Source organism: Solanum dulcamara, chromosome 10 (genome assembly GCF_947179165.1).
Source record: "Solanum dulcamara chromosome 10, daSolDulc1.2, whole genome shotgun sequence".
Lineage (NCBI taxonomy): Eukaryota > Viridiplantae > Streptophyta > Magnoliopsida > Solanales > Solanaceae > Solanum > Solanum dulcamara.
Window position 1 is genome coordinate 60,681,582 of NC_077246.1, and position 72,089 is coordinate 60,753,670.

The 72,089-nt window shown below is 34.0% G+C and overlaps 1 protein-coding gene, 1 long non-coding RNA gene and 1 pseudogene across 2 annotated transcripts; 2 read left to right on the forward strand and 1 right to left on the reverse strand.

The window, feature by feature from the left end:
• Nucleotides 1-4,455: 4,455 nt before the first annotated feature.
• LOC129871526 (uncharacterized) lies at nt 4,456-6,933 on the forward strand. Its single transcript, XR_008762267.1, has 2 exons — nt 4,456-4,624; nt 6,719-6,933. It is a non-coding gene; the product is annotated as an uncharacterized LOC129871526 (long non-coding RNA).
• A 5,626-nt stretch (nt 6,934-12,559) lies between these two features.
• On the reverse strand, nt 12,560-17,335 carry LOC129869846 (uncharacterized; annotated as a pseudogene).
• Nucleotides 17,336-36,083: 18,748 nt separating this feature from the next.
• LOC129870399 (NAC domain-containing protein 2-like) lies at nt 36,084-37,470 on the forward strand. The gene is made up of 3 exons (XM_055945173.1): nt 36,084-36,458; nt 36,534-36,814; nt 36,897-37,470. Exons 1-3 carry the CDS (start codon nt 36,290-36,292, stop codon nt 37,293-37,295), a joined length of 849 nt encoding a protein of 282 aa, XP_055801148.1. The 5' UTR covers nt 36,084-36,289; the 3' UTR covers nt 37,296-37,470.
• The last annotated feature ends 34,619 nt before the right edge of the window (nt 37,471-72,089 follow it).

Consider the following 72,089-nt stretch of genomic DNA (forward strand, 5'->3'; position numbering starts at 1 on the left):
CGCAATTGTTGAAAATGCTACAAACACGGCCCCACGCAAACTTTCTTCTTCTTTAAAAATTTACCAAAGTAATAGTACTAATATTTATCGCATATTCATTTTATGAGATAATTTGTTACAACACAAATATATACAATAACTTATTAAAAATTAAAAATTATTTAATTAACAAAACTTAAAATAAATTATTTATGAGCTAATATTGACCCCGTGCACAGCACAAAATTTTCCGCAGTATCATAGTATATAACTAGTGCTATATTAAAGGAATAATGAAAAATAAATAGTGTAAAGACGGTTAACCTTTTTTTTTATTTTTCACTCGATGTTCGGAATATGTGGAATTCCGATTAAATTTAAATCATGTATTGTAGGATGACGTTTTCGAAAAGATTTTTTCCATACTTAAAACTCAAATTTAAAATTTTTAATTAAAAATAAAATAATTTTATCTCTCCACTGTGTTGGTAAGACAATCCACCTTCAACGCATGCTAACTTAAAAAGGGGGATTAATATGACCCAAACAAACTGCTGATAAATCCATGGAATATTCTTCATTATCTTCATTCTTCTCGATTTAATGTCATATTTCAGGATAGCTTTTTTTGATCATATCTCATCAATTAATAAAATAGCCAAGTGAGATTTGGTCTGATGGTAAAGCAATTTTTCTATCAAATGGTAGACCGCTTCGTTAATTTTTATTAAGATTAAGTTGTTTGAATTTTAAGATATATTTGAATAGTTAAAATATTATTTCTAAATTTAAATATTAAATAGTTAAAATAATATTTAAATATGCATAATTTATTGATTTATAGATATGATCAATACAAGATTTAAATAAAATTATTAGAAAAAAATATAAATTTTAATAAAATTAAATTATTATTTTATTAAATAATACTCTTTTCGTTTCAAAAGAATGAACTCCTTTTTTTTTAATTTGTTTCAAAAAGAATGACCGCTTTTTTTGGGCAAAACTTTAATTTTCAACTTTTCACGTGGCATGTTTAAGACCACAAGATCTTTAATTTAGGACCTCAATATAGAAAAGTTTTTTTTATTTTTTTGAACTCCGTGTCAAGTCAAACTAGATCATTCTTTTTAAAATGGAGGGAGTAAGATATTTATGTTCACCAGTAATATTAGAGAATACATGATTTATAGTGGTGTGCCAATGATTAGTGTTAGTAACTAGTAATGATGATAATGATTGTTATGATGGTGGAGGTGGTTAATATTGTAGTGACTGACATGATAGTAGTATTTGATAGTGATGGTGGTCATTGTGACGATCATGAAGTTAGTTGATACTAGTAGTTGATGGTGAAAACTAAGGAATATGTGGTGGTTGATAATGTGTTGGTGATAGTTGGTAGTAGGGGTGTACATGGACCGGGTTGGTTCGGATTTCTTACAAACCAAACCAAATCATTTGTGTCGGGTTATTAAATCTATAAACCAAACCAAACCAATAAAAGTCGGATTTTTCGATATCAATTTTTCTCGGGTTTTTTGGGTTTTTTCGAGTTTTTCGGGTTTCTCGGGTTTTTTGGTTTTTTTTTGGATTTTTTCGGGTTTCTCATAGTATCAAATAAAAAGCACAGAGCAGTGCTTCTTAAAAAGAGTTCTAGTACAAAATATCAACATATAAGATGGAGGCACAACACTGTTTGAAGTTTTAACTTTATAATATAACTTTATAAGATAAGTTTTTTTAGTATATTATTTAAATGGGCTACTCAAGTCAAAATCTAAATGTAAGAAAGAAAATAAAAATTATGAAAAAATTTTAAAAAATTTTTTATAAATTATATTTTAATAAATATTTTTATGTATAACATAATTTAAAAGTAGTATATCTATAATCGGGTCGGTTTGAGTTCGGTTTGACTTTTTTTAGTTAAAACCAAACCAACCCTATAATGGTCGGGTTTTTTTTTCAAACACCAAACCAAGTCAAACCAAACCACTAGTCGGGTTTTTTTTCCGGTTTGATTCGGTTTGTCGGTTTGGTGCGGTTTATCGATTTGTCTTGTACAGCCCTAGTTGGTAGTGATACTAGTTGTGATGTTGGAGGTGGTTTGTAGTAGAGATTGATTGTAGTGGTGGTAGTACCTGATAGCGGTGACAAAGGTGACTATTATGATAGTGATGGATGAAAAATATGTGGCGGATGATGATATATTTGATGGTAGCTGATTGTAGTTCTAGTTGAGATGATGGAGGTGGTTTGTAGTGAGAATTAATCGTAGTGGATGATGTAGTGACTAATAGTGATGGTGGAGATGGATGCCACGACGATGGTGATGAAAGGGGATATAATTATAATGATAGAGTTGGTAGGTGTGATAGCAACTAACAGTAATGGTTGACTATGGCGGAGGTGGTTTGTGGTAATGGTTGGTGGCTAGCAATGGTAATGGTGGTTGACAATAGTGATGGTGATGGTGAATGTAGAGGTAATTAATGGTGATAGCTGGTTATTATATGGTAGTGAAATTTTTTCACACAAAATATCTCGTAATGATATTAAGTCTTTTTCATGATCTTAATAATTAAGACATATTCAAAATAATTAATTGCTTTTTTTTATCTTCTCACTCGGTGTCTAGTACCCGTATTGAAGTCCAACTATATTCAAATTTGCACCGTGTAGAGGCCCATTTGGAGAAAAGGGCTCCCTACTAATAATTTTTTCATACTCAGGACTCCAAGTCGAGGCCTATGATTAAGCAACCTCATCTTCCGCACCATATCCTTTGGTGGTTAGGTGCTTAAATCTTACAAAAAACTGCACTTATTATCCTAAGATTCGAAATCAGATTTCCAATAAATACAAACAAATAAGGCCTTAAATTTGCTTCACATCAATAATAAGTAAAAATACAGCTTACTCTTCTAATTTTATATAGCATGATAAGTGTGTTTAATTTTATTATATTATACTTTAAGGCCTTAAAATGCCCTTATTATGCTATAACTTAACGCTAAACTGGAGGTTTGGAGACAGACTTTAGAGTATAAAGGTTTCAAGTTGAGCAGAATCAAAATAGAATACTTGGACTATAAGTTCAGTGCTGTGGTGCAGAAGGCTGGTGTGGAAGTGATGCTTGATACACAGGTCATCTAAAAAAAGATGTAGTTTCAAGTATATTGGGTTTATTATCTAGAGAAATGCAGAGATTAACGAGGATGTTACTTAACGTATTAGTGCATGGTGGATGAAAATAGAGGCTTGTATTTAGAGTTTTGTGTGATAAGAAGATGTTATCAAAACTTAAAGGCAAGTTATACAAAGTGATGATTAGATCAGCTTTTGTTGTATAGAGTGGAGTATTGACCAATCAAGAACTCTCACATTCCAAAAATGAAAATGACGGAGATGGGATGCTACGAGGGATGTGTGGGTATACTAGAATAGATAGGATTAAAAATGAGGATATTCGAAAAAGATAGAATTAAAAATGAGGATATTCGAAAAAAGATAGGAGTGACTTTGATGAAAAACAAGACGGGGTAAGCGAGGTTGAGATGGTTTAACATGTACTGAGGAGATGCACATATTTCCTAGTGTGGAAGTGTGAGAGGTTGGCTATTATTGATGAATTATGGAGAAGTAGATGTTGGCCGAAGAAGTATTGGGAGAGGTGTTGACACTCAATTTTGGCTATCCATTTTTTATTAATTAAGCTTCCGTAAAAATAATAATAAAATTGTAATGGTATGAAAATATTATTTTTATTATTATTATTATTTTATTTTTATTTTTTTTGATGAAAAAAACTTTTTTTTATTTCATTTGGCAAATTCACTATATAAATATTGTCCCTTATAAAAAATTAAATTTATAAATATATGTAAATATTTATTAGTTTTATCCTTTGACAAATTTATACCTAGTAATTATCATTGTTATGGATTGAATTGTTTTTTCGATCAAATACATTTTCTATTGTTAAAGTAAATATTTTGTATATTATTCAAAATTAAGAAGTTTAATTAAATAATTAGTTACTAATTCATACCATTTTTTATTTTTTTAAAAAATGACTAATTTTGTCATATAATTTAGTTTGGCAAAGTAATTGTTTTTAATTTAAATAATTATGACTATTTAATAAAGAAGTAATTTATAATTTAAATAGATTAATTTGAGCAAAAACTTGACAATCCAAGTCCCCTAAAATTAGCCAATCCGTGTATGCCACATAGGATGCATATGAATTGTGTGTTTCTTCAGTTTAATCTCATTCCTTCAATTTGATCTAATGGCTCTCATAATTTAGTTTTTCTAAAACTTTTATATTTGCCTTTATACATATACATAGAATTTTATTTTATTTTTTACAACCGTCCGATCAAACGATCGGACGGCTCAAAACAAATCAGAAACTTTTGCAAAAACCAAAACACCACGCACGCTCCTCTTTCTTTCAGTTTTTCCACACCTACACGCCAAATTCTTCTTCTCTCTCATTGCACTTTCCCCTTTCTCCTATCATCAGATCTTCCTCTTCTCCACCTCCTTCTTTTCCTTTCAATTTTCAGAAAATTCACCTGCCATCATCGGCGAGATTTCCTCCAAGCCGCAATTTTCAGTCAAAGACAAAAAAAAGGTAAGATCTGTTAAATCTTTTCTCACCTTCTCCTTGTTGGCCTCATAAATGCCTTTGATTTCAGTTCAAATTAAATTTTTTAAATTCGAATTTTGTCTATAAATAACAAGGTTTTTTGCTCTCCAAAGAGGGACACAGACATAGACTGAGAAGACAATTCACATCCAAATACACACACACAGATTCACAAATCTTTAGTTTTACTACTTTCCTTTTGTCTTCTCTAATTTTTGAGTTTTGAGTTGGAATCTTTGACAACAATATCAACAACCTTAGTTTGCTGCACCACAAAAGTAAACCCCTTGCCTTTATAATATTTGTTCATCTTTCCTGTTTTGAGATGATATTTTCAGACTTGTAAAGTCTTTATTCTGTGGTTTGGGCTGCTGTTACTTGTTGTTGAGTTCCTTGTAGTTTAATATGTCTTAGTTTTCTTGGAGGTTCATAGCTACCTACTGTCCCGTACCATGATCTTCTTTTCCTGTTAAGATTTTGGGTTTTATAATGTGCCTTAAGTTTATAACCGTTTTGAGTCTTATGTTTGTTTAAACTTTGGTTCATTTTTTGCTTACCTTGATTTACGTCTTCCCATTTTAAGTTCAATTAATATTCATTTGGTCGAGTCCATTCAATTTTTGCCATCTGATAGCCATATTCTTATCGTCATGTTTCTTCATGGATGAAATCTGTTCAAGTAATAATATACTGACTACTTATTTCGAGTAAGTTCTTGTATTATGTCATAGTTTTTTTTCGAAGTCATATTTTATTTTATATTTGAGAGACCTTGATTTCAAACTCTGCATATTCCTTCAAGTGTAGTCGAGTTTTATTCGAAAAATAAAATCATTTCAAAGTATGGGATGGGTCGATGAACTGAATGATTTTAATGTATGAGTGTCATATTTGCACATCATTCCTGCTAATTCTTTCTTTATTTTATCAATATTGTGTCGTTGTGAAAGTATGATCAGCCCCTCCATATATGTCTAAAGAGATAGTTGTATGATTTTATTTTTATTTGAAATCAAGTTTGGTTTGATCAAAAAATCTAATTTATTAAAAGTGTAACATTTCTGTTTGCAGTCAGTTATTATTTAGAATAGTGTCTATATTTTTGTTTGCTTCTTGCCTCTGTTTTCTTCCTTTGTACTTTCAGAATGTTACTCTTTGTCAATCATGATTGATTTTAAGTTAGATTCCCTATTTAGCCCTCTTTATTTGATCACATCATCATTTGTAATTGAATAGATCCTACTTACACGATTAATATTCTCTGTTAAAGTTTCTTTTTTCTTTCTATATTTTTAATTTCTTCTCTTCAAGCATGAATGGCAATAGCATGTTCTCCCCTGTTACATGTCCTCTAATGAATAATTTTGATTAATTTTTCAAAGTGTGCTTATCCATTTTCGAAAGCTTGCCATTTATGGGTCCTTTAGAAAGTCAGGTGATTTGATGTGATTCGTCCGTAAGCTTGTCAAGAGGTTGATCGAATTTACAAATTTCTATTTTTTTTAGTTGGTTAATTAAGAATTCATTTGGTTTAGCTTAATGTTCTATTATGAATAATTCCCAGATCATTTCTTCTTTAAATTTAAATTATCCTGTTAACTCTTCTTCTTTTTTTTTTTCTTCTTTTTGCCTGATTCATGTGAGATATTGAATATGTAGTATTCATTGACTTCAACGGCTTCCTCCTTTTAAGTATCATATTTGTTCCTTTGAAGCCCAAATTGATTTTGTGTTGGTAATCTCAAATTTCTTCCTCCCTGTTTGTATCTCTATCTATATTCAAACTTATGTTATTAAATATGGGGCATTGATTGGTGCTCTAAAACAAGTTTTGGCATATGATTATTTGTCCAGTCACTTACTCCATGAAATTATTTTGAAAAGATGTTCACTGCTCCATTTTCTTTATTTATATAATATTAGTTATGATACATGTGATGCCAGAATGTTATTATTTTATCGCTAATGAATGTTTGTTAATAATCTGCAGTGCTATTCTGTTTGATCACATTACTTATGATGTAGATAGAGTATTAATCCTTATCTTTTTCTCTTCTTATGTTTCATGTGTATCCGAAGGACTGGAATTTCAATTCGAAATTCGTTTTGGCCTTAAATATTGGGCCAACAACTATTAGGATCATCAGAGCTCGGAGTTTTGTAAATTAACAGTCAATATTTCTTGGCCTTTCTCGTTACTATTTTGATTATACTTCTTTTGATATATTAATTTATTTTTACATACATGTTTACATATATGTGAATGTTAATACTAATTTCTCCCCTTTATTTGAGACCCTTTTGCATATGGGCTAATATCATTTGTTAATTATTTTTAGATGTGTTAGAAACTAGTTTCACGGCTAAGAAAAATAGATATGGCCTTGCACCATATTTTTGTAAAAACAGCATAATTATAGAATGAATCCCAATAGTTAGGCCATCTTAAAATCTTTTAATAAATTCTCTTATAAAATATTTTTATTAATATTTTGGCCATTTAGATTAATATATATATAATTTGTCATCATTTCTATTTTATGGCCTAGATATCTTACTAGTTTTCGTAATATATTATTTCAAGATTTCAAATTTATTATAGGTTTAAAATGCAAGGTATATACATATATATGTCATACATACAAGGTATTGTTTTATTTTTTACACTAATTTTTTTACTATACTTGATGTATTACTTTGTTACACATAACATATTTTTATATATCTACTATCCCTTTTATCAATGCTATTTTCATGTTTTTTTTTGTAAACTCTTACACTTTAACACACACATTATTTCACTACATATATATCTATCATCATTTGTCCCTACACGTAAATAAAATAATAAGATCTTATGAGCTTCAAATAACATATATATGCATATTTTAGTTTATAGTAAATATATGTGAGACCACGATCTTTACATAATGTTTTAACACTTTTATACTGTTTTTAGTTATGAAAACTCCATTTTATCTATTATTTGCTCGAATTATATTTACTATACAATGCACATGTGACTATATTTGACACCCATCTATTGTCTTTTATTTATTTATTTTACATCTTAATTCTAAATAATAAAGTAACAAATCCATATGTCCTTCTAACTCAGTATTTATAGAGAGATTATAATTTTTTTTACATATGGCAAACATATATTTATTACAAATATATTATTATTAATTTTATTTATTTATTTGTTTCATTATTTTTCTATTTATTATATACGTATATATGACATACCTTGTATTTTCAACATTTTCTCAAAATTAATGAAAACTTTTCTTGTTAATATTTTCTAAAGCGAACAAAAATGAATAAATATCCCTAAATCATTTTTCTAAAACTAAGTTTAAGGACTATCTTCGGATAGACTCTGAGGGATGCTTAACACCTTCCACTCGAATAACCAAAATCCTTACCTAGAATTTCACCGGTTTTGCAAATCAAAACAGAGTTTACATTTACATTTTTTAAAAATAGTTTTTCTAATATTTTTCTTTAAAATTAGGTGGCGACTCTAAACATTTTCAAAATCAGAGACATAGCCAGTTTTATGTTGTGAACTATTTTGATTCGTTCGAAAATAGGGTGCGATAAAAGGTGATTAGACAAGATATGACGTATTAGCAGCCTACTAAGAACATGGCCTTAAATATGAAGGTGTGAAGGACACAAATTAAAATAAAAGAATAGTATAAATGAGTGTGTCCATAATAGTAGGTAGGAGTGTATTGACTTTCTATCCATTCTAGTAGTCATAGTATTACTCTTATTTCTTGTTCTTCGATTTTTGTTATTATATGTTATTTCGTGTAGTTTGATTATAGTATTATTTTGTTGTAATATTGTTCTGCTACTATCAATTTTTTATTTAACATTGTTTGTTATTTCCTTTATTTCTATTACTTTTCAAATATTTTGAGCCGAAGGTCTATTGAAAACAACCGCTCTACTTTTGAGCTAAATGTGAGGTTTACATATATTCTACACTCTTAAAGAGAATTTTTTTATAAATGACGTATTTAAGAGTGAATATAGTCTTAACAGGACTTTCTAGGTTTCAATACATCACATTAGATTTCTAACAATACCTATAAATAATAAATTAATTAAAAAATAAAAAAATAAATTGAAATAATTATTAATTAATTAACAATATTTTTCTTAAATAGTGTTTTATAATTGAAATGATATATCACTCCCTTGATTTTCTCTCAAATAATTGGTGTTGTTATCAATCTCCTAATTAAAGTATCAATCTCCTATTTTAGTTCTTCATCCATCCTTCTTTCCATAATTTTTTTTACTACTTTGAAACTAATATCATTTTCTATTATTTTTTATTTGAAAATCATTTTTTAATTTAATTAAAAAATAAAAAACGAAAAATGAATTAAAATATTCTTTATTAATCAATTAATAATATTCGTTCCTTAAATATAATGTTTTATTATTGGCATGATATATCACTCCCTTGATTTACTCCCAAATAGTTGTTCACTATTTTGGTTGTTATCGATCTCCTAATTAACAATATCACTCTCCTATTTTGGTTCTTACTTCATCGTTCCTTGTTTTCTACAATTTGTTTTACTGCTTTTAAAACTGATATCATTTTTTGTTATTTTTTATTTGAAAATTGATTTTTTCTTAAAAAAATAAGTTTTATTATTTTTTAAATCTATTTTATTTTTGAAATATGTATTTTTTTGTAATATATATTTTTTAGACGAATAATTGTTTTTCCATGAATCTCCATAAAGTCGACAATGAATTTCTGTTTGAAAAGACTATAAATTCAAAATTCGGAGTTTTTTTATTTGAAAATTATTTATTTTTTAAAAAATAAGTATTCTTATTTCTTAATTTTTTTTGTTTTTGGAATATGTATTTTTTTGTTATATGTTTTCTTAGACTAATAAGTATCAATTATTTAATAGTAATACCTGTTTCATACATATTTTATATAATGTTTAAAAAAACAGACATCAAAAAGTTTGAAAACCTGTTTAATACTAGATTTAATACTAATATTATACATAAAAATTCAAACTGAATAAATCACTTCACTGTCAAAATCAGAATTTAAAAGTTTTCATGAAACAGTTGCAAAAAATTAAGTAAAAATATTCAAAAATAAATAAATAATTTGCAACCTAATTGCGACATCTTCTATGTCTATTTATTCACTCTTGGGGTCTTGGTTTGGGTCCTTTGAAACTTCTCCATACCCGGAACAACTTCTCTTTTAATACGTGGTCCACCAAGTTTGCTTGCAACAATGCTGATCACCTCAATTTCGCTAATTGTTTCGTCACTTTATTTTGATGTTGCATACTCCCAAAGTATGGATACAAAAATTACAATCTTCATATCAAAATCATACCAACTTATAACCAACAGTTAGAATATATAATTGGTATATAATGGACTTCAATGGTTCAATAAACAATATAAACAAACTCATCTTATGTATACAATGAATATATAACTAGAATTCTATGGTACAACAAATATTGATGCAAAACTACAATACTCATACCAAAATTGTACCAACTTATAACCAATAATTTGTGTATATGATCTATATGTAAATAGACTTCAATGGTTCACAAACTCAATTTTGATATATAATCATTGTATAACTTTGTTTCTATGGTACAATAAATAAGAAAAAAATCATATATAATTACATATCAAGTTCATACCAAATTATTTAATTCATATCAAATTACATATCAAATTCATACCAAATATCACAAACAGGTTGTGCATTATATAGGTTATGTATATAATGAGTATGTAACTAGACTATGGATATAAAATTAAAAACTTCACACCAAATTCATAAAAAAAAAAAAACAATAGGATGTGTATATAATGGGTATGTAAACTGGACTTTCATGGTACACAACCTCTCACTCCACATATTAAATTCATACCAAATTACAATCTAATATCACCAATAGATTGTGCATTATGTAGGTTGTATAAATAACGAGTATGTAATTGAACTATGAATACAAAATTTAAAACTTTATACCAAATTCATATCAAACATTCTTTGCTCTTTTACGTGAAATTTGTTGTACAAATGTCACGATCCCGACCCGCCGTAACTGGCATCCACACTAACCCTCCGGTGGGAGAATCATCCTTACAATCCAAGCTATCACATTCGTGAGATATAACAGTTAAAGATTTACGGAAGCAAGAATAAATCAAGAAATAATACTGAGTCCTCTTAAACTCGAAAACAATCTAAACAACAACTAAAAATGCGGAAAACATCCTAGGAACTGAAAATCATCCGTACCAAAACTCTAACTCAACATCAACATAAGAAAGGGGAACACCCTCCAAAATGAATATATAAAACAAAAATAGTGTTTGAAATCTTAGTCCTGGAAAAAGGACTAGAACAAAGAAGAGTCCACGACAGCTTGAAATAAACAGTTCACCCTTAAACTCGAACAAGTCTCACTCTTCTAAATGAGGTCTCTCCGCAACCGGTTGAATATGCCCTGTACTCAACAAAGGCAGGGCAAATGTAGTATCGGTACACAAAACAACAGTGTACTGGTACGATCACGCGATTAGCCAGTAAGCAGATCATAGACAAGTAAATTCAACATAACAAACATACACATATACAAAATAGGTCAACCAATCTCATCTTCAATCATATTCAGCAAGATCACAGTTAAATATCTTCAACATGCTATAACTTCATACAAGGGTCCTCTTAGGGGACCTACAAATAATCAACTTTGTATCGGAACGTGACACTCGATCCAAATATGTGTCGGAATGTGATATCCAATCCAGTTTATATATTGGAACTTAACACCCAATCCAGATTATATGTTGGAATGTGACACTCGATCCAAACATAGCACAATCACAAATACATTCAGTATTTACAACATTCTATTTACCAAGAACACGTTCATCACAAAAGAGGCCAGCAAGTGATCATTTCACATATAATCTAGCATGTTTCCCTATTCATATTCATATAGGCATGTCACAAAGCAATTTAACAAGTATATGAAATACGTACGGAAAACAAGACCATCACCTACCTCAAATTCAAGCTTCAACAACCTTACAGTCCAAGAGCTTTCCCTTTTCAGGTTCGTTCCTCTGGTCTAGAAATAGTAAATACATATAAAGTATCAACACAATGGACTAACTATAATGAAAAATAACACAATTCTCATCCTAGGATAAACCCATGATCCTAACCCCACCCTAGGGCTATTTTCCACATTAGTTTTTAGTTCAAACCCTCCCCCAATGATTACCAACCATAGTTTCTAGGATCTAGGAATCAAAGGATGAATTTAGGGAGTAAAATCCTTACCTTAAGGTAGAAATCCATGGGAAATTGACGGAATTCGCCCTAGGCCGCCTCTGAAGTCTTAGGAACTGGTTTTGCAGAAATAGACCATTTTGGGTTTTGCTGACTTAAGTCTCGCAACTATCCCACTCTGGCGGGACCATCTCGCTTTGGCGGGCTGCTCGAAGTCTGAGATCCAAGCCTCCATTTCACAAGACACTCTCTTTGTATTAAATTATATCCCTCACACCAAATTTGATTCCGGGAGTTTTACTCACTCAAATACGATTTTGCAAAGTTGTAAATATTCCATATCGCCTTGGCTATCAGCTTATCCAAATAAATCTGATATTCGATCTCCCACCATTCACACAATAACCCTAGACCTCACCTAACTCAGAATTCGTCCAAGTCTGGTTTAGGCTAAATTTTTCCGAAGTTACAACCCGAAGTTTTCTGGCCTGAAATCCTTTTCCATTGGCCTATTCCTAACGATGGGGATAGGTCATTATAATAAATACTAATTTATCCATCACTCATCCCCGAGTGACTAACTAAGGAAAATAGGGCTAAAGTAGAGATAGAGTAGTACCCGTTTCATCGAACAGTTGAGGATACTTGTCCCGCATGTCCTTTTAAGTCTCCCAAGTAGCTTCCTCCATCAAGCGATGTTTCCATTGCACCTTGACCATATTGATATCTTTATTCCTCAGCTACTAGACGTCATGATCAAGAATTACAATTGGCTCTTCCTCATATTGAAGTTTCTTGTCTAATAACACCGAGTCCCATTTAATGATGTAGTCTCCATCCCCATAGTACTTCTTCAGCATTGATAGATGGAACAATGGGTGTACCCTAGACAAGTTGGGTGGTAAGGACAATCTATACGTCATTGGCCCTACACAGTCAAGAATCTCAAAAGGGCCAATATAGTGAGGACTGAGTTTACCCTTCTTGTCGAATCTCATCACCCCTTTAATGGATGACACTTTTAGAAGTACTTGCTCACCAGCCTCGAATGTCATATCCCTTACCTTACGGTCAACGTACTCTTTTTGATGATGTTACGATCCCAACCTGCCGTGACTAGCATTTACACTAACCCTCTAGTGGGAAAACCATTTTTACAGCCCAAATTATCAAACTTATGAAATAAAATAGTTAAAGACTTGCGGAAGCAGGAATAAAATCATAATAAGACTGAGTTCCCATAAACTCAGCAAAATAATTTAAATATCAAACAAAATATGGAAACATCCTAGGAACTGAAAGTCATCCATATAAAAACTCTAGCCAAATGTCAATATAAGAAAAGGAAAACACTCCCCAAAGAGGTCATACTATTAAACGATTGTCTGAACATCTGAGTCTTGAATGAAGGACTTAGACAATGAGAAAATCTACAGCACTATGACCGAGTAGTGCACCCTTGGACTTTGAACAAGCTTCTACTCTTCTAAACAAGGTCTTTCCGCAACCAACTGAATATGTCATGTACTCAACAAAAGGCAGAGCAATAGTAGTATCAATACACAAAAATAATGGTGTACTGGTAGGATTATGCGGTTAGCCAGTAAGCAGATCATAGATAAATAAATTCAACACAATAAGCATATACATATACAGTATAAGTCTACTAATCTCAAGATCAACCATATTCAGCAATATCACAACACAATATCTTTCACATGCTATAATTTCACACAAGGGTCCTCTCAAGGGACCTACAAACAATCAACTTTGTGTCAGAACGTGACACTCGATCTAAATATGTGTCGAAATGTGACACTAATCTAATTATATATTAGAACGTGATACCCGATCAAATTATATGCCAGAACGTAACACCTGATCCAAACATACCATAATGACATATACATTCAGTATTTACAACATTATACCACCAAGAATAGGTTAATCACAAACACAGGCCAGCAAGTGATTATTTCACACATAATCTTAGCATGTTTCCCTATTTATATATACATATGCATATCATGAAGCAATTTAATAATTATATGAAACACATACGGGAAACAAAACCATTACATACCTCAAATTCAAGCTTCAACAACCTTATAGTGTAAGAGCTTTCCCTTTCCGGGTTTGTTCTTTTCGTTCTTGGTCTAGAAATGGTAAATACATATAAAGGATTAACATAATGGCATAACTATCATGAAAATAACACAATTCTCATCCTAGGACAAACCCATGATCTTAACCCCACCCTAGGTCTATTTCCCACCATTAGTTTTCAGTTCAAATATTTCCTCAATGATTACCAAATATTTCCCTTACTAAGTTTATCCCCAATGACTCTACTTTTCCAGCTTCAAACCATCCTATGGGAGACCTGCATCCCCTCCCATAAAGGGCTTTAAATAGTACCATCTCGATAATAGAGTGGTAACTATTGTTATAGAAGAACTCACACTTGGGCAAAAACTTATCCCAATGCCCCTCGAAAGTCGATCACACATGCCTTCAACATGTCTTCCAGCACTTGTATAGTCCTTTCTAATTGCCTGTTTGTCTGTGGATGAAAAGAAGTGCTGAAAGTAAGTTGAGTGCCCAACTCTTCATGCAACTTTCCCTAAAATTTGGAAGTGAACTATGTACCACGGTTTGAAATGATAGAAAGGGTCACTCTGTGCAGCCTTACTATCTTTTTCACATAAATCCTGGCCAGCTGTTGTGCATTGTAATCTACTCTAACCAGAATAAAGTGTGCTGACTTTGTTAACCTGCAACCATCACCCAAATGGAGTTATACTTCCCCAAAGTCACGGGAAGTCCCACCACGATGTCCATGGCTATTCTCTCCTATTTTTATTCTGGAATGGGGATTCTTTGAAGCAAGCCCGCAGGTCTTTGGTACTTACATTTCACCTATTGGCAATTCTGACACTTGACTACATATTCAGCTGTGTCTTTCTTCATACTAGGCCACCAATATAACCATTTCAAGTCTTGATATATCTTAGTCACTCCTGGGTGAATAGAGTATCATGAACCATGAGATTCAGACAAGATTTTCTGAATTAGTCCATCTACTCGAGGAATACATATCCGTACCCTAAAGTGAAGCACCCCACCTACATCAAGTGTTGAGTCTTGAGCCTTGCCAATCCACATTTTTCCTCCAATTTCATTTAAGTTAACATCTTCAAACTGCTTGGTCTTTATCTCTTCTATAAAAGTGGGCCTTAGATTAACTCCGTCCATTATCCCACCTTTCTGAGATGCCTAGTCTCATGAACCTAGCCTCCAAGGCCTGAAGTTCTCTATCCAGGGGCCACATAAGGGCTCCCAAATAATCTAGACTACCCATGCTAACCAGTTTTTGGCTTAATGCGTCTTACACCATATTAGCTTTACCTGGATAACACTGGATAGTAACATCATAATATTTCAGCAACTCTATCCACCTTCATTAAATTCATGTCTTTCTAGGTGAACATGTGCTATAAGCTGTGGTGATTAGTAAATATCTCACACTTGATGCCATACAAATAATGTCTCTAGATTTTCAATGCAAACACTACCCCTGCCAACTCTAAGTCATGAGTCGGGAAGTTTCTCTCATGAACCTTCAATTGTCCCAAAGCAAATGCTACAACATTCTTATCATGTATCAACACAGCACCCAAATCAGAATGTGAAGTATCATAATAAATAATAAAGTCTTTACTTTCGACCGGCAGGATCAAAATTAGTGTTAGGGTCAGAAAAGTCTTCAAGTTTTGGAAGATCTCTTCACACTTGTCAGTCCACTCGAATGACACCTCCTTTTTAGTTAGCTTGGTCAAGAGAGTAGCAATAGAAGTAAAGTTTTTCACAAACTGGCGATAATAACTGGCAGTCCAATAAAATTTCTAACCTCGGTTATGGAACTAGGCCTAGACCAGTTCTTAACTGCCTCAATTTTTGGTGGGTCCACCATTACCCCTTCTTTTGAAATAACATGACCTAAAAAGGCAATTAAAGGTAGCCAAAATTCATACTTAGACAATTTTGCATACAACTTTTGTCTTTCCAAAATACCTAAAATAATTCAAAGATAATCTGCATGTTCTTGTTCACTTTTTGAATATACCAATATATCATCTATAAACACTATTAAGAACGAATCCAAGAATGGCTTGAACACCACATTCATCAAATTTATAAAGGCTGCAGGTGCATTGGTCAACCCAAAGGACATCACCAAAAATTCATAGTGCTCATACCTAGTTTTAAAAGCTGTTTTGGGCACATCCTCAGGCCTAATTTTCAACTGATGATACCCAGACTTGAAATCAATCTTGGAGAAGACTGAAGTACCTTGTAACTGGTTAAAAAGGTCATTAATATGAGGCAAATGATATTTATTTATGATGGTGACTTTATTAAGTTGTCCGTAGTCAATGCACATTCTCATACTACCATTTTTTTCTTGACAAACAACATTGGAGAACCCTAAGGGAAAGCACTAGGACGAATGAACCCCTTATCAAGAAGCTCTTGAATTTGAGTCTTAAGCTCTCTCAACTCTGTCGGAGCCATAAGGTAGTGAGAAATGGAAATTGGAAGAGTACCTAGCTCTAAGTCAATGCAGAAATTTATATCTCGATCAGGAGGCATACCAAGCAAGTTTGAAGGGAATACTTCCGAAAATTCACACACTACTGGAGTAGACTCAATAGTAGAAGATTCTACATCCACATTCTGGATATGGGCCAAATAGGCCAAACAACTCTGTCCTACCATTTTTCTAGCTTGGAGAAAAGATATGACCTTAGTTGGATTAGGCTTGTACACCCCTTCCCACTCTAGCCTTGCCTTCCCCGGGATCTCTAGAGCCACAATTTTTGCATTGAAATTAAGTACAACAAAGTAGGGGGACAATCAAGTCATGCCTAAGATCACATCAAAATTTGTCATGTCTAAGATCACTAAGTCAACCCAAGTTTAGTATTCCATAAACACAACAAAACAACCACGATACACATGGGTGACTATGACTGACTCTCCAATAAGGGTAGAAACATGAACATGGGCATCTAGTATATCACACAGTGTATCAAAATCCAAGGCATATTTCACAGACACATAATAATAAGTGGAACCCGGATCAAACAAAACAGTAGCCATTGGGTCACAGACAAGAATAATATATGTGATCACTATGTCAGACGCCTTTGCCTCGATCTTGCTGGAAAAAGCATAAAACTGAGCCCGATCATCCTAACGGGATACCTCCCTGCCTAGTTGGGCTTCTCTTTGACCTGCACTATCATTACCTCGGCTTCCACGTCCTCTCGAGTTTCCTCCTCGCCCACCGTGTAGACGTCCTCTGCCATTGCTCCTCCCAGCTACTGGTACTAATGTTCGAGCCTACTTGGGTACTGAAACTGTCCCGCAAGGGTGAAGACAATCCCTCTATATATGTCTCGACTCTCCATAATTAAAATAGCCACGATCAAAAGACGGGTGGCTACCCAAGAATGATGCTTCCTGACCCTCATGGGCCGAATGCTGTTGCTGAATATCTAAAAAGCTGTTAGTAAAAGCGGGCAGCACTAACTAAATTGGCCGAGCTATAATCACCAGCCTGCCTGACCCTTTGAAATAGGATCCCCAAAAATTACCTGTGCTATTGAGCCTTTTAGCCAAAGCTTTGGCTTGCCCATCTCTTCTCACACGTTCAACCTTCTTCACAAATTCCATAACTTTGTTGAAATTCCTGCCTGACGAAGTCATATGGACGGACAGTACCTACAACTCGGGGTTCAAACCCTTCACGAACAACTTGATCCTCTCCTCCTCTGTGGTGACCAGCTGAGTGGCATATCTAGACAACACATGAAACTTGGCCTCATAAGTAGCCACTGATAACCTCCCTGCTCTAGGGTCATAAACTTATCTTTCTTTCTGTCCCTCAAAGTATGGGGAATATACTTTTATAGGAATATGGCATGAAATTGAACCCGGGTGAGTGGGGGAAATCCTGACGAGCGACATTCTACATAGGTCCTCCACTACTACTTGGATTCGCCCTACAGCTGAAATGTTACAAACTCCACTCTATGTTGGTGCACTATACCCAGCTTGTGCAACCTCTCACAACAATTAAGAATAAACTCATAAGCATTTTCACTTTCAGTCCCATGGAAAATCGGAGGTTTGAGTTTAGGAACTTGATGAGTATGTCATGCTCTGTATCGGTCATTACTGGACCCATGAGTAGTTTGGAGAAGGCATCAGTGCCTACCATCTCATCTGCTATTCGAGCTGCAGTAGCAATAGGACAAGCAACTTGAGTTGGTGTTGTAGGCATGGTGGGAATGGCTCCAGTGTCGGCCAACCCACTCAAGAAGGCCATGATCTGGTGAGCTAGTATGGGGTCTAAAGGAGAAATACCAGCAGCTACAGTCTGGGTTTCCTCCTTCTGTTCAGCATGCTCTTCTTCCTCTCTACCTTCTACCTCTCCCTCTAACTTATTCTGGGGAGCAGGAGGGGCCTTACCTATTAGCACCTCTTCAATAGGAACTTCTACCCTGGCGGGTGATTCTCTCCCTCTGCCCCTGCCTCGTCTTCCTCGCCTACCTCTTTCTCTACTACACCCTCGAACGACTGACTCTTCCTCTGGTTCCACTAGAGCTACGGGCCTTACACCGTTATAGAAAGTATTGACCATCTGCAGAAAAGATAGTGAAAGAGGTTAGATACCAATTTGGATCACCAGATACTAGTTGGAATCAAGTTATAGCATAAAGGAATAAAGACAATGAAACCTTTCCTAAAATCTTGTAGCCTCTCGAAGAAAAGTAAATATGTCTCCATACCATTCCAAAAGACTCTACTAAACTCGTTTTGGTACGACAAGATCAACGAACCTAGTCTCTGATACCAACTTTATCACAACTCCGATCCTCCTTGACTGACACCCACGTTAACTCTCCGATGGTAAAACCATCTTTACAGCCCAAGCTATCACATTTGTGAGATATAATAGTTAAATATTTGTGGAAGAAGGAATAAATTAAGAAATAATATTGATTCCCCCAAAACTTAGAATATAATCCAAACAATAACTAAAAATGAGGAAAATATCCTAGGAACTAAAAATCGACCGTACCAAAACTCTAACCCAACATCAGCATAAGAAAGGGGAAAACCCCCAAAAATGAAGACATAATACAAAAATAGTGTAATCTTAGTCTTGGAAAAAAGACTAGAACAAAGAAGAGTCCACGGCAGTTTGAAATAAACAACTCACCCTTAAACTCGAACAAGTCTCACTCTTCTAAACGAGGTCTCTCCATAGCCGGCTGAATATGCCTTGTACTCAATAAAGGCAGAGCAAGTGTAGTATCAGTACACAAAACAACAGTGTACTGGTACGATCACCCGATTAGCCAGTAAGCGGATCATAGACAAGTAAATTCAACATAACAAGCATACACATATATAGAATAGGTCAACCAATCTCATCTTTAATCATATTCGGCAAGATCACAGTTAAATATCTTAACACGCTATAACTTCACACAAGGATCCTCTCAAGAGACCTATAAACAATCAACTTTGTGTCAGAACGTGACACCCGATCCAAATATGTTTCAGAATGTGACACCCAATCCAGTTTATTTATTGGAACTTAACACCCAATCCAGATTATATGTTGGAATGTGACACTCGATCCAAATATACCACAATCACAAATACATTCAGTATTTATAACATTCTATTTACCAAGAACACGGTTATCATAAAATAGGCCAGCAAGTGATCATTTCACGCATAATCTAACATGTTTTCCTATTCATATTCACATAGGCATGTCATGAAGCAATTTAACAAGTATATGAAACACATACAAGAAACAAGACCGTCACCTACCTCAAATTCAAGCTTCAACAACCTTACAGTCCAAGAGCTTTCCCTTTTCAGGTTCGTTCCTCTGGTCTAGAAATAGTAAATACATATAAAGTATCAACACAATGGACTAACTATAATGAAAAATAACACAATTCTCATCCTAGGATAAACCCATGATCCTAACCCCACCCTAGGGCTATTTTCCACATTAGTTTTTAGTTCAAACCCTCCCCCAATGATTACCAACCATAGTTTCTAGGATCTAGGAATCAAAGGATGAATTTAGGGAGTAAAATCCTTATCATAAGGTAGAAATCCATGGGAAATTGATGGAATTCGCCCTAGGTCGCCTCCTGAAGTCTTAGGAGCTGTTTTTGCAGAAATAGACCATTCTGGTTTATTCTGACTTAATCTTGCGACTGTCCCGCTCTGGCGGATTGCATGGAAATAGAGAGCTTAGATTCTGAGCTCCAAGCCTTCATTTCACAACACATTCCCTTTTCAAAACGTATTAAAATATACCCTTTAAGCCAAATTTGATTTTGGAAGTTTTACTCGTCCGAATGCGATTCTGTGAAAGCGTAAATACTCTGTATTGCCTTGGCTATTAGCTTATCCAAATAAATCTGAGATTCGATCTCCCACCGTGTGAGTATCGCCTTGGCTATCAGCTTATCCAAATAAATCTGATATTCGATCTCCCACCATTTACACGATCACCCTAGACCTCACCTGACTCAGAATTCGTCCAAGTCTGGCATAGGCTATTTTTTTTTGAAGTTACTATCCAAAATTTTTTAGCCCGAAATACTTTCGCATTGTCCTATTCCTAACGGCGGAGACATGTCGTTACAACAAAATTCCACTCGAAGTTTGAATCTTCTCTTGTAGTAGAGACTACCATCTTACTCTTTTTTTTACCCTTTTGATTTGTTAAATTTATTTCAATTGCAACATTATCACATTCACCAACTCTTTTTGTCAATTTGGATATTCTAATATTAGTATCGTTGATTATAGTGTTGACACCCAATTTTGATCCTCTACAACACAAATTAGTTATCGAGTTTCTTTGAATTTCGAACATTTTAAAATAATTAGCTTTTATAAAAAATAAAGATATTTTCATGTTATTCTTAACTTTTTTTATTTTTTTTTAAATTTTAGTATAATATACATATTTTTATATAACTATATCTTTAATTACTATTTATGTAGTTATTCGAAAATCAACTCAAAAAGATTTCATTTTTAACTAAATACAATGTTAGTTAGGTTAGTTTAATTATAGTTTGCATTTTTGAAAATTTTAGTTTTTTCAAAAAAAAAAAACAATCTCCCACATCGAAAATTGCATGAAAATTTGAACTTTTTGGAGCCTATATAAAGACTCATATTCTTATTAAGAAGAGAGAAGAAATGAGAGATTTTTTAGCCACCCCAAAGTTAGAAATTTTCTTAACTTGGCTAGGATTTTTGACTTTTGTTTTCAGCTAAAAAGTTGTAAAAATTTCTAGCTTTCAATCTATATTTTTCTTCAAGGAAAATAGGAAATTGAAATCGAAATTTAGGCTAAGAACAGTGTTCTTATAACACCGAACCCATAAAGGTTCGAGTCTAAATTTTTAATCTTTTCTTTTTTGTAGATTGGAGTTCCATCAAGCTCTTGAGTGGTGGTGAAGTTGTATTCCGCTCATCGTCTTCAGTCTCGCTGCCCGAAAAGAGGTAAAAAAAAAATTCTCAACTTTATTTTATTTAATTATTTCATGTTTTGTATTTAGTTGATTCGTAGTTTTATTTTTTTTAGTTAACATGTAATAAGAATAATTAGATTAATGATATAAATTTCTTATAGTTAGCATGTGTTGGGATTTATTAGCTATCATGTGTTAGGATTATTTCATGAAAGATCTTAGTTTTGTTCATTATTTTTCCAAATAGTTTTCTTTGATAATATAGATTTTCATGTTTTTAATTTTTTCTTTTAACATGATTTAGATAACAAAAATATGCTTAAAGTTATTATTTAATTAGAACTTTCATGGCCTAATTGATTTAATTCTTTCTTTAAAATTTGAGCTAGTATAGCGTATATATTAAATCTGTGTTCTTCAGTTACTTGAATATATTTTTTCTTTTCTTTTCTTTGTCTACATATATACATGTAATTAGTCATTTCTAGGATGTCCATCAATTTAATAACTTAAAATATCAGGATATATTCCTTGGTTTAGCTTAAAATAAGTAAATATTTATGTAATTATATTTTGGTGCATGTGATATCAATTCGAGTCCATCTTTGGACTCCATCCTTGCATATAATTGAGTTTTGAGTCTCCCATCATCTTACTCGAATTACTGGACAGTTGATAAATAGAAAGGAAAGTAATATTCATGATTTGAATATTGATATTAGGCTGTATTGTAACACCCCGGATTTTTTTCCGCCAAAATTCAAGCCATTCTTCATGTACGTGTAGGATCGAACTCGGTGACTCCTAGTGGTATATATGAGTTAGGATCAATTCCTAAGTATTTGAAGTGTATTAGATGTGATTTAGGGTCATAAGGTAACCCTAGAACAAAGCCGAGTCCAAAGAATTAGGTTCGCCTAAGTTTACGAATGAGTTTGTATAAGGTTCAACTTCAAACGACCATAACTCCTAGAATACAATGCATTGGGTGGCCCATCACCTATCAAATTAAAGATCTTTGAGTCTTCTTTCCAACATCACCAAGATTGCATTTTTCTGAGTTCGGAATCAAAAGTTATGATTGGTCGAACAGAGAGGTCCGCGACAGGTCCGCGTCGCGGACCTGAAGCGAACTTTGACGAATTTTTCAGATTTCACTTTTTTGACGAACAGAAAGGTGCGCGACACGTCCGCGTCGCGGACCTGTCGCGGACTTGTCCAATTTTCCAGATTTTAGAGGGGTATTTAGGGAAAATTATCTAATACCTATATATACAACTTGGATGCGTTTTGGACCATATTTTTCAGTCTTTTGCCTCTCCAAAGAACCCTAATCTTCATCCCCTTCTCTCTCAAATTATCTCCAACAAGGTTTGCCCTTAAAACTCAAGGATTCAAGCTTTCCATTGAAGACCTAACATCAAGGTTTCTTCAACATCTACTTTAAGGTATGTAAGGCTAACCTAAAATATGGATTGAGTTCTTCCATATGCCCATTGATGTGTTGGATAGGAGTTGTGAAGAATTTGAACCTTCTAGGAAGATTTTCCTTGAAATTTACCTAAACCCTAGAATATTTTCATATGCTAGAAATTGATGGATGATTTTAATGACTTGAGTTACTAAATAGTTATCTTTCATATTATTGACTACAAATGGATCTTTGGATATAAATTAATATGTATTGATGGTATTCTTGAGTTGCATTTTGTTGAGAGTATGGATTCATGTTTCCTTCACATGAACCCAAGATGAGATTTCTTTTTGGTCATAATTTGTCTTGAGTTTGAGATGGATGGTTTGGGTATATGTGTTGATTGGAATGAAAAGAATGAATTGGAATAGTTATGAATGTGAATGGCATAAAAAGAATTAAAACGTTGGTAGAGCTAGAATGTCACTTTTGTTTCTATAAATGGATGTAGAATTAAATAAGGATTTTAGAGTTGATGTTTGATGATGATGTGATGATGATATTTGATGATGATGTGAATGATGATATTTGATGATGATGTGAATGATGATACTTGACGATAATGTGAATGAAGATGCTATGTTGATAAGGATGTTGTGTGATGAAGTAGATTGGAGTCTAATGTAATTATGTGAAATGTGATTTGGATAATTTGATTGATTGGAGTCTTATGAGCATTTTGAAAATAAATGATCTCTTGAGAAGGAGTTTTAAATAAATGATTGTGAGCATTGTTGCATAAACTATTTATATGCTATTTTGAGTTTTAAAGAATGATTATTTCCATCTATGATTTTAAAAAAAGAGTTTAAGCATGAGTTGAGTTTGAGAAGTCTTTTAATTAGTTTTGAACATGAGTATTTTGAGTATAAATGAGTTGAGCATTTTTACTTTAAAAATGTCGATTTTTGATATTGAGTTGAGATTGTATAAATTTTAAAGAGAAGAGTTTGATGATTTGAGATGAGTCGATTTGAAAAGAGTCCAATGAGACTAAATGAGTTGATTTGAAAAGAGTCCAATGAGACTAAATGAGTATTTTGAGTATTTTACTCACTTGATAGATATGAGCATATTGAGTCTTGGGAGGAGTATCGAGAACCGAATTGGATAAGAGTATAGTCCCTACTCGAACCAATAAACTACGTCGCCAAACGTAGGAGGGGATTAAACCATTAAAGTCGGATGCTTCCCATGGGATCGAACCGTTAAAGTCGGATGTTTCCTATTTTATTGTCCTGACATGATAGGACTTGATTGGTTATGGATCCACAATTGATTGATCGTTCATACCCTGGCAAAGTATGGACGGACGTGGCAACAACGTCGGATTGTTGTACTATCACTCGCTCATATGGTGATAGTTATCGGTTAGAGAAACTCCTAATTGAATGGATTGTGCTTGATATGATTGGTTTGATGGTGATTGTAGATGATTGAGTTGAATTGTAAAACATTGCATAATTTAATTTGCATATTTATGGAGTTGAGTCCTTTGAGTTGATTATTGAGTTGATGGTATATGACTGGATTGGATTAGACGATATGTGATTGGATTGGGTTAGATGAATTGTGATTAGATTGGATTGGATCGGATTGTACATGATTGAAAGGGATCGAATTGTAAATGATTTGATTGAACTGTATTATACATAATTGGATTGGATTGTATGGTATATGATTGGTCTCTGTCTAAACTGTATTCTTACTTTAGACTTATAACGCCTTATTTGAGTCTCTCTTATCTTTCTGATTTGAGATATGTGGACCGATGTTATTCTTCCTTGAGGTATGTTCCATTCTGCCATATTACATACTCGTACATTTCATGTACTGACGTCCATTTAGACCTGCATTGTTTCATGATGCAGAGACAGGGAGATTGTCAATAGGAGCATCATTGGGGATCTATTCGCACTCAGCGTATTGGTGAGTCCTCCCCTACATTCGGAGGACACCGCTTATGTATTCTTGCGTCGAGTTAGCCCTTTTCATTTTGATTTGAGGTAGTCATGAACATGTCATTGGCACCAATTAGATAGTAGTGATAGAGGCTTCATAGACTAGATAGTGATGGGTCGATTGAGTATTTCTTTCCTTGAATTATTCATGTCAAACTATTTTTAATGATAAATATTGGAGTTGATTTGTTGGCCCATGGCCTTTATTCCTTGAGTTAGATAGATGATTTGAGTTGCCCGTCGAATATTCTCTTTATTTTAAGTCTTCCGCTAATTGAATGGATGAACGGATGTCTGATCAGGCTATGTGGTTCGCTTGGGAGCCAGAAATGGTTTCTGAGTGCCGATTACGTCTAGGGTACCCTCCCAGGGCGTGACATGTATACACGGAATACAGGTGGGAAACAGTGTCATATACACTGATATACAGTATCTATACAGTCTGATATGCAAGAAAACAATGTTGTATACACTGATATACAGTGATATACAACATATACAAAAAACAAACAGGTGGTATACATTGTTTATACAGTTTGATACATAAATAATATTGTATACACTGTATACAATGAATTTACAGTATACACAATTGCAATATACATTGAAATTGTGCTTAAGGCCCAAAACGCAAATGACCCAACAGCTTAGTCCAAGCGTACAAAAACTAAGTGTCGGGCTATATTTTCATGTGTTATTTATTATTTATTTATATTGATTCGGATTGTAATAATTTATTTACTTATGTTATTTATGCTTGCTTAGATATTAATTTTAATTTGTTTTAACTTAATTAGATTTTCCTAAAGATAAACCAATTCATGTTAATTTATTCTTTAAATAATTTTCTACCTTTACTTAGTCATTTGATAAACTTTTTACTTTTTTTATAGACATGTATATTCTTTTCTAATGTTTAAATTTGATCATTTATCTAAAAAACATAATAAAAATAATAATTTTAAAATCTTTTTTTCCTTTTAAATTAATATTTTTCAAAAGTTAGTCAAATAATTTTTTAAATCGTCGGATAACCGCGCGTTAGCGGTCAATTTGAATGCTTAACACCTTCTCAAAATGAATATAAGAACCTCGTACCTTTTTCTCTAAATTTTTAAGACTTAAATTTGTTAGGTTCTTTTAATTAAGTTTTTTTTAATTTCTTTAAAAAATTAAGTGACGACTCTTCTTTTCTAAAATTGATTTTTTCTCTATAAAATTGAAATTAATTTTAAACTATATTTTTTCAACATAACACATAACACAAAAAATACACACCAAAAGAAAAATACAAGCAATTAATATATGAAAAAGTCCAGAACAATACATTAAATCACTACACATTAGAGTCACAAGTTAAAATACCTGGAAAAGATATAAATTTCCCCCATGAAGTTGGACCGAAAAGTCAGTTACATATATAAATTATCATGGCAACCTATTACACACCTAAACTATCTAAAAGTGAAATTATTATCCCCTGACGTGGCAAAAAGAAAGCACGCCAGATTCTGTAAAGTAAAAAAAATATTAAAAAAAAATAATCACCCACCGCACATTCTTTCTTCTTTACATCCACCTCAATTTACTGTCATTTTAAATCTTGATTTTTTTTCTTCAAAACCAAGTAAAAAAATTTAAAAAACAAAATCACCCCACTCCCACATCCTTTCTTCTTCACACCACCTACCCTCTTCTTCTTTACACCCACCTCTATTTATTCCCCATTTTGAATCTTGTTTTTTTTTTTTCAAAATTCATTAAGAAGAAGAAGAATTATTCTCCCCATTTTGGTGGAGAAGACGATTGGAGTTTGGGGAGGGGGGGGGGGTCGGATGGGTGGTTAATAATTAATTAGGAGTTAATTAGTATAAGATATAATTAATAAAAGAAAAGTTAATTAGTAAAGAAAACAAATATATAAAAAATCGGATGGATAGTTAATAATTAATTAGGAGTTAATTAGTATAAAATAAAATATAGTTAATAAAAGAAAAGTTAATTAATAAAGAAAAGAAAAGAAAAGAAATATAAAAAATTGAATGGGTGGTTAATAATTGATGGGTAGTTAATAATTAATTAGGAGTTAATTAGTATAAAATATAGTTAATAAAAAAAAAGTTAATTAATAAAGAAAAGAAAAGAAATATAAAAAATTGGATGGGTGGTTAATAATTAATTAGGAGTTAACTAATATAAAATATAGTTAATAAAAAAAAAGTTAATTAATAAAAAAAAATTAAAAAAATTATAATTTCTGATGTAGCGATGATGTGACGCCACATGACAGCGAGTGTAATACGCCACATACTATCAGAATGATGTTATAATTTAAGTGTATAACTGATTTTTCGATACAGAAGAAAATATGTCTTTCTCCTTAGAATAATACCTGTGTTCCATACATATAAAAATGTATGCCGAAAATGGCATGTTGCATAGCAGAAAGATATACTCTTTCACTACATCACTTAAGGAATTCCCTGCAAAAAGGAGTGTAGTAATGGACCCAAAAGAAAGGATCCATTAGCTTAAATAAGGAGATTTTGACCAGATTATCAACTGATTCAACTAAGGAAAAATTATTTAATTGAGTGTTTTTTAAAAATTAATTACTGATTTTAGTGATATTTTTTATTTAATACAATTTATAGCAATACATAGCATAAATCTACACTTGTATTAAAAGTGAATTATCCATACAATATAAATGTATTATAAGTGTTTTAAAATATATATTATGTTTGTGTTGTAAGAAATTGACATAATGTATTATAAATCTATTAAAGTAAGTGATAAATGTATTATTTATCTATAAAACTTGTATTATATATGTTTTATAAATAGTTCTTTGCAATATGTATTAAAACTATATTATAAATGTTCAGTAAATTTTTTTTTATTGCTATAAATGATAAATATTTTCTTAATATTGTATATTTATGTAACTTTCCCTTCAACGAATACTGATATTTGAGTGAGTAACTCAAATTTTGGTGGATCGATCAACCCATTGCTTTGTTCTTCGATTAATCTAGGGCTCTTTTTAGGAGTAAGAAAATTTTTAATTTTTTTAGGCATAATATCAAAAGCAAAACGAAATAATAAAAAAAAAAAAAATGAGTTGAAGAAGAAGATAACTATGGAGAAGATGATGTGGAGAGAGGTTTACTGGTTCTTAGCTTTTTAAATGATGTGTGGCAGTATAATTAAATTCCTAGATTGTAGTAAAGGATTTACTCACATTGAATGTCCCCCTATTTTTTCTCTTACATTTAATGAATGTTAATAATTAATAATTTAATTTAATTCAAATCTGTTAGGACCCTGTAATTAAACCTTTATTCTTAGTCATTATAAAATAATACATTTATAAGATGTAATATATACTTTTAAATAAATATATGGTATGATTTTTTATTAAAGATATTATTATTGTTATGTTATTAATTGATAAATCTTAACTTCCGTCTTATCTCGATGCGTATATTTTACATAATAATATATATCTATCTATACTATATTAAAAGAATGAAGTTTTTTAAAATATTGATTGAACTTTTTGTCTTTCATTAAAAAAAACTTTATTTTAGATAAAATCGTCTTTTTACCATTCTCCTTCAATTGTTATATCATTATTTTAGTAATATTAAATATTAATTATAATGAATATAATAAAAATTAAATAGAAAAAATTTTCTTATTATGATTAAAGTTCTATATGAAGAATATTTTTCTAACTAAAATTCTTTTAGTCTTAGAAGTCCTTTAACATAAAATTTAAGCATTAATTTTATAAGGAAATAAATTTGTTTAAGACCGCTGACGTACTAATATTGATTAGAATGCAAAGCGGACTCAAATTGCTTTTTATATCAATTTTCGTAAAACCTCCTATAGATATGAAAAGGTTAATTTTTCATCGATAAAACATTATGAAAATTAATAAGTTTTTTAAGTTACTTTTTCGGCTGTTTGGTACGGATTGTTTTGGTGCACTTTCTATTCCATTAGATTTTAGGACACTTTTTCTTATAATACGACAAATTATCAGGAGTCCTCTAATTTGGATTTTTTTAAAAATCTTTGGTGCGACAACTTATGAGGAGTTCTTTAGATTAAGAAATTAGTATGTGTTTATTCTATGAAATTGTATCATATGCTTTGTATTATTCTTTGTGTTGGCTGATATTAGGGTTTGATGTGTTTTTGTTGCTCTGTTTTACTTAATATAGATGGTAGATGAATATTTAGTCGAGCTTTGAGGAACATAAGGTTAGATTTGATCATATTGTTTTGATATTTTAATTATTCCATTATTTTATTATAGTTTCTATTATGTTACTATCTAATGTTTTTGTTATTATATGTTGTTTCTTGTACTTTTGTAACTATATTTTTTTTTGAACAACTTTGGATTTGTCCTTGAATCGAGGGTTTTACAAAAATAACCTGAGACAAGCTAAGGTTTGCATATAATTTATTTTTTCTATGTTTAAATAAAAATTTACCCAAACGAGATTTATGCATATCATGGTAAATTTTCAAGGTACAAATTTTATCCCTTTTATTTCTCTTTTTATTGTTTGTTTATTAAATATAGTCAAATATTGGTGAATTCCCTTTGTTTTAATTTTGTTTCTGTAAATTTAATCCGTTAATTTTCATCATGTGTGTTGTTGTTGTGTTTCTTATTGAATTTTGTTTAACGTTTTCTTTATTGTGTGAAAAGATGAGTTGGGTGGTTAAATTTTAGTGTCTTCATCAAGATTAAAATTAATATAATTAATTGAGGCTCTAATGAAGTATTTTTTTTTTCTTTCAGCAAGTATAAACAAGAGGTCAACACTAGGTATTACTTCGAACTTTATTTATTGGTTCGTATACTTTCGCTTATCTCTTTTTGAATATTTTTGGACTATTTTTCTTTGATTTGATGGCTTATTGAAAATAATTTAAGATAGAATAAAATATATATATATATATATATATATATATATATATATATATATATATATATATAGTCCAACCCCCCCCCCCCCCCCCCCAATCTCATTTTGTAGAACTATAAAGATTGTTGTTGTTATTGGTAAAAGGAGAATATATGATAAAAATGTATTAAAAGAATTAATGTAGATTTCAAAAATATATGTTTAAATATATAATCAATAATTTTACCTTATATAATCTTATGTAAATTATGGTAACAACAACAACAACATCCCAGTGAAATCTTCTCTTAAATTATGACAAAACAAAATTTTTTAAAAAATAAAGCAAAGACTTGAGGGTTTCTTAAACAACTTTTTAATTTTTCTATATGAAATTATTATTATTTAGATAGATATAATATTTATTTTAATATTAATTATTAATTAATTTATAATTTTGTTTGTCTTACATATAACTTTTAAGTATTAATACGAAGCTCTAAATTAGTATTAAATAAAACGTCTCATGTTCACGTCTTTCAAAACACTGGGTGGGTCGAAAATCAAATCGGAATAATAAGTTAAAACATGCGCGAATGTCTTTTGAAGATATAAAATGAGCCTTGAAAATAAAGTTATTTTTTTCTTTTTTCTTATCTTAATCCTTTTTCATTATGGACCTATCACGTGTCTCTATGGATATTATTTTAAAATGGATCGACGGGCTGATCTGCTCCAATAAACAGCCCATAAGTGAGGTGGCTAAGATAATAACCACAAGCTAACTCATCTTTTATAACCACTTTTCAATTTTCTAAAGCAGGGGAGATTTCTAGCAACTTTTGGTGGTTAGCCAAAGATGCACTCAGGTTTTAACGGAGTTATGTAAAGCCGAGGAAAAGATTATATTATTTATATATAATTAATTTTTTTTTAAAAAAGAAAATGTTTATAGAGTATAGAGGATGTTTGGATTATCTTATTTTAAATAGATTTTGGTTTTTAAAATTTTTAGAGATGTTTGGAAAAAAAAAATTCCTTTTAAGCACCTATATTTAGGCTAAAAAAAGTATAAAAATAAGCTAACTCAACTTATGTTTTTTAGCTTTTAACTTATAAGTTATTTAAAAAAAATCAATTCAAACATTCTTTCAGAATTCCTTCGATTTTATCTTATGTTTACTTTTTCATATTTTGACCTTCCTAAGTAAAAATTCATCACTGGATATCTAGAATTTGTGGCTGGATGAATAAAATCCTTTCATTTTTAATTAGAAATTTTGGGTTGAAGTCTAATTTAGTGTAAAAAAAAATCCTATTAGGAAAATGCTTTCTCCTTAAATGAACAATAAGTAATGTAAATCTAAATCAGTTGAAGTTTCAATATAAATATCAAATAGGTTAAGGTAAAAAAAATATATTTTAAACTGCAACTGCTTGATAAAAATAATAAAAATCAAAAATTTGATTCAAAAACGTCGAAAAAAGCAAGTAATAAAAGATAATGTACTTGCTCAATAAGGAATAAAAAAGGTGTCCCCTTCAATTTATGGAGACTTTTTGATTGTTAAAATTGTAGTAATTGGTTTGCTTTAAAATAAAGCTTCTTACTACATTCATGTACTTGCGATAAAAAGAAGCTAAACATTGCTATTACCATTTGACCTAAAAACCTTTATACCCAAAATAACAAATAGAAAGATATTAATACTACGAGATGTCACGCCAATAACTTGGATTTATATGTCTTTCTTTCTTTTTCCATCTTGGTAAAGTTTTTTCCTGAAATTATATCCTAGTTTTATATTTTTTATAAGAAATTTTTATTTTTACACATAAAATATATACAAAAAAATCACTTTTATTTATTAATTTGTAAGTGATCATAAAAAAATATTTTCATGTATAATTAAGTGCAAGGTGGAGTTGTAATTATTAAACTACAACTTCAATCCACAATAGTTGATCGATATAGACTTTGAACTTGAAAATGTTATTCGAAATGCATTAACTTTTTTCATATTATAGAGCAAAGGCAGTTTCAGATATTTTTTAATTTATTGGATTTTGAATATATTTTATGAAAAATATACTATTAGAATCAAAGTTATTGAATTTTATAGAATTTGAAATTTGTAGCATGGTTCCACCGTTGTTATAGGGAATATGATTATAGTATCATAGTCCTTACGTATCTGACGTAGTTATGAATTGGGAATGGTTGGAATAAGGATTGAATTGATGACAAGTTCACCAAAGAAGCATGTGTTAATTTAATAATAATAATAATAATAATAATAATAATAATAATAATAATAATAATAATAATAATAATAATAATAATAATAATAATAATAATATAACGTTCGATGACATGATTTCGTCCAATTCAAAACGTGTGTATTATTCATTCACCCACAAAATTTGGAAAAAAATTTACAGTATCTTTTTGGATTTGTTTTATTTAAGAAAATATGGTAAATTTTATAAATTATCACATAATTATAATGTTTTCCCCATCAAAGTCACATAAGTATGCTTCATAATAGAAAAATCACAAATCTTTCACCTACTAATATGTAGGAAAATCCAACATTCTGATGAGTGATAACATATATTGAAAAACATTGAGCACATGTTGCTAGATGGTAAGAAATTGAATTTTATGGAATAATAGATATTACCAGTAGTTATCAATGCATCAGATTTACTTTTATTTGGGTTGGAAATAATATAACTGTCCATAAAATAAATTATTGTTGTATTTTCGGTCTCGTTGAATGTCTGACGCGGCCATCAGATTTATCTTTATTTGGGCTGGAAATAATATAACTGTCCATAAAATAAATTATTGTTGTGTTTTCGGTCTCGTTGAATGTCTGACGCGGCCATAAGGTCACTAAAGCAATTGCTTAGGACTCCAATTTATTTGGGGATATATATATATAAAATCTCATGTATTGATAAATTTTAAAAAAATTGGGTAGAAAATATAATAATTTTTTTAATTTCATTTAATATAGGGATCGTTATGATAATTGAGAAATTGAATAGTAATTAGTTAATTATATCATCTTTTCTTATGTGACTATTTATTTTGTTGCATCATTTATATTCTGATGATTATCATGAACTAACATTATTATGCTTATATTTGCTTTTGTTATTCCCCTTTTCACTATTATCATTATTGAATATTATAAAGTATCTTAAACGGTCAAACCTTCTACGTTATGAAAGATCTATTCTTTTGTGTTTATAAAAAGATCAAATTTGTTTTTTGGTGTGTTCTTCAAATTTCAAGCACTATTTTAATATCATTATATCAACTTATCAAATTTGGCGCAACATTATTTCAATATATATAAACTTTTAAAACTTTTCAGTTATGTTTTATTATTCTAACTTTATATTATATATTTTTCATTGAAAATTTACATTGTTTACATTCTTATTTCATATTGTCCGTGTATATCCTACCACTTCAGACCTTATTTGTAGAATTACACTGAATATGTTATACTTATTCAATTTATATACGTCAACTAAAAAAGTAAGGCTTCTTTATTAAGTTTGGCTTTAGGCCCCAAACTTGTTGAGACGGCCCTGAGAATTAGGGGTGGGTGTTTGGTTCATCGGTTCGATTTTTGTTAAAGTTTGCTTCAGTACTTCGGTGTTTGATTTTGAAAAAGTGTGCACCGTAATTCAAATCAAATAAGATCATTTCGGTTCTATTTTTTCCACTTCGGTTCGATTTATTTTAGTGTTTTTAAAATGATTTTTCGGTGAAAATAAAAAATAAAATGAAAACATCCTGCGACTGCCTACTGTCCTGTACTTTAAACATCCAGCCAAGTGCCAATATTCAAAATACAAACATTACATTTAATTTTTAAATGCTACTGCCCAAACTAACACAAATGCACAAACATTACATTTAAATGTCCAGCCATGATACTGCCTAATAATTGAACTGAACAAGTTTATGGTCTGCGTGAGCCTAAGAATTGAACTGAACAAGTTTATGGTCTGCGTGACTGCGCCTCTGCGAGTTTTGTCTTGTTTAGACTTTAGGGCTTTAAAATTTGGGCCAAATTCAAAATGGGTTGGGTAAAAATTTAAATATTTTGAGTCAAAATATATAAGTAATATAATTTAAAATATTTTTTAAATTTATTTAATAAAACTCCGGTTCTTCTGTGCACCGTGGTTTCGTGATCCTTACACCGAACATCGAATTGAAGAACCGAAGTTTCTGAAAAGAAGAACGGCACCAAATCGAAACATTAACGAATCGACACTAAAAACCAAATTAATTTTGTTCTGTTCCGTTCGATTTTTTGATTTTTCGGTATTTATGCCTATCCCTAATCAGAATGTTATCAGTGTATCAAAAGTAATAATTTTGTGCTAAATTCTTTCTAAAGACCCTTTTAGTTGTTTGATTCATGACTAGAATTATTTTCATTGAAGCACAATAATCTCTGTAACTATATTCAAAGATAATGTAAAGTTTTAATGATTGAGAAATTGCCTACAATCACAACTCATATATCACGTATGGATGCTATTTTCAACAAGTCACTTTCTTTAATATAAACAATGAATCTATACGATCGCCAAGTGCATATAAGTTTCATCACATCATTGTGGAATGGGAAAAAGTGCTTGCATTTGTTCTAAAGACCTTTTCCCCCTCTTTTTGGAAAGGAACAAAACAAAAAAGATGTAGTGGAGCTCTAATTTAGCCATGCAATAACACAAATGATTCTCTCTAGCTAGCTATTTTTTTTTGTTTGTTTTCTATTCAGTACTATCCGGTATTCATATTGGAGTCTAATTAAATTCAGATTCACGTCAGAAAGTCTCACATTGGGAAGTAAAGTGATCCCTAACAAAGATGACTCCATACCCAAGAGAACTTCAACTCGAAACCTCTAGTTAAGGATGAAAGCGTACTTATCACTTCACCACAACTCCGGGGATGATTCTCTCTGGCTATTACTTGACGCGGTACATTCATATCTATCAAAGATATTAATTTGGATAAAATATCAAAACTCTATAATATCAAAAAGTCCAAAAGTTCTCTAATAATATTGTCCTCATCATACACCTAAATCTTCAACCTTTTAAATTGATGAATATGGAATATATATGACCCGAAGTCAGAATTTTCATTAGGGGATTCAAAATCTATAGAAGTAAACACACGAACTAGCCGAAGAGAGTTCGACATCTACTATATATACATAAAAATAATTTTAATCATATATAAATAGTATAATTTTTCGTCAAAGAATGTTCAAATGAACCGCTTGACCCAAGCTGGCACTACCCCTTATACAATTCATTTTATTAACAATGGAACACGAACCATTTTGTACAAACTCGATTATTTCACTAGGTACCTGTCATCTTCCACTAGCATGACTATCGAATAATATTATACACCAAACTAAGGTTAGATACATGGCACAAAATTATATAACTTTTTTCGTCTTAATACATTGGGAATTGAACCTTAATCTCCAATAATTTTCACTCTTATTAGCGTTGTCACACACTTCAATATGAGATCATAACACTATTAGAAATAAAAGTTTTTTCACTGTGAATTAATAAGAAATTTGTGTTATAGAACATGATTTTTCCACTCATTTCTAACTATACAAGCTCTTCAACAATAATGAGAAACTTCTTAATTTTTTGGTATGAAAACATTATTAATTTTTTTTCTCACCTAGTCAATCAAAATATTCAGTGGAAATAGCCACCGAAAGTTTTTCAGTAAAAAAAATAATGATTTTTTATTAGTGTATCAATCACTTCTCGCAGAACTTTACTTATTTATTTTAATTTTGGTACTCAAAATCGAAAAAAGCTAGCCATGGAATGAAAAAGTTTGTTAAAGTAGCACAAACAAGAAAAGAAAAAGATAAGAACTAAGTATTTCCTCCCACCCTCACCCCATACTCATAGATATGTTATCCATTGGATGAAGAAATTAATTAAAGTAATACACCTAATCTTCAAGTATAGTTTGCTATACTCATAATACGAGGAATGCTAAGTCAAAAATAGCCAATTATCGAACCCCATATGATGTAAACAAATTAGCAACAAGACAAAAATCCTCAAGAATAAATTGGCCAACTTTCTCCTTTCAAACATTCAATTACTCTCCCACTTCTCAATAGTTTCCTCTTACATAGAATCAAATTCCCTTACATGAACCCCACTTTATCATACTTTTCTTAGCTTACCAAAAAGGATTTGTAAAAGATTTGTTCTATTCCACAAATCATACAACATATATATTTGTCCCTTCTATTTTAATATCTTCCTTAGCTTGACCATTATTTTTTAAAAAATGGTTGGCAAAAATAGCCCGGAGCAACTTCCTCCAGGATTTAGGTTCCATCCAACTGATGAAGAATTAATCATGTATTATCTTCGAAATCAAGCCACCTCTAGACCCTGTCCTGTTTCAATCATCCCCGAAGTTGATGTCTATAAGTTCGATCCCTGGGAATTGCCTGGTTAGTATAATATAAATAATCATGTTTAATTAAAATAATTTTATGAATTTAATATTGACTTGATTTTTCACGTAGAGAAAGCTGAATTTGGAGAAAAGGAATGGTACTTTTTTACCCCTCGTGATAGGAAATATCCAAATGGTGTTAGGCCAAATAGAGCAGCTGTGTCAGGTTATTGGAAGGCTACAGGAACAGATAAAGCTATCTATAGTGGATCAAAATATGTTGGTATTAAAAAGGCTCTTGTGTTTTATAAAGGAAAACCCCCTAAGGGTATCAAGACTGATTGGATCATGCATGAATATAGATTGAGTGAATCAAGGTCTCAACCAACTAGGCCAAATGGATCCATGAGGGTAAGAATCAACTTCCATTAAAATCTTTTATGCTATTTTTTTTTGTCATGACTACTACTTACTTTTTGTTGAGCTTTTTCAGTTGGATGATTGGGTACTTTGTAGAATTTATAAGAAGAAGAATTTGGGAAGAGCTATAGAGATGATGAAAATGGAAGAAGACACACAACAGGCTGAAATAATGAGTTCTATTAATCCTATTGAAGTTGTGGCTACTAATGGACAACAAACATTGAAACTTCCAAGGACTTGTTCATTATCTCATTTATTAGAAATGGATTATTTTGGGTCAATACCACAACTATTTGATGACAATTTATACAATTCTATAAGCCAAAACAATACATTGATGACCAATGTTAATGGGTACGTGCCTCAAGCCATGGAGAAATTTCATCAACTAGGGGAAGTGTCACAAAATAACTCTAATAGCTTCTTGAAACAGCCAATTTTTGTGAATCCAGCCTTTCAATTTCAGTGACAAATATATGGATTCTAAGGGGAAATATTTCTACAACAGTAATTACTATGCCTCAATCCAAAGCAAGTTGAGCCGTGGCTGGCTATTAGTATCTCATCAACAATTGTAATATATAGATGTAATTCAAAGGTCAAAAATATATGACATTGTGTGATTGGTACCATTTACAAGCAAATGTCCATACCCAAAAAGAAAGGAAAAAAAGAGATTGTTGTATTACTATAGAATTTTATTTTCCAGAACTTGTTTGACAAATTAGTAATTTGCTTCTGAAATTATAATACTAATATTTTACAACGATCTACCTTTCATTTCTATATTTAGCAAAGAAAATGTCAATTTAGTGGGTGCATAAGCTTGACTTATAACCTCATTCTTCACTTTTTTCTTTCCTTGATTTTTTTTTAAAAAATTATAATTTATAATTGGTAAAATTGGAAATTATTGACTACCTAATCCGTGTTGAAATAATATTATCAAACTAATAGAGATAAGCGACAAGTGATATTTTTTCAAGTGGTTAAGCATTTTCATAATTAATTGATAATTTAAGGATTCAAATTACACCAAGAACATTATTGATCCTCCTAATTAATAAGATGGGGTGGAAAAAAACAAAACTAACAGAGATAAGCCTTAATTTGTTAGGATGAACTCCACATAGAAGAGGAATGATGATGTCTTCAAACATAATAATGATTACAATAATAATTTATAAATGACAGTAAATCCTCAATCTCATGTGATATACTTTTTCCATCTTAATTTATGTAGTATTATTTAAATTTTTGTGAGTCATATAATCAATAATTTAAAATATATATTTAAAAAATCATGATAAAAAATTCTTCTTACATTCAAAATTTAAATAGTATCACATAAATAGTTTCAGTATTTTTTTTCTAGATGATGGGAGTAAGCAAAACACTTATCTTTTCTTTCAACTTCAACAAAGAAACAAAAGGAAAAGACTATGTCTAGCCTAACCATCAATGAATTGGGACACAAATTAGAACAGACAAGGATTTAAACTTCAACCAGAGAAATTATTTATGATATATAATTGCCACTTGTGTTGATGAAAATTGGCAAGTAAAATAATCAAAATGCACCATCCTTATCACAAATACAAAAATTATGGATGACAAGAGCATAAATGTGAAAGGTGATTGGGAAAAGGTGGACGTTTATAATTGACAAAAGAATGAAGGTGATATCCATGATTTTTTTTTTCTATTTGGTGTCCGAAGCCTTTGGAGCTCCGATTAAATTTAGATCATGCACTGCAAAATTTATTTAAAAATGACCTCCCAATTAATTTTTTTTTATATCCAAAATTCGAACTTAAAACCTCTGATTAAAAATAAAATAGTCTGATAACCATGCTGAGTGGCTAAAGGAGTGTGGCATATGCATGGCCTATCAAAAAGATTAAAATAGAGTATCCTCATCTGTCTGACGTTGATATTTTTGGACTATTCTTCACTATTATATTTTTTATTTACCTCAATTTATGTAACAGTTATTTTATATTTAATATTAAATTAATTTTTAAAAAATTTTATTTTATTTTTATGAAGATAATTTGTAACTATATAAATATTATTACTTTTTTTATTTATTAAATTTCATTTGGTATCAAACTAGTATTATCACAAAAATTGAATCGGACAAAGATACTTTAAAATGGTCTCTATTTTATTTTATTTTTTATTTTCTGGCTAATTCACATCCTAGCTAATAACAAACTCCTATATTAAATTTCTGGATAAGATTGAACTGGTAAGTTTAGTCACAAAAGTTACACATTCGGATTGGACGTGATCTTCTTTATCAAATTATCCATTTATTTTTCTATTTCAAATTTCATTATCTTCTTGGTCTTAAATTTATCTGTTTGTATTTAATGGAAGTTTGAATCGAATTATTAAGTGTATTTTTTTAAATATAAGTTTGTATTTAAGTTGAATAAGTCTTAATTATTAAGATTTTTGAATAAAGTATTAATATTATTAAGATGTATTTTTGTGTGGATAATTTTTTATCACTATTCTATTAACAATCACCATTCACCACCACTAACCACTTCTTTCATTACCACCCTTGTTGACCATCATTATCGTCTCTGGCCGCTAATCATAACTACCAACCACGTTTATGGTCACAACCACCACTAACAATCACCACCGTTGTCAACCACTACTAATAATCGTTACCACATCTATCACATCCATCATTATAATTATATATGTGTATGTCCACTGTCTCCATTACCGCCCCTCCACCTCCACCACCACTATTAGTCATATCATAATTGCGGTCAATCAATTACCAACCACCTCGACCATCACAACTAGCAGCGCTTCCAACTATCACTAATACACCGTCAACCACCACATATATTTCAGTCACAACTATATATCAAAAGTGTCAATTACTAACATCAACTAATTTCACCATCACAATCACCACCATTGCTATCAATCACTAACATCATGTCATTCACTACAACACCAACCACCTCTATCATCACAAGCGAACATAAATTATATTTTTTTTATCAAATAATAGTTTTATTTTATTAATTTTTAAAAATATTTAATTACTTTTTAATTTTAATCGTATGTGTATTATGTTTATCAATAAATTTTGCACATTCAGATGTTAAAAAACAAACAGTCTTAATTATTCAATGTCCAAATTTAGAGACAATATTTTTATCTATGTATTCAAATTAAGATGATTTAACCTTAATGAAAATAAATGAGGCTTTACTCTAGTGACCGATATTAAGTTAATTTCTTTAAGGTTTTTAATAATTGTTATACAGTGGGTATAATTAACATCCTTATATAACATCCTTGAAAAGGCCTATGAAAAAGTTTCGAGGGATATCCTCTGGAAATGTTTAGAGGCAAAATGTGTCCCGATGAATTATATTAGAACAATAAGGATATGTATGATTGAGCCAAAACTGTCATGACCCAAATTCGGGTATGATGACACCTGTCCTTTCCTACCGGACAAGTCAGCCTAAAATTTAATATTTACGAAAAATTAAAGCGGAAACATTTTAAATAGGTATATAAATAAACCAAAAGTGGAAGTCTTCAACTTAAAATAACCCCCATAGACTGGTTGTCACATGTAAAAGCTTCTAAATATTCAGAAAACAGAAATAATACGAGTCTCAAGTATGTCTCTGACTCTCAAATAGAGAAAAGCATAAAATACAGGTATAAGAGAGTCCACTGAATGTCAATAACTACCTTTCTCAATCTCCTTGGAGTCTCTGATGATCAGAAAAGTGAATACTCACTGTCCGGGCTCCGAACCTACACAAGTGTAGAAATAAGAAGTGAGTACCAAACAACACGGTACTCAGCAAGTAAACTAAGAAAACCAGATAAATCTAGCAGATACTAAAACTCTTTTCATCCCAACCGAACCTCCTCAACTACAACCTACATAGAAAATCAATCCACTCTATTCTGCATAATTCAAATCGCAAATATATTATCAATACTCATCATCATCATCGAATAAGTAATATCAGCCTTAAATAAATCAATCTCAGAACATAGAGGTATATGCACAATTTCACGATGATAGATAAGATGCAATGTGATGTCACAAAAGATGATGCATGTATGTCCTAATGATACACATTCACTGTATAACAGAACAGAACCCATGGGGGCCTCACAAGGATTGTATCCGCCATAAATGTGTGGCCCGATCCTATCTCTCTCATAAAGTACTCTCGCCACGGACGTGTGGCCCGTTCCCTATTATCCTTTCAATATGAAACTGCTGAAACTATTTTCCATTGGCATAAGTATCAGTTTGCCGGAACCATTTCCATCGGCATAGTATCAATCGAGCCTCATCACAGTGTTTCAGAATCAATGCAGATAAGCATGTTCACATAGATAATGAGAAAATGATAGTGCTCACAGTCACATCACAGTTCATATTAATGCAATTTACGTCACACTATCAACAATATATCCACATCTACAATTACATTATTTATATTATATAAGTCATCAAGTCTCTATATCAATCCCTTCTATCACGTTTAGGACCAATCGGTGATCAAGTATAAATAAGTCAATTTCCAAGATCAATAATGAGTTTGTGATGATTCCTTTAATTCATAATCACATTTAGGCTATCATAGCAATTTAGCAAGTTTCATTTCAATTTCAAGTCAATGAATTCACATTTTTGATCAAATCATAGCACACAAATCTTTTTGATTCCCCGATCTTTTATTAGGCATAAATCATATGAATATTATCTCAAACCTTATTTTCATTTCACCCCAACACATAATCGAAAGTAAGTTCAAGTAATCTACAAGATTTATGAAATTTTAAAAGTTCACTTACCTTAAGCAAAATCATGATCAGTCAATCAACGTGAGCCTTCTCTTTCCGATTATACTCTAAAATACCAAAATCTAGTCAAATAATGTTTCACAATAAAAAAAATTGAGTCCAACGATACTAAAAACATGAAATTTGGGGAAAAGGGTCAAAAAGGCTAAAAAATTCGATTTCGAAAATGGGATCTTAATTTGAAAATTTTTAGATAAAATCGTTCCTCATAGTATTAGGAATGCAATGGTGAAAAACGTTTTGAAATTAGAGCTCAAATCAAATCACAATCATCATTTAAATAAATCTTCAAGTTCTTGAAGAAATCCTCAAAATTTGGGGTCCAAAATCCTTAATTCGAAGCTAAAAACATGATATAATGGATGGGTAATATAGTTTACTGGTTAAGAACACTTACCCAATCACTAAGAAAAGAAATTCTGCTTCAAAATTCTCTTATTTGAGCTCTCAAGATCTGAAAATGAGGGAAAAGACTAAACCCCGACCTTAAACCCCTTCGGGCCTTGCTTTCGTGAACCACTAATTGCTTTTGCGAGATTTGCGATCGCAACCCAATGTTTGCTTAAGAGAGCCCCATTAAAATCTCTCCCTTCGCGAAAGTGAGGGGACTTCACTAAAGCGGATGTCGAGAAAGAAAAAGGCCCTTCGCGATCGCGATCGCACCAGAACTTAGAACTCAGAAATCCACAAAATCACAAAGTCTCCGAATCGACCGTTGAGATTCATTCAAAATTATGTATACATAAACCATCAATGCTACCATACTAATTTTGATCTTTTGGACTCAATGGAATCATCAGAATTTATATTTGAGGTGTCCTTGACCCAAAATCTAAAAAGTCGCAACTAAACTAACTTTATGCCTCAAAAGACCAAAACGCCCTCAAAGCTTTTGAAAAATACACACAAACTCTCCCTAGGCCTAAAGTCATTCCCTAAATCCAACGGAGTTTTAGAAATTCAATTTCGAGCATTCGATTACCGAATATTGACCAAAGTCAATTCTATGGCCAAAAACTCAAAGATTTCTAACTTAACGCCTAAAATCGACGATATAACCCCGAATTTGATTCTGTCAACTCTCCTCGGCCAAATTCAACATTGCGGAGCTGATGGAATCAACATAATTTCATTCTGAGGATCAAAACTCTAAATGACCTCAAAAACCATTCTTAAGCAACTTAAGCCTCTAAAACTCAAAGTTTACCAAATATCTCAACTTTTCATGGAATTTCATGAAACCAAACACCGGGTACTGATTGAATATAACTCGGGAAAACTATAGGGAGGGGTAAAATAATTATTTTATAAAAATTACCAAAAATGACCTTTAGGGTAATTACATCATATACCACTAAAAATTACGTTTGTCCTCAAATATAAAGTAAAAAAAGGTACCTGAAGTCTCGATAAGCTGAGGATACCGAGCACGCATATCATCCTCCGATTCCCAAGTCGCTTCTCCAACTGAACACTACCTCCACTGCACCTTCACTGAAGCTATCTCCTTGGACCTAAGCTTACAGACCAGTCTATCAAGAATGTCTATAGGCTCTTCCTCAAATGTCAAATCTAAACCCAGTCTATCGAATTAAGGGAGATAACATGAGACTCATCCAGAACATACTTCCATAGCATAGAAAGATGAAACACAGGATGCACAACTGACAAACTAGGTGGCAACGCCAATCTGTAAGCCACCTCTTCCACTCGCCCCAAAATCTCAAATAGGCCAATATACCGAGGGCTAAGCTTACCCTTTATGAGCGACACTCAGAGCCAAACGTGATTACCCTCTATGAACTCCAATGGTTGAACTCTCCTGTCTGCATAGATCTTTTGCCTACTCTAGACTGTTAAGAGCCTACCCTGAATCATGCCAACTTGCTTCATGGCATCTCTAAGCAAGTTCGTGTCTAAAGAGACTATCTCAGTTGAATTAAACTACCGAATAGGAGATCGACATTGCCTATCATACAACGCCTCGAATGGGTCCATCTAAATACTGGAGTGATAACTGTTTTTGTAGGCAAACTTAGCTAAGGGAAAATGTTGATCCACATAGTACCAAATTCAATAACACAGGCTCAAAGTTGTACTCATATCAAGCCTAGTACCCAAACCATGCTGTAATGCCTGCCAAAAGTGCAAAGTAAACAATAAACCCTTATCTGAAATAATGGATACCGGTACATCATTAAGCCAAACGATCTGACCAATAAACAATTGGGCTAGCTTCTCCACAGTATACTTCACCCGAACCGAGATAAAATAGGCGGACTTGGTCATTCTTTCAACAATTACCCATATAGAATCATAGCCACCCATGGTGGGAGGAAAATCCACAACAAAATCCATGGTGATCCACTCCAACTTCTATGTAGGAATGGACATCCTATGAGTCACACCTCCGGGCCACTGGTGCTCAAACTTGACATGTTGGCAGGTCAAACACTTGGACATAAACTCTGCGATGTCCCTCTTCATCCCATGCCAATAATAATGCTCACTAAGGTCATGATGCATCTTTGCCGCGCCTAAATAAATATAATATCGAGAAAAATGAGCCTTCTCTAGAATTAATCTGATCAGATCACCCACCTTGGGCACACAAATCCTGCCCTCAATCCTCAAAATGCCCTCTGAATCAAGTCTAGCCTTCTTGGCTTCACCCCTTAGGACACCAGGTATCGCTAAAGTCACAGCCTTTGCACAACAATCAAGAATAGCACAATAAGGAGAAAGACAATTCATACTCAATATCACATCAAAGTCTACCATCCCAGAATAATTATGTCTACCAAAGTATCATACCTGGCTAAGGAAATGAGATAGGATCGATACACTCGATCCACCACTAAGGGCTTACCCACGAGTGTAGAAACATATGTATGAGTATGCAATCACAAGTCAAGTCAAATCCAGATGCAAAATAGGTAGACACATATGAGAAAGTAGATCCAGGATCAAATAATGTAGATGCAGGCCGATGACAAATCGGGATGATACCTGTAATAACTGTATTAGAAGCCTCAGTCTTATGTCTCCCCGAAAAAGCATACCACTAAACTCTTCTACCACCATCTACCTGAACCGTACCTCTACCCCGCAGAACCACAACACCACTACCGGAGGCTCTACCACACCTATCTTTCTGAGCTCTTTCCCGACCTTTAGCCGCAATCATTTTTTTATTTTAATAAACCATGAGGGGGTCAGGGGCTGAGAAACACCCTTAGGTCTTAATATAAATAAAATAAACATCAAAATACAAGAAGGGGGACATAAACCTTACCTCCAATCCTATGTTGGTTCCTAAGTCGATCATCCTACTATGAATAAAAAAGTTAGTCCCCATACTACAAAGGAAACCTAGTAACTAAACATCTTAGAAGAGAGTACTCCTCTCAAATACATAGTTTCTAGAAAATACATAAATAAGGGAGACTCCCCCCTTACAAAGGTAAGCAGAAAATCGTATGCTAATCCTATTCGAAAAAGCTATAAACTAAAGTAGAAATATCTAGGTTGAAAAGGATAAAGTAACTAAAGGAGATATAGAGATAACTATACCAAAAAGATAGTAACAATCAGTCGCTTCAAGGTGGCTTTTTGATCCTTTTCAGTTTCTTCCTTCTAAAGTTTGTCATCCCAAGCTTCTCAAGAAGATATGATCCTTTAGCTCTTGTAGGTAGTTGATGATAGGTATAATAATGCTGAGGGATATAATATTTGTGACTCTATTTGGACAAAATATCAGCTGTGCCATTTGCTTCTCTATATATGTGGCTGCATTGAAATTTTTCAAGTTGACTAATGAGCCTCTTCAAATCCATGATGTACTAGTACATTTTCCATGGGATTCGGATATTATTGTTGAGCCATTTGGTTAATCGTTCGGAGTCTACTTCCAGGTGAATTTTCATGTAGCCATGCTATGGGCACCAATGAATTCCATGTGCAGCAGCCTGTATTTCTGCTAAGTTGTTGGTCCCATATCCTAAGGGTATAGTAAATGCATAGATCAAATTTCCCTTGTGATCCCTGAGAATACCCCCTCCACTAATTTTCTCCGGATTGTTTAAAGTAGTACCATCTGTTTTAAGCTTGTATTTGAAGTTGTGTGGTTTTTTCCAAGTGACTTGTACATTCTTTATTTCATGTCTGCACCCTTCTACTATGTTAATCAACTCTGTCCAGCTTGTTGGCCAAGTCAAGTATGGGAAGGCAGTGTAGAGAAGGTGTGACACAACCTTGAATGTAATGAATTTCACTCTTATTACACTTAATTGCTTCCCTCCATACTTGACTGAGCACCTATTTTTCCATAGGTTCCAGCATATCAGAATAGGGAGTGAGTGTAGTATAAGTTTGTAGACCTCATTTCTATGATCTTTGGTTCACCAGTTCTGCAACACAGTCCTCAAAGGAAGGGGGTTATGATGAATACCTGTAAGATCAGAAAAAAACTTTTAAATGTGATTAGCAAAATTTCCAGAAATAAAAAAATGATCAATTATGTCCACCCCAGTTCTGGTACAGCAGGAGCAATTAGCAGGTTCTAATTCAAACCTAGTGATCTTGTCATTAGTAGGAAGTTTCCCTCTAAGTGCTCTCCAAAGTAGGAAGAATATCTTGAAAGGAATGTTCTTGTTCCAAGTATTGCTGTTAACTATGGTTTTACTCTTTTTTCTCTGATAATCTCCCAAGCAGAAGAACAAGTAAAAACTCTACTCTCAGTTGGTTTCCACACTGCCTGATCAGGTGTTCCTTCCTGATAATGGAAGTTAGCACTTAAGAATTTAGGAACCAGTAGGGGAGGTACATTTTGTCTTATCATACCCTCATTCCATTGACCATTCACTAGGAAATGAGAGACCTTGATGTTAGTTGGTTTGGATGGGTTGATCCTATGATTAGCAAGGGGTCCCATACTGACCAATCATCCCACCAAAAATAAGAACTACAAAAGTGAATTTTCCATTCAATTTGAGTGTCAACAGTGTGCCTATTCTTCATCAATTACTTCCAAACCAATGATTGGCTAGTGTGCCATTTCTTGGCAACTGGATTGGCTCTTTGGCAGTACTTGGCTTTCAAAAATTGACTCCATAAAGATTGTTTTGTCCTGAAATACCACCATTACTTATAATGTAAAGAGGTGCACATATCTGATAATTGTCTAACCCCAATACCTCCTTCCTCATAAGGAAAGTCAAGTGCCTCCCAAGAAGCCTAGTGGTATTTCTTCCTGTCTTTGTCCCAACCCCAAAAGAAATTACCAGTCAAGCTCTTGATATATCTTATGGTGGTTTTAGGAGGAGAGATGGATGAGATAATGTGAATAGGAAAAGATTGCAGGACATATTTAATCAGAGTGACCCTTTCCCATAGCTTAAGAGCCTTACTTGCCAATCACTGATTCTCTTACTAACTTTTGCTACCAAATCAGAGTAGTATATAAGTCTTTGGCGCCCAATGTACAAAGGACACCCTAGATAAGTAATAGGGCTCATCTTTTGAGAGAAATCAGTGACCTCTTTAATCATTTCCACAATGTTTTGATTTGTCTTGGAAGTGACCATAAAATGACTTTTGTCCCTATTAATAAGTTGATCAGAAGTTTCCTCATAGCTGGTAAGAGTCTGCATAATCAGCTTTAAAGACAATCTATTGGTAGAAGAGAAAATAATCACATCATTAGCAAAACTCAAATGGTTAATCTGAGGTCCTTTTCTCTCCATATGGAAACCTTTGTACTGCTGATTGTGGTGTAACATGTTCAACTTTCTAGATAGACTTCAGCTCCAAGGATGAATAATGTAGGTGAGAGAGGATCTCCTTGCTTGAGACCCCTAGGGCAATGAAAGAACCCATATCTTGTACCATTAATGATAATGGAATACCAATTGTTGCTCATAAATCTCCAAACCATGTCAATAAAGACTTCTCCAAATCCCATTCTCCTTAAAACCATACACGCGAAGGGCCAAGACACTCTGTCATAGGCTTTTGTCATGTCTAATTTGATAATCACATTATCTTCTTCTTTAGGCTTCTTGATACCATGAGTAATTTCTTGTGGTAGCATAATGTTTTCAGAAATATTCCTTCCCTTAACAAATCCAGACTGATTCTCTAAAATGAGATTGGGTAGTATAGGAGCAAGTCTGAGACATAAAAGCTTATAAATAATCTTACTAGTGAAATTACTTACAATGATAGGCCTAAATTCAGATAACTTATTGGGATGATCAACTTTAGGAAGAAGAACCAGACAAGCATGAGCGATGTATTTAGGAATGGTCTGACCACAGAAGAATGATTGCACCAAATCGAGGAAATCCACCTTAATAATGTCCAAACATGCTTGAAACAATTTCCCCCATACCATTAGGTCCTGCATCACAATTTGGACTCATGGAGAATCCCACCTGCTTTAATTCATCTATAGTAGGTAAGTTTTGAAGAACTATATTTTGATTAGGAGTAATAAGTCTGTGTATGCATTGTAAGACCTCTTCATTAATTCTATTCTCATGCCAGTAAATAAGTCCTTAAAATGATCACAAGTTGCAATTGCAATGTTCTTATCTCCTTGTATCCATTAATCCTCACCAATATTGATTTTTTGAATAAACAATGTTCTTCTCCTAACTCTCATAAGAGCATGAAAGTATTTGGAGTTAGCATCTCCTTCTTTAAACCACTGTAGCTGAGTCTTTTATTTGAGGATAGACTTTTCAGGTTTCATATATGTAATGTACTCTGCATTGATGCAATGAAGTTTGGATCTGGCCTCCTTAGAGTTATTGTTGATCACTTCCTCTTCAGCAACTCTGACCCTTTCCTCATAGTCTTTAACCACAACTAAAATGTCTCCATATTCACTTCTAGACCAATTACTAAGAGTGGAGGCCAACCTTTTCATTTTCTGATGAAAATTCCATATAGGATTCCTTGATATATCCCAGTCCTAGCAAGCTTTGACAATGTGCATGAACTTCTTATTACCAACCCAAAAATAAAGGAATTTAAAGTATCTGTCATGATTCTCTTGTCTAACCATCATCTCTAGTAAAAGAGGAGTGTGATCAGATCCCATAGATGGCAAGTGTGAGATAGTAGATTGAAGCATCTTTTCAATCCATTTGTCATTGACCATGGCTCTGTCCAATCTTTTCCAAACTCTAGCCTGTTCAGTTCTTTGATTGCACCAAGTATAAGGCCAATCATTATACCCAATATCTAACAAACCACAAGCTTCAATAACATTGATAAACTCCAGGATCTTGTTCATATTATAAGGTACACCTCTTTTTTTTCCTCAATGAAAGTTATAACATTGAAATCACCAATGGTGCACCAAGGTTTATCCAAGCTTGAAAAGTGAATCATCCTGTCCCATAGAGGTAGCCTAAGATGATCTCTACATTTGGCATAAATGAAGGTGATAATGCAATTCTCATTAAGCTCCACATGATTCAGATCACAAGTAATATGCTGATCATTAATTTTTAAAATATTGAGGTGAAATCAGTAGTCTAGAAAAGCCAAATTTTATCATTTTGATTACAACAAGCATTGTCCATATTCAGCAATATCTTATAAATATTGAGGTGAGAGTTGTCAGCAAAAGGATCCAGAATAGCAATCAAAGAAAGTTTATGCATTTTCTTGAGATTTTGAAGTCTCTCCAGAGTTCCTTTGGTGTTGATGCTTCTAGCATTCTACCAGATGACATTAATCATTAAAATTCTCTACTTTTAGACCTAGTGATGGGCCTGCTACTGGTAGCAGATGTATATATTGAAGTTTGTTTGAAACTTTGCCTATGTGTTTGTCTGCCTCTAGGGGATAAATCTTGTTTGCTTGTGACCTCTTGAATTTTAGCTTGTAAGTCCTTATTAGTAGTAGAACCAAAAGCTTTAATCAAGTGTTCACTAGTCTCTTCTCATTCAGATTCATTCTCATCAATGGACTGAGTTTCCTGATCAAATTCATCCTCAGAGTTTATGACCCCATATTCATCCATATCAGTAGGCTTAATACACAGGATACAGGGCTCATTAGGACTGTCATGCTGATTTGTTTGATTTTGTATAGTACTCTCACTTTCTTTTTGTTATTTTCTCTTGAGAGCATCCTCTTTTTCTTGCTCAATCCTTTCTAAGACTTGTTATTAGATGGTTTAGGGTCAAGATCATCAGTAGCCTTGGTCTCATTACCACCCTGAGATCCTTGTTATTTCTGAGATAACCTAGGCATGCCACTTGGAGACCCTTGGAAAAGACCTTCCCTTTCTGCACAACTGTCAGCTATATTCACAACTTCATTGAATTTTTCCTTGAGTTGATCTTGAGTGACTGAATTTGATATGTTATTGTGAGTGGTAGAAGGGGTATTGGAAGTGCATTTAGGATTAATGAATTCCCCCCCCTCTTTGGAACCCCTTTCTGTATGTTAAAAGGCTTCTCCTTTTCATTTCCAACCTTTCCTCCATTAACTTCAATAATAGTAGTCTCAATGGTATTAAATGGATGAGGGGAAGGGATTATTGAGTCAATATCTGAGAGTTTGTTTTTCTCCTTTTAACCAGGATTTTCACCCTATACAACAATATTATGAGGATCTTGGGATTTGGGGAGAACAAAGTCAATACTTGTGTTTTGTTGAGTGTCTCTTTCTATGCTTGTTGGAAGTTCTTTGGACGATATAATTATCATTTTGTTACTAGTATGTCCTGCATCTTTGTTAGCATTGAATCTCTCTATTAAAGCATTGAATCTCTCTATGAAGCCATTGAATAAGTGTGCTGGAGCCTTAAATGATTCTGTAGAGGGAATTGGTGCATCAAATGCTTCGAATCTCCACAACTATAATAAGATCTCAGGTAGAAGGATTGATGTAAAGAACCCGATGGAATACCATAACTACCTCAGCCCAAACTCTAGTACTCTCGAACTACCTGTCCACTCTCGACCGCTAGCGTAGAAGAATGAATGGGTATCTGGCGCTGAAACAAACTGCTGCCTCTGTGCGAACCCCTACCTCTAGATAAGGTACCTGAAAACTAGCCACTAGAACAGACCCTCTTGGAGTCTCTAAGCTCCTCTCTAACCATCAATTCTTCTTTCTTGGCGGTGCTCACAATGGACTGGAAGGATGCGCCCTCACGGGCTGATCTGAACACATAAGATCGAATAGATAAAGTCAAATCCTTCACAAATCAGTGGACTTTCTCTACCTCATCTACGATCAACATTGTAGCATACCTCAATAATTGACAGAAGCGTGCCTCATACTTGGAAACAGACATACCACCCTAAGTCAAACTCTTGAATCTCGATTTGTTCTTCTCATATACGCTCCACAGCCAATCAAGAAATCTTATGTCTAGAAGATAAATGTTGTGTATATGAGGATATTAAGATGGATATGTGGATATACTAGGAGTGACAAAATTAGGAATGAGGTTATTCAGGCAGGAGAAGGTGCAAGTGGTCTCTGTGGTGGACAAAATGGTGGAAGTGAGATTAAGATAGTTTGGGCAGGTACGGATCAAGAAGTGTGTGTATCGACGCCTCGGTGAGGAGGTGAGAGAGACTGGTTGTAAGGGAGTATGTATATTGGTAGGGGTAGACCAAAAAGTATTGGGGAGAGGTGATTAGACAAGACATCGTGCAGCTTCGTATTTTTGAGGACATGAATTTAGGTAGTAAGGAGTGGAGATCGTTTATTAAGGTAAAAGGGGTAGTAGAGGTAGAGTGTTATCTTGCCTTGCGAGGTTTGGTGCACGTAGAACTAGTTGTGCCCTTGTAGTTCTTGTTATATGTTGTTTATTATGTTTTGATTATCACAGTATTTTATTTTCATTATTGTTTCACTCGTATAGACTTTATACTACTTTTCTTATTAACCATTATGCTTTCTCCACTGTTTTTCTTCTTTAATTTGGGATTAATACACTTGGGCTGAATGTCTTTCGGAAATATCTTCTCTACCTTCACGAGGTAGTTATAAGGTCAGCCTACACTCTACCCTACCATACCCTACTTTGTGAGAGATTTCACTAGATATGTTGTTGTAAACAATATCGCTTCATCGTATATACCAAGTTTTTTTAAAAAAATAATTTTTAATTTTATATTTTACATCTCTATAATAAACTTTTACCTATAATAGCAATATCCATTTATATAACAACATATTCTTTTGTGAAATTATCCTTATGTAACAATCATCTTTGGTTTTTCTCGGTAATATAACAATCATCTGTATAGATATAAAATATCTAAATTTACCAAATTAAGTAAAGATTTTAATTAAATATTACTTTTAAAATTTTAATACACCATTTTATGACAAAATATTGTGTAAATATACACCGCTATCATTATACATAATTTCATTCCCTTTGGAAAGCTTGTAGAAAGTGGTGACAAATGGTAAAATTCAGTATGATTTATTAGTTTTTTTTTAGTTTTAATTAATGAAATATGCATATCATGTTATTTTGCAGTCAACTATATTTTGAATAAACTAGGTTTTGTTAGCAACCATTCAAGATATAGTGCGAAAAAATAACTTCGATAAATTTTTTTATGTGAAAAAATTAGGTGCTGGCAGAGACACGCCTATGAATAATTTCACAACTTTGAAATCAAAACATAAGAAATTGACAAGAAGGATTGATGATCTAACAACCCCTATCAATACTTTATATCAAATATATTTTTTGTACTTATGCTATACTTCTGCATATTGTGTATAGATACAGATCGAGATACCAACAACGCTTGTAGTGCCATCTTGAAAATGATTTTGTGCATGAGTATAACTTGAATCATGACATTATAGCATAATATGTGGACTTAGACTAGAGCTAGTAAAACTAAAGGACTCTATCACGCACCGGGAGGGTACTCTAGACGTGGCCGACACTTAGAGACTATTGCTAGTCCCCAAGAGAACCACTTGGCCTATTCACACAATCATTCAGTCAACTCTCTATCAGCGGAAGACTTAACTCACCAATATGATCAAATAAATACTTATAGAATAAAGCCAAAGGCCAATAATATGTCTAATCCAATCAACAAGACTAATACGAATGAAACTAGCCAAAAGACTAGAACTGTGCTCTGCAGGCGCTATAGTGGATCCCGGCACCAGGAACAAAACTTTAGAGGCGCTATAGTCGCACCCAATGCCAAGAGCAAAACTTCAGAGACATATTCTAGGCGCTATAGTGGCGCCCAACGCCACTGCAGATGCAAGAACTTTTTATTTGCTTATTGTTCTGGGTCCGATAATAATTGAAGGAGGGCATTTAAATAGATTTTTAGGGCTAGTGAGAAAGCAGCTGCCGCATTTTGGAGCAGAAAAAAAGGAAGAGCAAGAAGTTCACAAGCATTTTAGGTTCCTTTTCTTCATCTTTTTCTTGTACCCATTGATTTGTATGAAATTAAATACTTGTTTTATTATTTCAATACGAGTAGCTAAGCATCCAAAATCTGGGGCTATAGCTACGAAGTCATGGTTTAATATTATTTGAGCTTGGTTGATGATAGGTTATTGATTTTAATTACTCTTGCATTCTTGTGGTTATCATTTTAATGTTTGGCCAGCATTAGAATATATGTGTTGTCTACTTTGGATTTGGAAGAGGACAAGTAGATAGATCAAATAATGGAAGAAATGTGGTTATACTAGAATAATCTAGTATGATTTGTATATTGGATGCATTGTGACACATACCTATATACCACGTTTGGTCATGATAAAGGATGATAGTTTAAATGCGTCTTTATTGTTTCATGCCTATCCCCGCTCAACAATGTAGTTAGGTTGACAATAAAGATAGGCAATTACAGGCCGGAAGACCATGATTGGATTAATAACCTTTTTTGATTAGTAATTAAATAACTCATCGAAGATTGAGATCGAAGTATAGTAAGCTTGACTTCATGTTATGCTATGGCCCTAGAATTTCTCATAATCTGATTAATATACGTAACTACTGCACTGCTTTTATTCATAGAAAATTTTCTTACATCCAAAATTATTAACAAATTATCTTAAATCCATCACACAATCGCAATTAGTGTAGTTCGTTGAAAAGAAATAATTTACCTCATTAAGGTCCCTGTGAGTTCGATATCTAGCTCGAAAGAGCCGCTTTACTACTTAAGAGACTACGTACACTTGCGTGTGTAATTGTAGCCATAAAAAGTTTTTGGTGCTGTTGTCGGGGATCTTAAAATTAGGTAATTTGTCTTTTCTAAGTTTCTATATTTATTGTGCATGTGTTAACGACTTGGTCTTAGCTGTAAATTTTTGCAGGTAAATGAGACATTACAATGGGCAGGGACAAGGAGCTTGTAGATCCATTATCCGAGCTAGAACGATTCTTCCAGCAAAAAAGACAAACAACAGTTTTGCAATACCCAATACAGAAACTCAATTTGGAGGATAATCAGAACTTATAAGGAGAGCTCTTGCCAGATGAGGTACTTGTTAAGATGGCAGCAAGGAAAATACGTGATGTAGCAGTCTCACTCACTGCAAATGTCACCTCCAGCATCCTGAAATCACAGGCTGGAGGTAGTTTTGAGTTGAAACAGAATATGGTGCAACTCTTGCACACTAACCTGCAGTTTATGGGGTTGCCTCACGAAGATCCCCAAGTACACATCTAGATTTTTTTTGGAAATCAGCGACACTTACACTCTGATTGGGGTATCTCCTATTTATGTGAAGCTAACATTGTTTCCCTTTTCACTATTGGGGGAAGCAAAGAGGTGATTGAAGTTAGAACCATCAAACTCCATAACTACATGGGACAACTTGGCTCGTAAATTTCTAATCAAGTTCTTTTCTTCGGGAAAGACTGCTAAGCTAGGAAGCAAAATCCTAAGCTTTAAAAACAAATCGGGAGAGAATTTATATCAAGCGTAGGACAGATTTAAATCTCTACTCATCAGTTGTCCTCACCATCATCAAGCTGATGAGGTGTTGGTCCATACCTTCATTGAGGGGTTGGAACCCAACACAAAAATTCTTCTTAATTCTACTGTAGGTGGACAGGCATTGGAGAAAATATATGATGAGTTGTTTACACTGCTGAATTGCATATCTCAAGGAAATCCTGAATGGAATGGAGGGAACTCTAGACCGGTGGTGCAGAAGCAAGTAGGAATATTGGAAGTTGATGCTATGACCGTTTTGATGGCACAGATTGCATCAATGCAAAAAATGATGTCCACACACTTTAACAATTTGGCATTGGGGCAGCAACAGGCTTTAGTAAATATGGTTCAGCCACAATCACTGTGATATGAAGTTTGTGGAAGTAGTGAACATGTGATAGAATATTGTCGAGCTAATCCCGAATTGTTGAATTTTGTGGGTAATGCACCTAGGGGTGGGGGTAACCAGAACTACGGAAAAACTTACAACCCAAATTGGAGAAACTATTTGAACTTCTCATGGGGTGGAAATTAGAAAAACCAACATCAAGGGAAGATCTAATTCAGACCACAAGGAGGTGGGCAACAGTACAACAATCAAGGTCAAGGGTACAATAATCAAGGTCAAGGTAATTATAGCTCAGGAAAATCAAAAAGTATGAGTGCAGAGGACATGTTAAAACAGATCATGATGGACTAAGCTAAGTTAGCTGCAGGTATTCATCAGAATTAGTTAGCCACTCAGAATTTAGAAAAATAGCTTGGGCAATTGGCAAGTGCATAAAATTCTTACCAACAAGGGGGTTTATGAAGTAACACTGACCCAAATCCTAAATATGTAAATGCCGTGAGTACTCACAGTGGTCTCCCCCTAGCTTTATTGGCTCCTAAAATTAAGCTGGCAGAGGTGAAAGGTAAAGAGCAAGTTGGGCAAGAAGGTGAATCCAGCAAACCAAAAACAGTTGAAGAACCAAAAACAAAACCTATTCCTCTATTCCCACGAAAGTTTAAGAAGAAGAAGGAAGAGGAGTGCTTGCGAAGTTCATAGACTTGCTAAAATAAGTAAAAATTAATTTATCTTTGATTGATATTTTGCAGGAAATCCCTCAGTACACCAAGTATGTGAAGGACATTATGGCCAAAAAGAGCAAGTGGAATGAGTATGAAACAATGCCACTCACTGAGGAGTGCAGTTCTAGAATCTTGAATAAAGTTAGGTTTCCAACCAAGCAGAAAGATCTGGAGAGTTCCACAGTGCAGGATACTATTAGAAAGTATGTGAATGCAAAAGAACTATGTGACTTGGGTGCGAGTATAAACATGATGCCAACCTCTATGTTCAAGAAATTAGGCTTAGGAAATCCTAATCCTACCACCATCTTGTTACAACTGGCAGATCGCTCTGTAGCTAAACAGGATGGAGTCATTGAAGATGTCTTAGTCCAGGTGAGATCTCTCATTTTCCCTGTGGACTTTGTCATCCTAGACTTTTAGCCAGACTCGAAGGTTCCCTTCATTTTGGGACACCCATTCTTGGCAACAAGAGGGGATTTGATAGATGTAGCAGCCAAATGACTCACAATGAGAGCTCATGATAAGGTGGAAGTATTTGATATATACAACACATTGAAATTGCCTTCCATATATGAAGAGTTATATGCGATAACAGTAATTGATGAAGCAGTAGCAGAGAAATATGTGGAATTAAGGGATCCACCAGAAAAGGTATTAGTGGGTCAAGATATAGAAGGCGATGTAATAGCACAAGAAATTATTGGTATGTCAGATGCTCATAATTTGAGGATGTGGAAAAAATAGGAAGAACCATTGAAAAGAGTGTTAGGTCCTTCACTTAAACCCTCGACTGAGAAAGCTCCTAAATTGGAGTTAAAAACATTATCGTCCTATCTCAGGTATGCATTCCTCGATCCCAATGACATATTACCGATAATCCTTTCGTCCTCTTTGTCTAAGATGCAGGTTCGAGTAGCTCTGGAGGTGCTTAGATGAAGAAAGAAAGTGATGGGCAGGCAAATGGCTAATCTACATGGGATTAGCCCAGCCTTGTGCATGCATAGGGTCTTCATGGAGAAAGGGTAGAAACCAATCGCATAACCTCAGCGTAGATTGAATCCAGTAATGAAGGATGTGATGAGGAAAGAGGTTATTAAGTGTCTAGATATAAGTATCATATATCCTATCTTAGACAATAAATGGGTAAGTCTAGTGCAGTGTGTGCCTAAAAAAGGCAGAATAATTGTGATCACAAACTAAAAAAATTAGTTAATCCCCATTAGAACAGTCACTGGATGGAGAATTTGCATGGATTATCGCAAGTTGAATGAAGCTACAAGAAAAGATCACTACCAGTTCCATTTATTGAACAAATGCTAGACAGGTTGGCGGGGCAGGAGTACTACTATTTCTTGGATGGATATTCAGGATATAATCAGGTCTGAATTACACCTGAAGATCAAGAAAAGACTACGTTCACTTGTCCCTATGGAACATATGCATTTAAGCGTATGCCATTTGGGTTTTGCAATGCTCTGGCAACTTTTCAAAGGTTCATGATGGCAATCTTTCATGACATGGTCGAAGATTATATGGAATTTTTTATGAATGACTTCTCAGTCTTTGGGAAATCATTTGATTTGTGTTTGCTTAAACAAGGTGTTATCAAGGTGTGAAAAGACAAATCTTGTCATGAACTGGGAAAAATGGCATTTTCTAATAACGGAAGGGATTGTCTTGGGTCACAATATGTCAAAATTAGGGCTGGCAGTAGACAAAGCCAAGATAGAAGTAATAGAGAAGTTATCACCCCCGATTTCAGTAAAAAGAAGTGCGTAGTTTCTTAGGACATGCAGGGTTCTATAGAAGGTTCATCCAGGATTTTGCAAAAATAGCCAGGCCTATGTGCAGTTTGTTGGAAAAGGAAATAAAGTTCACATTCGATGATAAGTGTATGCAGGCCTTTGAGTTACTGAAGAAGAGACTAACGGGAGCCCCAATCTTGATTGCTCCCAACTGGGGTTACCTTTTGAGCTTATATGCGATGCTAGTGATGTAGCAGAAGGAGTAGTATTGGGACAGAGAAAATAGAAGATCTTTCACTCTATTTATTATGCAAGCAAGACTCTTGATTCAGCTCAGGTTAACTACACAATTATCGAGAAGGAGATGCTGGCGTTGGTTTATACATTCGACAAGTTCAGATCCTATCTAGTAGGTACTAAAGTAATTATTTACACTGACTATTCAACTCTTAGGTACCTATTCAATAAGAAAGATGCGAAGACATGACTCATAATATAGATCCTATTGCTATAAGAATTTGACATCAAGATAAAAAATCGCAAGGGCTGTAAGAATCAAGTTGTCGATCACCTTTCCAGGTTAAAGAATTCGACACATGTTGGGGAACAGATGCAGATCAAAGAAGAATTCCTTGATAAGCAACTTTTAGCTCTTGCGTTGACTGAATTGTTGTGGTACGCCGATATAGTTAATTACCTGGTGAGTGGGGTGTTTCCCCCAGATGCAACCTCACAAAAGAAGAAAAAGTTAATGCATAAGGCCCAGTTCTACATATGGGATGAGCCTTACTTATTCAAGCAGGGAATAGACCAAATGGTAAGAAGGTGTGTGCCAGAAACTGAGGTGCGCCAAGTTTTAGATAGTTGTCACTCATCGTCATATGGTGGTCATCATGAAGGAGAGCGCACTACACATAAGGTACTTCAATCTGGTTTCTTTTGGCCTACATTGTTTAAAGATACTGCAGGGTATGTGAAGAACTATGACCAATGTCAACAGTCACCATCTCAAGAAGACACGAAATGCCATTGAGATACATCCTGGAAGTTGAAATTTTCGATGTATGGGGCATGGACTTCATGGGTCCATTTCCATCATGTTATAGAAACCAGTATATCTTAGTGGCAAAAGATTACGTGTACAAGTGGGTTGAGGTCGTAGCTCTTCCCACCAATGACTCAAAAGTGGTGACCAAGTTTCTAAAGAAGCACATTTTTACTCGATTTGGCACTCCTAGAGCAATTATCAGCGATAGAGGATCACACTTCATAAATCAAACAGTGAAGAATCTCTTGGCTAAGTATGGGGTGAGGCATAAAGTGGCTACAACATATCATTTGCAAACTAGTGGGCAGGTCGAGGTATCCAACAGAGAGGTAAAGAAGATATTACAAAAGACTGTGAATGCAGAAAGAAAAGATTGGTCAGAGAAGTTAGATGAAGCACTTTGGGCATACCGAATTGCATACAAAACACCCATCGAGACCTCTCCATATCAGATGATATTTGGTAAAGCATGTCACTTACTGGTTGAATAGAGCACCAAGCTTATTGGGCAATCAAGAAGCTGAATCTTGACCTAGAGTTAGTAGGGAGAAAGCAGTTGGACCAATTGCATTAGTTGGAAGAGTTTAGGCTCTATGCCTATGAAAATTCCAAGCTTTACAAGGAGAAAACAAAGCGATGGCATGATAAGCACATCATCACTCTTACTTTCAAACCAGGACAAAAGGTACTTCTTTTTAACTCCAGACAACTTTTTCTAGGGAAGTAAGATCCAAGTGGAGTGGACCTTTTGAAGTGGTATGTATGACACCTCATGGAGCTGTGGAACTGTGAAATGCATCAAAAACGTCCACGTTTTTAGTTAATGGGCAAAGAGTCAAGCACTACTTTGGTAATGATGTGGACCATGAAGAGGAAGTTGTAGAGCTTGAGAATGAATGAGGGAGGCATTGAGTCGTGCCACGACAATAAATATGGCGCTACATGGGAGGCAACCCGTGATTTGTATTTTAACATTGGATTTAAGGTTTGTAATTTTTCTTTTAAAATAGATTTTGATTGTGTGAATATATATATTTTTTAGACATAGGTAAAGCCGCCACGACCAAAAATAAGGCACTAGGTGGGAGGCAACCTACTGTGTTGTTTATATAACACTGTGAAGTTGATACGCAGAATGATAGGATGCAAGGCAGAGCAAGCAAAAACGACATGAAATGCGAAGAATGAAAAATTTAAAGATCTCTACAGGGGCTATAGTGGCTCCCCACTCCCCTATAGTGCCATGAAGAAATGCAAAATTTCCAGTGAGGTGCTGTACAAACACCCCGCGCCACTACAACGCTAGTAGCAAGTTCGAGCTAAAAATCCAAAAATTGAAGTTAAAAAAAAAACCCCAAACCCTCCAACTACCCCATTATCTCAACCTAAACTTTATCACTACCCAACCCCCACTCTTCCACAACCTTTCTCCTTCATCTTCCCATTCTAATTTCTCATATAAAAAACCTTCCCCAACACCTACATTATCCCACAGAACATTTCAAACTCCAAAGAACTACTTAACCTTCCTTCTCTAGTCATTCACCATTTTCGAAGCACCACTATTGTAAGAATCTGACTTTCTTTCTTCAAACTCTTCCTTCTTCTCTCTAATGACACCAAAGGGAAAGCAAGTAGATGGAAGGGTGGGTAGCAAAAGGTCCCAAAAATGGAGCTTCTACATCGGTGGAACAAGCAAGTTCAAGACTACCACTGTGTCGGTTCGATAGGCAAACGGTAGAGCAATATGGGTTAGACTAGTTTGAGTCCCAGAAGGAGGAAAAGTACATGGGACATGAGTATGTCAATGAGGGTAGGCTGCAGGAGGAATTCCCCCGAATTCATGAGATGGTATACAATCTGGGTCATCTTTGAGACCAAGATGAGTGCAATCTAACTCTTGTCCGTGAATTTTATACTAATTAGAACACTGACCAGTATAATAGCAATAAGGTGGAGGTTAGGGGTAAGACTATACGTTTTACCACTAAAGCGTTGAATGAATTTTTTGGGATACCCCATTGTGATTATTATGAATACTTGGACATGAAAGAACAACCACCTTATACAGATATTCGTCATACATTGTACGGTGTTAATTCTGTTGCACGATGGGATAGGGCAAAGAAAATCGGAAGACACACTACACTTCAATATGCATATTTTAATAGTGAGGCTAAGGTGTGGTTGAAAATTATTTGTAGTATATTCTTGCCGAGTAAGAATGTGATGATGTAACTCAAGACAGGGTTGTCTTGGTTTATTGCTTGATGAGAGATTTACAGGTAAATGCTGGATCTGTGATACGTCATAATATAATGAAATTTTGAAATAATAAGAGGTAGCATTTCTATTATGGTAGTATGATAACTCAATTTTTGTGGGCTGAAGGAGTTGAATAAGAAGTTCATGATCTAAGTGCACCGAGGGTGCCATATTTTATTTGTAATATGGTTGATATGACTAAAACTAGGGGCCATGAGATAGCCCAAGGATAGGTGTTGTCTGTCGTGGAACGACAAGCTCGCGACGAAAGTTGGATGGGCTGTATTTTTGGCATGGTAGAGTTGCAGCTGCGAATTGGTGGTCGTCCAGTGATGGATGACAAGATGGCTGAATTAGCAGATCGCTATCCTCTTACGACTAGTGCTATGCACATGTGCCGAGTGGGGCCAGCTTTTCAAGAGCCTTTGAATGATGATGAAACCATGATGGAGGAGATGTGAGATGATGAGAAAGTGAAGAGCCAGATGATACCGCTACCACTGCTCTTATTATGGTAGACGACACTGCCTTCACTGTTGGCAGAGAGGATGACTGAGCGGTTCAGGGAGTTCCTTCTTTCACTCTTAGATTGTGCATTAAAATGGTGCACTAGGGACAATGCTTTATTTAAGTGTGGGGTGGGAGTTGGAATTTTCATTGTATTTTTGTATATATTCAATTTAGTGCATTTCTATTTTGGGTTTCTTGATAGTTGTTTTCGGTTCTTTAGCCAAGGATAATCCCTTTTAAACCACACAAAAAAATTTATCTTAGGTCTAAGTTTGTGTTTGTTTGTATATAAAGTGCCTGACTAAAGCATGGTATGAAATCAAATGACTAGTTTAAGATACCTAAGCTCTTGTATTCAACTCAAATGATGCATGCTTAATATTGAATTCATATGATTGTGTAGTTAGTAATTAGTAGTTATCATTCTTCAGTTGTACATGTGCCATGTGTGTATGAGGATTTGATGTATTCTGTACGTACATATTGATAGCTAGAACTTGCTCGGTGTGTATGCGAAATGAAATGAAGATTGTAGAGTTAAGGAAATGAAGTAGGCATTTCTTTGATAGCCTTGTTTGTATTTCTCCTTGTTTTGTGCCTAACCCAAATTCTTAATCCCTAGTTAGCCTTGTTGAGCCTTGAAATTTTCTTTGACAGCCTCATTATGCAGCTTATCCCCATATTATCTAGAGCCATTAATCTTATCCAAAATCCTAAGCACTTTGAAAAGAGATAAATGTGGAACAAAGGGATAAGAGAATATGAAGCTTATGAAATGGGGTATCAGTGTTTGAAATAGACTTACATCTTGTAATAAATATACAACAACAACAACGAACCCAGTGTGATCCCACCATGTGGGGTCTGGGGAGGGTAGAGTGTACGCAGACCTAACCCCCACCTTAAAAGGTAGGGCGGCTGTTTCCGAAAGACCCTCGGCTTAAGAGAGAAGAACAAGGGAGGAGAAACAAGGAAAAACAAGGAAAAACAAGACATAGGTCAGTAAAGCCAGGCATATAACAGACAATATAAAGATATAAATAATGAGAGCGATAAAGCGATAAAGTCAGGGTAGGAAAGATCGGGGATAAAGGGGCATTAACTACTATAGATAAAATAGGATACCCAAAGTAGACTGGGCCAACTAATATAAGCAGTAATCCCATGCAAAATCCTATGTTAAGACAAATGAGCGCGACTACGACTACTATGGAGAACCGATCGGCCACCTAGCCCACTATCTTAGTCTGAGTCCTCCATAGCCTCCTATCTAAGGTCATGTCCTCGGAGAGCTGCAACTGTGCCATATCATGTCTAATGACCTCTTCCCAATATTTCTTCGGCCTCCCTTTGCCCCTCCTGAAACCGTCCATAGCCAACCTCTCGCACCTCCGCACTGGAGCATCTGTGTCTCTCCTCTTGACATGCCCAAACCATCTCAGTCTCGCTTCCCGCATCTTGTCCTCCACCGATGCCACTCCTACCTTGTCTCGGATATCTTCATTCCTAATTCTATCCATCCTAGTGTGCCCACACATCCACCGCAGCATTCGCATTTCTGCGACTCTCATCTTCTGGACATGAAGTTTCTTGATTGGCCAACACTCCACCCCGTACAATAGGGTCGGTCTAACCACCACTTTGTAGAACTTGCCTTTGAGTTTTGGTGGCACTTTCTTGTCACACAGCACTCCGGAGGCGAGCCTCCATTTCATCCACCCTGCACTGATGCGGTGTGAAACATCGTCGTCGATATCCCCATCTTCCTGTATAATAGACCCAAGGTATTTGAAGCTTCTTTTCTTTTGAATGGCCTGGGTACCAAGCCTCACTTCCCCGTCAGCCTCACGCGGCAGGCCACTGAAACTGCACTCCAAGTATTCTGTCTTGGTCCTACTCAATTTAAATCCTTTAGACTCCAACGTCTGTCTCCAGCCCTCCAGCTTGTCGTTAACTCCGTTGTGAGTCTCGTCAATCAGGACAATGTCATCTGCGAACAACATACACCAAGGCACCTCACCTTGTATTTGTCTAGTCAATTGATCCATCACCAGGGCGAATAGAAACGGGCTAAGAGTCGATCCCTGGTGCAACCCCATCGTAACAGGAAAGTGCTCCGAGTCCCCCCCTACCGTCCTTACCCTGGTCTTAGCTCCATCATACATGTCTTTAATCGCTCTAATGTATGCCACAGGTAAACATTTCGCCTCCAAGCATCTCCATAGGACCTCCCTTGGAACTTTGTCATAGGCCTTTTCTAGGTCAATAAATATCATGTGTAAGTCCCTTTTCCGCTCCCTATACTGCTCTACCAATCTCCTTAAGATATGAATGGCTTCTGTAGTCGAGCGCCCCGGCATAAATCCAAACTGGTTCTCTGAAATAGACACACTACTCCTCACTCTCATTTCTATCACCCTTTCCCACACTTTCATAGTGTGACTTAGCAGCTTGATACCTCTATAGTTGTTGCAGCTTTGAATGTCTCCCTTGTTCTTGTACACGGGAATGATTGTACTCCACCTCCATTCTTCAGGCATCTTCGATGTCCTGAAAATGACATTAAACAGCGCAGTCAGCCACTCCAATCCTACCCTACCTGCATTCTTCCAAAATTCCCCAGGGATCTCGTCAGGTCCGGTCGCTTTTCCCCTGCTTATCCTACGAACAGCTCCCATAACCTCCTCAACCTTTATTCTCCTACAATACCCAAAGTCGCGACGCCTATCCAAGTGCTCCAAGTCTCCCAACACAAAGTCTCTGTCCCCTCCTTCGTTCAAGAGTTCGTGAAAGTATGACTGCCATCTCTGTCTAATGCGGGATTCCTGTACCAGTACTTGACCATCCTCGTCCTTGATGTACTTCACTTGATCCAAGTCGCGTGACTTCCTCTCTCTCGCCTTGGCAAGCTTAAATAGCTTCTTATCTCCGCCTTTTTCCTCTAGTTCTGCATAGAGGCGTTCAAAGGCTGCCGTTTTGGCCGTCGAAACTGCCATCTTCGCCTCCTTATTCGCTAACTTATACTTTTTCCTGTTCGTTCGCTTCTCTTCATCATCCTTGCTATATACCAACTTTACATATGCCTGCTTCTTTGCTTCTACCTTTTCCTGGACTTCTCCATTCCACCACCAATCCCCTCGGTGTCCGCCATGGCGGCCTCGTGAGACCCCCTGCACCTCTCTAGCTGTTTCCCTAATGCAGCTGGCCGTCCTATCCCACATACTGCTCGCCTCCCCCCTACTATCCCACGCCCCCATAGCCATCAGCTTCTCCCCCATCTCTAGGGCACTAGACGGAGTCAAACGACCCCACCTAATCCTCGGTCGGTCATCCACGACCCTCTTCTTCTTCTTCCTTCTTATCTCCAAGTCCATGACCAATAGTTTATGTTGGGTCGTAAGGTACTCACTTGGTATGACCTTGCAGTCCTTAAAGAGGCTTTTATCCTCTTTTCTAAGTAGCCAGAAGTCTATTTGCGTCGCCGCCCTCGAGCTACGAAAGGTTACCAATTGTTCCTCCTTCTTTGGGAAACTCGAGTTGGCCACCCTTAAACCAAAAGCCTTTGCGAAATCCAAGAGTGAGGCTCCTCCACTATTCCTGCACCCGAAGCCAAATCCTCCATGCACCTCGTCATAGCCCGTCGAAACAGACCCAATGTGCCCATTGAAATCTCCTCCTATGAATAGCTTCTCAGTAGGCGGTATACTGACCACCACTTCGTCCAAGTCCTCCCAAAAGCGCCTTTTTGTCTCCTCGTCCAACCCCACTTGCGGCGCATAGGCACTAATAATGTTCAGGGTGATCCCTTCAACGACTAACTTAATCGTCATCATCCTATCATTTGTCCTCTTAACCTCTACCACCTGATCTCTAAGCTCGCTATCTACTAAGATCCCTACTCCATTCTTAAACCTCGACTTGCCCGAGAACCAAAGTTTGAACCCATCCACCTCCTTAGCTTTAGGTCCTACCCATTTAGTCTCTTGGACGCAAGCTATATTAATCTTCCTCTTCTTAAGAATCTTAACTAACTCTATGGACTTTCCCGATAAGGTCCCAATATTCCAAGACCCTACTCTCAATCTAGAAGCTCCCTCCGCCCCCTTAGCCCTCCCAACCCTGGCCCTTGATCCCAACCGAGGACATGACCCTATTCTACCATCGCACACTAAAGCCAGAAAAGCAGAAATACGCTACTGAAAGGTTACTCTCAGATAAACGGACGATCAATAGTATAGCACAAGTTAGCAATTGTTTAAAAACAGTGAGACAGGTACTTAATTTGGCAGTGCAATAAATATTTATAGGCTAAAATATCGGAAATGGACTATTGGAGGTACCAACTCCAAGTTAGTAAAACCTGTTCACTGTCGAAACACTGTTCACTGCCGGAAAGTACTGTTCACTGCCGGAAAGTACTGTTCACTGCCGGAAAGTACTGTTCACCGCCGGAAAGTACTGTTCACTCGCCGGAAAACTGGATACAAATATATGGTCAGCCTCGGAATGCAGAGGCGACCACCCTGGGAGAAAAAATGGAGCCGAAAAATGGCCGGAAACTGCCACACGCGCCGGAGCGTGTAGCGCGTGGCGGCGCAGATCTGGGGCTGCTGGCGGCGCGTGACGGCGCGTGGCTGAGCAGATCTCAGAGGAGCTACCTGGGGTTTGCTCACCTGAGTGTTCCGCTCCTCGTGGTGTTGTTGGTTTTGGCAGCAGACGCATAAAAATTGAGGAGAGAGAGAGAGAGAGAGAGAAGTGTAATGTATTGAAGCGCTTGGGAACGTTACCAGATAATAGTTCCTACGCTCCCCTCAGTCTACCTTACAATCTATGAAAACCTAGTGATCCCAAACTATTACATTATTGTATTAGTAGAGCAAAACACTAAGGGAAAGCCTATGGCAATTCTTTTGTGGCACATGAAATCGTTTGAGAAAGTAAGTGACTTTGTTGCTATATACCCACTAAGGTAAACAAATGTTAATTGAATGCTTGTGGGTGATTCAATTGTAGTGAGATGCACATGTTAATTTTTAAGGATTGATAATTTATATGATGTCCAACTGAATGATATATATGAGTTTGTTGTGTTATCGATTCAGTTCTTGAGGTTAGGGGGTGTTGAACTAGCCATGAAGATGTGAACATGCTTAGCTAGGTGCTCATTGTGTATTCGAGATGGGCTACCTTATGTTCATGTTGGGTCAATGTCTAGGCCTAAGTCAAGTGTTCATTCAAGGAGAACAAAAGTCTAAGTGTGGGGTGGTGATCTTGGTCACATTTATGAGCCCATGTGCCATGTTTGTCCATATTTGTTAGGCGTTTTGAGAAGTTGTTGGAGCTAAATGGTATGTTTTGACTGAAATACCAATCAAGTGTGCACTAAGGTATGTGTTCAAGTATATGCATGAGTTTGGAGAAGCGTAAGAAATGAAAGAGAAATGTGCTCTGTAGGCGCTATAGTGGCGCCGACGCCAGGAACAAAACTTTAGAGGCACTATAGTGGCGCTCGGCGCCAAGAGGTAAACTTCAGAGACATATTCTAGGTGCTATAGTGGCATCCAGCGCCACTGCAACTCCAAGAACTTTTTATTTACTTATTATTCTGGGTCCGACAATAATTGAAGAATGACATTTAAATAGATGTTTAGGTCTTGTGAGAAAGCAGCAGTCGCATTTTGGAGAGAAAAAAAAGGAAGAGCAAGAAGTTCACAAGCATTTTAGGTTCCTTTTCTTCTTCATTTTCTTGTACCCGTTGATTTGTATGAAATTAAATACTTGTTTTATCATTTGAATATGGGTAGCTAAGCACCCAAAATCTGGGGCTATAGATACGAAGTCAATATTATTTGAGTTTGGTTGATGTTGAATTATTGATTTTAATTACTCTTGCATTCTTGTGGTTATCATTTTAATATTTGGCCAGCATTAGAATATATGTGTTTTCTACCTTGGATTCGGAAGAGGACAAGTAGATAGATCAAAGAATGGAAGAAATGTGGTTATACTAGAATAACCTAGGATGATTTGTATATAGGATGCATCGTGACACATACCTATATACCACATTTGGTCATTATAAAGGATGATAGTTTAAATGCGTCTTTATTGTTTCATTTCTATCCCTTCTCAACGATGTAGTTAGATTGACGATAAAGATAGGCAATTATAGGTCGGGAGATCATGATTGGATTAATAACCCTTTTTGATCAGTAATTAAATAACCCATTGGAGACTGAGATCGAAGAATAGTAAGCTTGACTTCATGTTATGCTATAGCCCTAGAATTTCTCGTAATCTAATTAACATAAATAACTACTGCATTGATTTTATTCGTAGAAAATTTTCTTACATCCAAAATTATTAACAAATTATCTCAAATTCATCACACAATCGCAATTAGTGTAGTTCGTTGAAAAGAAATAATTCGCCTCTTTAAGGTCCCTGTGGGTTCGACATCTGGCTCGAAAGAGACTCTTTACTACTTGAGAGACTACATACACTTGCGTGTGTAATTGTAGCCACAAAAGTTCCATCCCACCTTGAACCCCGAAAGCATCATTGACCATTTTATAAACTCTATCATGTTGTACTCTATCATGTGAAACCCTAATTTGATCATGTGGTGCAAGCATATTATATTCATCCACGGACAGCTAATTATAAAATATATTATTCAATCCATCTATTTCTTCATGATCAACCCACACAAAATATCTAGGTTTAAATCTATTACCATACAAATGAACCACAACTATATTTGGCTTAAAAATTTTCAAACACCTACATTCACGACAAGGACACCTAACCAATCCATTTCTCTTAAAAATATCAAGTGTCATTGCATGATCGATAAAACTACTTACACCATCAATAAATTCAGGTTTTAAACCACCACCAACTTCATAATGCATGTTATACATCCACAAACGATGATCCATCTACAAAATTATGTATATTCTACCTTAATTAGTTCATAAAAACTACAATTCATTGAGATTCAAGAATTCTCGAGTTCAACATTTCTAAAGTTCAAGTTGATTTGTTTCTAAGTTAAAGTACAAACTTTCAAATTTCAAGTATAATTAAAGTTCAAGTATCTAAAGTTGAGAATTTCTACAAACCAAAAAAATTCCTAAGTACCTCAAAATCATAAAATTCAAGTTCTAAAATCTAAGTTCAAGTTAAAAAAATCTTAAAATTCAAGTTAAAAAATCCTAAATTCCAAGTTCAAAATTTAAGTTGAAAGTTCACAACTTAAAGTTCATATATCCTACAACAATTCAACATTTCTAAAGTTTATGCTTAATTAATTCTTAAAGACTACAATTTATGAAACCAAAGTTAATAACTTCATGAACAATATAAATAATTCACAATTTCTAAAGTTCACAACCTAAGTTCAAATAAGTAAATACTACACCAAGAAAAATTTTAAGTCCAACTTAAAAAATCCGGCCTAAAGTTCAAGTTCTAAATTCAAGTTTAAAGTTCTAAATTCAATACAAGTTATGATTAAATTCTAAGTTGTAATTAGAAGCTCTAAATAAGTTCTAAGTTTCTAACTTCTAATTAAATTCTATAATTAGAGCCTGTTTGAATTGGCTTATAAGTTACTTATAAGTTGTTTTCAGTTTTTTGAGTGTTTGTCTAGCTAACTTAAGTCCTTTTGTGCTTAAAATAAGCCCCAATAAATAATTGAGTTTGTTTGGATGGACTTATTTTAAGCAGCTTATAAGTAAAAAAAAATAAGTTGGCTGCACCTACAATAAATAATTGAGTTTGTTTGGATGGACTTATTTTAAGCAGTTTATAAGTCAAAAAAAAAATAAGTTGGGCTGCACCTAATTCTTTTTTTTTAACTTATAAGCAGTTTTCAACTTATAAGTTACTTAAAATAAGTCCATCCAAACAGGCTCTTACTTCTTAAATCTAACTTTTAACTTCAACAACACTTCAATTCAAACTAAAAAATACACAAATTTACAATCTAATTCAAAAATCCAATTCAACTAAAACCCAAAAATCTTCATTCACTAATTCACAATTAAATATACAAATTAACAATGTTAATAACATTATAACTAAAAAAACACTAAAAAAACCAAATCACAAACTAATTCAAAATACTTCAATTCAAAGTAAAATCCTAAAATCAAAACTATAACTTTTTGTTCACTAATTACAATCAATGTTATAAATTAGCTATGTTAACAACATAAATTAAATAAACTAACTAACATTAATAATTTTTCACAATTTTAAAAAAAATAAAATCCTAACTAAGTTTAACAAGAGAGAAAAAGAGAAGAGAGAGAGAGGGATCAGACGAAGTACCTGAGAGAGGGGGAGGGACGACGGTGGCGGAGTGCCGACGAGCTGCGGTGGAGGTGGGGGTGGGCGTTGGCATCGGGGTCAGGGTTTGGGAGAGGGGATCGAAGAGAGAGAGAGAAGAGAAATATGAAAGTGAGGAAAATAATAGAACTTGTGTCTGATATTAAGTTGGGGGCGATGGACAGGATCGCCAAGTCTGTCGCTCCATTTAAAAAAAATTGACCAAACAAGCGACGGACTAAGAGACACAGTCCGTCGCTATTTTAAAAAAAAAAATTAAAAATTCTACATAATCAAATAAAACTTTACAAAAAAAATTATAAATTAAAATTACAACAAAGCGTGGAACTTCGTCGCTTATTTAAAATTAAAAATAATTATTTTTAAAGAAAGTGATGGACGGCGTTGACGTTTATATTAAATAATTAATTATTAATTAAAAATATTATGCTCATAAAAATCCGCCAAAAAGAGTGATTGGACATTGGGTCACTGTCCGTCACTTTTTAAAATAAAAAATACAAAATAAATAAATAAAATATAAAAGCGAGGGATGGTGTCCCATTGTCCGTCGCTTTTTTACAATCGACGCAGTCCGTCGCTTTTCTTTCCGTCGTTTTTTCACTATTTTTAGTAGTGTTAGTTAATTGTCATTGGATTCAATGTAGGTTTTAGAGACATTTACAAAGAGAATTAAAATATAATTATCTCTAAAAACATATTTAGCAATAATTAAGTTATTATCGTTATTTAATTACATGCCGAATTTAGGAAATAGGACATCAATTTAACTTCTATAGTGATAATAAAAAGTTTACGCTAGCAGGCCATATAACACGTAACTATAAGTGCAGATTAGTTATCCAAAACAGAAGATAAATAACACGTTATAATAAGTTAAAAGACCATTGATTTACTATATGTTAGCGCAAATAACTTAAATTCAAAAAGTCAAAACTAAGAAATCCACTTATGATATATTAGGGTTAAATCGCTTCACAATAAAAGTGATTTTATATAAAAAATTCAAATTCAAAAATTCTAATTAAAAATAAAGAAATATTTATCTTTTATATTTATCGCAGAAATTAAATAAATAGCTAGCGTCAAACACTTGGTGAATTACGATAGGATGCATGAGTGCTGCTTTTTGGTCAAAATATATGGTTTCAGTTAAAAGAATGTCCTAATCCTATTTGCCGTTCACGACTTATATAACTGATTACAACCCTTAATTTCTTAAGATGAACAACTTTAGCATAATTATCCAATAATGTCTGTCTTATTTTTCTTTTCTTCTTTTGTCTTTAATGAGGGAAATTAGAGCGCCCATTTTGTAATATGAAATTATAATTTGAAATTATAATATAAAATTTTGATATGAAATTATAAGATAACATTTTATATCATAAAATAAAATCAGCATTAAATTACGTATCCAAATATTGATTTCATCTCATGATTTCATATCGCTTATCGCATATCCACAGCCTACTTAGTCTAATCATAATAAGCCCAATTATATGGGAAGGAGTTGGAACATTTTTTGGTTTTTATACATAGACAACCAAGAATCAATTCCATAAATGACAATCATTTTTTTTTGTTTTTTCTAGTTTCCATTTATCTTATTCTCTGCTGATCTATTTTAAAGGTGATAAATAGACTAATCAAATTAAATTTAGACGGGTCAAAATAAATTAAATTAATAAATAGAACATAATTCGATCTGCTCAAAATTTGTTTGGATTTTTGTAAGCATTTTAAAAGGCAGAGGTCCGAGGCGAAGAGTTTTACGCAATATGGGGCAAGGCGTTAGCCCCGAAACACGAGCCGTAAGTACCATTGATTTATGGGTTGTATCTTCAATTTTATAATTTTATTACTTAAAAAAAAGTAAAATTCTCAATATTTCTATAAAAAAAAATCACCAATAATATAGAAAACAATATTAGAATTATTAGTTAGAAAGGTAACAACACAAAAAATGATAATAGTTAATCCTTTTGAATTCTTTATGCGTTTACTTATTCGTATTTTGGACTCTTTAGTGAAAATTCTGATTTCGCCACTATTTCCAAATCGATATTAGATTTGAAATTTAACTCCACACCAGTCTAAATGACCTTCAGTCTTTCTCAAATTTTGTATATAGCTTCATTTAGATGTTTCAACAAATCTCTCAGACATTATTTAAAAAATCAGATCCAATTTTGTTGCTAAGATTTACCACTGATGAATTGAGAGAATTTATCGATAGTAGTGCAGAAATTCAGTGTGTCAATTTCCTTTTAAGTAACAGCTTTACCCACACTAACCAAAATCAAAATGTAAAATTAATTAATTAGTAACACCACAAAATTGGGTGAAAAATATAATAGTACATGAAGTTCATAGAACTATAAGTATTTGTTTCCACACTTCAATTAGGAAGACCCCATGCC

Excerpts from the sequence above, each read along its gene's own strand:
- LOC129870399 (XM_055945173.1), top strand. The coding sequence starts at position 36,290 with ATGGTTGGCAAAAATAGCCCGGAGCAACTTCCTCCAGGATTTAGGTTC. Across the intron at positions 36,459-36,533 it reads CGATCCCTGGGAATTGCCTG|AGAAAGCTGAATTTGGAGAA; the intron begins GTTAGTATAATA and ends TTTTTCACGTAG. Across the intron at positions 36,815-36,896 it reads GGCCAAATGGATCCATGAGG|TTGGATGATTGGGTACTTTG; the intron begins GTAAGAATCAAC and ends GAGCTTTTTCAG.